Source organism: Clinocottus analis, unplaced genomic scaffold (genome assembly GCF_023055335.1).
Source record: "Clinocottus analis isolate CAN_PGR_092001 unplaced genomic scaffold, fCliAna1.0.p SCAF_15, whole genome shotgun sequence".
Taxonomy (NCBI): Eukaryota; Metazoa; Chordata; class Actinopteri; order Perciformes; family Cottidae; genus Clinocottus; species Clinocottus analis.
Genome location: NW_027175876.1, coordinates 17,085,134 through 17,150,803, shown reverse-complemented (window position 1 = coordinate 17,150,803; position 65,670 = coordinate 17,085,134). Strand labels below are relative to the sequence as shown.

The window sequence follows — 65,670 nt, the reverse complement described above, 5'->3', positions numbered from 1 at the left end:
TGAGCTGTTCGGTGGAGCAGCTGAGCTTCCTGAGCCTCAGCGTGGGCCGACGGCTCCCCCTGCAGGCCGCAGACCTCTGCTGCATGCTGCCCAGAGCCCTCTGCCTCTACCTCTTCTCCTTCCTGGACCCACGCAGCCTCTGTCGATGCGCCCGGGTACACAGACACCATAATATATATGTATATATATACAGTATAAACATGAAGGTCACTCACTCTGGGAGTGGTTTTCCTTCTTCTCCTTCTGCAGGTGAGCTGGCACTGGAGGAGCATCGTGGAACTGGACCAGCTGTGGATGCCCAAGTGTGTGAGGCTGGGCTGGTGCGTGGGCTTCAGCCCCGCCCCTCTGGAGCAGGGCGTCTGGAAGCGACACTACATCCACACCGTGCAGGAGCTGCAGGTCAGCAGATCAGATCCAGAAGCAGCTCGCTGCGGCTCACAAACATGGCAACTACTTTCAAATGCAGCGATGTGTAAAGAGCCCGGCGTCCGCCTGCAGGCCGCCGCGGCCCGGCAGCGGCAGCAGCAGCAGCATCAACAGCAGCAGCATCAGCAGCAGCAGCAGCAGCAGCAGCAGCAGGGTTCAGCCGTCAGCCGGAGACGTGAGGCCTCCACCAGAGAGGAGCCTTCAGCGTCCTCCACCCGACCCCCAGGAGGCTTCTCCGGGACGGAGCTCAGGAAGGAGAAGCTGCCGTGGAGAGACGCTGACAGGCGACCCAAAGACACGCGACGCTTCAACTACCTGGACAACCCGGAGCTCAGTGAGCCGGCGCTCAGCGCGTGAGGCTGCACACACTCACCTCACACGTGACGCCATCGTGTTATTATTAAGATTTTTTCTATATATATATATGTATATATATATATATATATATGAATCCTCCAGGTCCATAACAGTGTGTCCCTGCAGGCCGGTGGCTGTCGGGGCCTCATCGTGGAGCCGGAGGACTGAGGCGCACTACAAGCTGCGCAAAGCCAGAGCGCTGGTGAGCCACGCGCCATCCATCACCACCACGAGCCCACTGAGGCTGTGACCCCCGTGTCTGACTCAAAGGGGGGGATGAGCGGGGTAAACGATGGGGGACTCTCTGGAGACGGCGCAGCCAGCAGGCATCATGCATTATGGAGCAGCGTTTACACACAGAGAGAGCATGCTAATGACGAGAGGGAGACGCAGCCAAATGATGCTGACGGTGGGGTTTGAGGGAGGGGGAGGGGCGGGGAGGGGTGAGATAGAGGACACCGATGCAATTCATATTCAGACTTTGGAGAAATCCTCATACATTATTTTTGTGCCTGAAAGCAGCAGCTCATGTGGAATATAACTCAATACATCTGGAATCACGCGGCATTTTGGTTATTAATGTAACTCCAGTTCTCTGATTACTTTTGTGTCTCGGCTCCTTTAGATGTTCCTCAGCTCCAACAGCAGACCCCAACACCCTCCTCCTCCTCCTCCTCCTCCCCAACACCTTCCTCCTCCTCCTCCTCTTCCTCCTCCTCCTCCTCTTCGTCCACTTTGGGCCTCGTGCAGTCACGACCCCCCCTTCACCAAGGAGACCGCCCAGAGCCTGCTGCGGCTGACCCGGTGGAACGCCGGCGTCCGTCCGGGCCCGGTGAGGTCGGCGGTGCCCCGGCTGAGCGTGGAGGCGCTCAGGGCGTCCCAGCGCTCCCAGCGCAGCGCTCCCAGTAAGCGTTCCCAGCTCCTCCGCTCCCTCTGGGCTGAGCGTGATGCAACCAGCAGCAAGACGCGCGTCAGGAGCAATTATGGTTTATAAAGAACCGAATCTGCAAGAAAGTGCTGCGTGTGACCTGGTTGCATATGTTTCATGTCTTTGGTACTTCTGAGTGGAGCTAAATTATTGATTCTGAGTATTTTGTATTTTTTAATTTAAAGCAAAAAATTAGAAGTTTTTTATAGGATCCTTTTTTATGTCTTCTTTTACGTTGAAGGTACAAAGCAGCTGACATCTGACAAAAAGTCAAAGGAAACATCAGAAAACATAAAGTCTCAAATGCGTTAACAGACAAAGAGGAACAGAAATGTTTCAACTTCAGTCACAAAGAAAACAAAATGAAGTTATATCAGTTATATCTCACAGTGAAGAATCAGTAGTATAAATACCAGTAATACTAGTAGTACTAGTTAGTACAATAATGCTTCTGTTTCGGACGTGGAACATCAGTAACGAGGTGAACGTTTCTATCAATCAATCCCAGGTACACCACTGTTCCAGTCCTGGACCGGCGCCACACACACACACCAGCAGGACGTCAGAACCACGGCTCCAGGACCAGAACCACAGCGCTACAGTCAGAAGGTGTAGATTGATATATATATATATATATATATATATATATATATATATATATATATATATATATATATATATATATATATATGTCTGTATATATAGATATATATATATAGTGTCGGGCCGTCAGGACCAGCTCGGCCTTCTCTGAAGACCTAAACAGAATCCCAAAGTTGTATCTATTTTATAATCTAATTAAAAAAATAACAATAATAATAATTAAAAGTTATATCTATTTTATAATGTAACTGTTTTTCATAAATCCCCTCCATGTATTGTAATGATGTTGTCATGTCTCCTGCTGCCTTGCTTCAGTTTCTGCAGCAGCTCGATGCTCCTTCACCTCTTTGACCAATCACATCTCACCTCTGTCTGTCTCTATGTCTCTCTCTCTTCTCTCTCTCTCTGCTGGTTAAACAGCCGGTTCTGGTTCCGTCTTCCTCACTCTGACAGAAATACTCTGCACCACACACTCCGGTACTTCAGGTGGCGCTGTAGGCACCTCGTCAAGTGGTTGGTCTTATTTAACTTATAGAGAAAAAGAAGAACTCTTTCATTTGTAGAGTAGAAGAAGAGAGAATCTGTATCTGTATCTATTCCCTGTGGACTCTGTAGCGCCTCCTGGAGGCCTCTCACTCTGCGCGATGGAAACTGGGAAGCTCATAGCTCGCTGTTAGCTCGCGGGCTAACTAGCGCATTCTGCAAATGTGCTAGTTAGATGCAGGATGGAGGAGAGGTCGGAGGTGAACATTATGGAGAGCGGCTGCACGCTGGACTCCTGATTCTTCACACGAGGAACCAGAAAATCATGGAGAAGAAATGTTTTTGTTCGGGAGACATGAGCTGTAAATATAGTTTTAATATAAGACGGCATCTTGAGAACGTGCAGCGTCTAGTTAGTATGAAAAACATATTAAAAAGTGACAAATATGTTTTGTCAGCTTTGCAAATTTCCATCTGAAACAATTTCTTTAAAATAAATCATTTGGAGGTTTCTTTGCTTTTGTTAGTTCTTTTATTGAAGTAGTTTCTGATTATACTTTGAACTCAAGGTGACATTTTCAATGCGTCTACTTGCAGTGAAGTACTTCCACTGAATACTTCCTCCACTTCACGCTGCAGAGAAGAAAACCAAAGGAAACATATTCCGTATAAGAAATGTACCACCTTTATTATCCACATCCATTCACAACGCAACACAAAGCCAAACAGTTTAAGACAAACAGCTGATTGTGTCTCAGTGTTCAACACGCAGCTCGTGCACTTCAGTCATGAGGAAACATCAGCATCACACACACACATGCCGCTGCTCCGTGTACATTACCTCATCACACACACACACACACACACACACACACACACACACGTATATATTACTAAACACAAACTAAACAGAGCTAACTGAGCGGTAGCATCGTGCTGCGACTCAACGTCACTCAAAGGGCTTATGGATCAAATCTAAGCGATTGTGTCGTGGATGAATCATAAAAAAGCACCATCTTTACAAGGTTTGTGCTGATATTAGTCTCAAACTGTTTAAGGCCACATTGTGCTGCAGGAGCTCAGGGCTGTTGATGGTCTGGTGAGGTCATATTTATTCATCTGATCGGAACGACGGTCAAACTGAAAGCCGCTCGGTTGCTTTCTGGAAGATTTGCGTCGGTTTCTACCCAAATTTAAATGCACCTTTATGACTGATTTATGGGCTGCATCCCTGTAAAACACAGATTACAGGCTGGATGAAGCCCGGCGGTGAGGGATGAGGAGCTGCTGGTCAGATCTCCAACTGAAGCAGGAAAACTATTTCAAGCTGTGAAGAGGTTTGATGAACTTTACTGATGGTTTTAAACTGCTTTGTTTTGTGTTAAATGGAGACATTTTGTTTCCTCTGAAAACAGAGCCGGAGTTAAACGGAGAGGAAAGAAAGAGATCTTTAAAAAAAAAGAAAAGAGTTTCTTTAAAAAACAAAAACTGGTTCACTTAAGAAGCACATATCATTTATTCATTTTTTTTAGGCTTTTCTTTGAGAGGAATGCCTTTTCTGTTTCATACAAAAGTCAGTTAAAAGAGGCGCGGCCACATACAGGAGCGTTAAATAAAACATCAGGCGGGCGGTTTGACGTCCTCGTCATCGTCTCGGCCTCTTTTCAGACCTGGAAGGTAAAGCGAGCCTGGACATACTGGATCTTACTGGATGTGCAAAGTCACTTTTTACGTTCACAGTGGATTTATTACAACAGTTGCACGAGATGGAGTGTGAAAAAAAAAGAACAAAAGAAACACAACAGCTGGCTATAAAAACAGAAAAAACAGCCGAATGCTTTGAGCAAAGCGCACATGAAACCAGCCGATCCCTCAGAGCCTCCTCTGCTGCACAGCATCACCTCACGGACCGGTTTCACGTCCGAGCTCATTGAAGACGGACACGGACACAACTTCATTGTTTTAACGCGCGTCGACACAAAGTGTGTCGTTGTGATACGGACGAGAACCTTTGCCACGATTTCAAACGTTCACTCTTTATAATAAAAAAAAAAAGAAGATTTCATCTTCTGAAACCTAAAGTTGAATTTGTCTATAAGCTGCAAACCAAACGAATTCCATTGTCAAATCAATGATAGAGGAGATCCATGAAGACCCGCCCCCTCCAGGTGCAGCTTGTGAAGCTCAGGTACGTAAGGCTGACAGGTGTCCATCGGTTGTGCTTCTGTGAACAGTCGAGGCAATTCATGTGATGATGTCATCCTGTTTTGTTTGCAAAGTAGAAGGTATATGTTCTGCAGCGTTCAATAGCTTGGAGGGAATGACTATGCAAATACACAGCAGTATTAACACCGAGTCTTTTTTAAATAATGTAAACATATACATCTTCTTTGAGGTCAGAGCATTGATCCTCTTCATATCGGTTTATTTATATAAAAGAAGGAGCGCGGGGGACTACTGGAGCATCGACCGGATGTTCTTGGGAGTGGTCTCGTCGTTCAGGTGCTTGGTGGTGAATCTGAGGAGAGACGAACGGGATGTTAGGGATCAAATTAAACATACAGATCAGGGCTACAATAATATATAATCCCCATGAACGCAAACAATAAATGGGATTAGGGCTGATGGTTTAAAGGCTACAGCCGAGCACGTTGGGTTCTGAATGTGACACAAAACACACAGCATGAAGAACCAGGCTTTTGGGGACTTTGGCAACGACTTTGTGGCACTATTTAGCTGACAAATTTAAAAAAAGATGAGTTTTCTGAATGATCTTGTCAGAGGAAAACAAAGAGGACGAAACATGGACTGAAAAAAGTGGAATACAATCAATGAAATACACGATTTTCCATAAGCTTCTGGGCAGAATGAGTAAATGTGATGTCTGATATCTAATAAGTCTGCCGCTGGCTGCACAGGAACCTACTTGAGGGCGTTCAGGAGGCCTTCTACGTTGTCTGCCGGCTGGTCCTTCAGGACCTTTATGCAGCCTTTCATCTGAGGAGACAACAGAGCTGCATCACACACACACACACGCCTCCACGGTGACGCTGCGGTGGCATCAGTCCTGTACAGCTCTGTGTGTGTGTGTGTGTGTGTGTGTGTCTCTCACGTCTATCTTGGAGGACCTGTTGAAGGCGCCGTTGGGGTGCACGTGGTCGTAAAGAATGATGACTCCCACCATGACCCTCATGCAGAACAAGACTGTGTCCTCACTGCTGAACCGACTGGTGTATTCCCTGAGAACACGGGGAGAGAGGAGGAGGAGGGTCGTGCAGGGAAAGAGTTATACAATGACAAAGATTGACCAAGAAACACCTACACAGAGCCCAGTAGTCCATAGTGTTGGTGTGCAGCTGGACTGACACATGTGCCTTGAGGCTGTGGATGACTGAGAACATTCAAGAGCTTTCAAAGTGTCGTCTTGACGTTCAAGGACTCAACCTCGAGGTCACAGTACGTCTCACTTAATGCTGACGATCTGTTCTTTCTCCTCTAAAAGTGAACGTTTGTGTAGAAGCGTCATGACTCACGGCGTCTCCAGCATGACTTTACAGACGCTGGCCATGGTGCTGAGGCAGTCCGTCGTGTTCTCCAGAGGAAGAGTCTTGTTCTGCGCAACAAAACAGTTTATTGATTATTTAAGACGTTAAAAAAAACACCTAAATGAACCGTTTCAACACGGCGGTGTGGTTTCTGACACAACGTCCTCTTGCAGCCGCTCACCTCTGTCACAAAGTTTGTGGTTGCGTTGCTGAGTGTCTTCAGCATGGGCGTGGCCTCTGCGTAGAACAGAGACATCCTGTTGGCCATCTCATTGTTGACTTCACTCTCAATGTCCAGCTGAAGGTGCACAAAAACACACACGCAAACACACAGCTGTCAGAGACGGGGGTTCATTTCCCTCCACAGTTTTTCCATTTTCCAATCCACATCTCCCTCTTTTTTACTGTATATAGTTACAACTTTTTCACACTTAATCTATTTTTAATGTGATCAGTTTGGCCTCTGATGTGACATGAACCAACATCAGAACATATTTTCTTCTTCTCCTCCTTGAAGGCACTGCAGATACCTAAAGTTAGAGGAACTTTCATGTTGTGTTGATTCTGGCGCCCCCTGTGGACTAAAGTGGTCGTGTCTCAGAGCGCCAGGGTCCCTTCAGAAAACCTCTTGTTTTACTGCAGCATGTATGGAAGCCCATTCCCGCCACACACACACACAAAAATTAGGACCCCCCCCCCCAAAAAATAAATAAAATTAAGACAAGAAAAAAAAAAAAAAAAATTAGGGACAAAAAAAACGAAATTAGGACCCGCCCCCTCAAAAAAAAAAAAAAAAAATTAAGACAAAAAATAAAATAAAATAAAGACAAAAAAAATAAAAAAAATAAAAATTAGGGACAAAAATAAAAAATTAGGACAAAAAAAAAATGAAAGACTTTTTTTCTTTTTTGTTGACTTGAAAAAAGGCAACGAAAAAAAAAAAGTTTTATTCCAGGAGAGAAATGAGAACTTGACTACTGACTACAAATGTCAAAATTACAGTTACAGCCTAAATATAATTGTAGCTAATATATGTACACACAAAGTACTTTGTTGTCCTTCCATTGGCCATTTTTAGGAACTGAGTAAAATGCAAAGTCCACACATATATTGAATGAATTATTTACTTTAAAGTAACCCATCAACAGGCTTACAGGTGGTTGACAATGCTAAGCTATCTTTTGGTAAACAACAAGAGCACTTGAATATAAAACAGTGCTTCCAATGTTAAATTAAAAGAATACGTGAATTGAAACAGGATTGGACTATTCTGTGATTTGTACTTGTTTTGTTGTATGAACAATACGTATTTACATTTAAATGAAGGAATTGTAGAACCAAAGTGATGAAATAACGTATTTCTCAGATGTTTTTTTTTATTTTCGATCAACGAAAAGAAAGAAAGAAAAAAAAAAATTTGTTTGTTTTTTTGGCCCTATTTTTTTTATTTATTTATTTTGGTCCTAATATTTTTTTTGTGTGTGTCGGGAATGGGCTTCCATAAGCAGGTGTCTGAAGCTTGGCCTGAGTATCTAACCCGATGATGATGATGATGATGATGGTCTGGTTTAGTGATGAAGGTCACACAGAGGCGTCTGTATTAAACACTGTTGTTCATCTCCTCTCGTGGTGGACTCACATTCATGTTGTTTATCCGGTTTCGACTGATGGTTCTTCTGTAGTAGCTGAAGTCATTCTGGATGGCGGGAATCCTCATCTGAGGAGAACCAGAACACAGTCAACGCTTGGACAAGAAGACACCGACCTCCACCAAGAACCCACAGAAGAGACCAGAAGGAGGCTCGGACCTTGAGCTCATCGAAGCGCAGCGTGAAGTGGAGGATCTCAGCGAACTGTTTGGCCAGAGCCTGCTCCCTCTCCAGGTGCTGCGTGGGCGTGAAGGGCGGACACGTCAGGCTCTCCAGCAAACTCTGCAGAGCCTCCTCTGCACACACACACACACACACACACACACACACACACACACACAATGTATTTACATCAACAGATTTGAAAGAAGAGAAGCAGAAGATCTGAACACTTGATTGTATATTTGTGCTTTCCTTTCACAGCCATCATATCACTTGTATTACAACACAACTTCTTATTTTAAATATAATCTACAGGTGAAATTGGGCAAATTGACAGTTGTGTGTCTCAGAAACTCAAATATTCACAAACAATTCAAATAAATCCAGCTGACGGATGGAAGTCAAACCCATTTATTCGACCTGGAAGATGACGCAATAGGATGAAAAAGGCGTCGACTATGAGCCGTTTGAAAAAAGAGGAAACGCAAAGAAGCTTCGTTGCTGCGACCGTACCGAGTCTGAGAGAGAAACTGTAGAACTTCTTGAGTCTGATGACCAGCGGGCAGACCGAGTTCCAGGCTCGCTCCTGCAGCACGAAGTCGTTGGGGTTTTGAATCGCCTGCAAACAAACAAACAAAGAAACACGATAAACACCGTGCGGTCGTTTCCCTCTGCCAAAGAGTCACGCTGCAGTTGAGGCTCACATGTATTGTGTGGTGAGGGGAAAGAACAGAAGGTGTGTGTGTGTGTGTGTGTGTGTGTGTGTTCCTCACATCTCTGATCTCCTGGCCGGCTCCTTTGTACGCCTGCAGGCCAGACAGGATGTTCTCAGAGTCCTGCAGGACGGAGTTCACCTGGTTCCACACTTCACGCTCTCCTTCTGTTGGCTGTGCATCTGACACACACAAGAGGTGCAAACGTGTGTGTGTGTGTTTATACACACACACACACACACACACACACACACACACACACACACGTATAGCTACTGTAGCAGTCAATGTGACTACACACAGTTTAAGACTGATCATTCTTGCCTTTTCACGTCAAGTCAACTTCCTTTTTTTTAATGTGTAATTTTAAAACTCATCTTTAATTTTCAGGTCGAACTTTAGCACAGTAGCTTGATTTGAAAAGGTTTCAGTCCAATAAGTACGCACAGTGTTGTTAACACTACTCAAGGGGGAGCGAGGCCTCGTGTGCATGAGTGTTTCTGTCTCTGAAAGGGAACTCATCAAAGTTCCTTCATCGTGATGATGGTTGATGAGCACAGAGACACTCAGCGGAGGAACTGTGTGGAAGCTAAACGCATTGTTTCCCTTCAGCAGGTAGCGAGCCTGCGTGAGTCCGTCCGTCTGTCACCGACCTGGGAAGCCAGAGGGACGTCTTTCCTTTCAGACAGTCTGCTGCAGGAGAAGACCTGCTGCCGCCTTACGCTTATAGAAGTCATGTTCCTTGAACACAGACCATGAATCAATAAACGGGAGTCGACTGTCTGCAGCCGACAGACTGCTCTCTGGCTTCGCTCCTGGAATACGTCGCGGCTGACGTGAGGTCAACAGGGAATAATCGGGAGGTTTCCTGAGGGAACGAGCTCTGCCCATCACGACCGCGGAGAGAAGAGCGGCGGCTCTGAAGACAGAGCATCTGTGACACTAGTTGCCCCCCCGCTCCCATCATTTACTCTTAGCTGAATACACTGAGCCCGAGGGCGGCTGCACTGTGAGGGCGGTGCTGTGGGGGCTCATTGTGTTTTAAAGAAAGAGACCAAAGCTGATGGATTTGGTCGGTGTGAGCAGTAATGGAGCCAATTTACCGTCCCACTGCAGTGATGGATGCTTGTCATCTTTTACATATTTAACTAACGCTGATCGCATGAATAAATGATGACTCGCGAACAGATTATTCATGAAGAGAAACAAGGCTCAACGGAGACAAAGCACTGCATCGTGCTGGTGCTGATGCGGGAGTGATTACAACAGGCCACATGTATCCAAGGTGTCCTGCTAGCAGAGCACATACAGGGGGATGCATGCGGCCGGCGAAGGTCAGGGGGTCAGATTCATTCTTCTTCATCGTGGCACAGCGTGAAAGGATTTTATTTTAAAAGCATGCTGGGATTAATCATGACTCACAATACATGCAAAGAGGTTGACAGTTCACGAGCTGAATGGATGACCCCTGACCGGGCAGAGCAGCTCCACAGAGGTGAAGGAGTAAAAAGGGACTAGAACAGGTAAGAAGCTGTGCTCACTTTCAAAGTCAAGGAAAAAGTTTGGCCCCTGCTCGAGCTCTGTGCAAGTGAGCACTTTTAACAGATTCCCCATTTGGCTTCTGCAAGAGAGGGAAAGAAGACGGAGGAAGAGAGAAAGAGAAAGGAAAGTAAGCAGGATGTTAAAAAGTCATCAATAAGTTATTCGGACAAAGACGGCAGATCAGCGCTGAGAGAGCAGGAGGTCGTGACCGAGTGAGAGGAGGAGGAGGAGGAAGAGGAAGAGCAGACGCCTCGGAGGCTCGGCCAATGGGAGCAGAGACCTGCAGACAGAAAGGACCCCCCCCCCCACACACACACATTCTCCATCCATCTCTTTCTCCCTTTGTTCCACTCCTTCCTCGGCCAGACTTACTTTCAAAGTCCAGGAAAAAGTGTGGATAGTTCTCTATATCCCTTGTTAGGACTTTTAGCAGGTTACCCATTCCAGCAAACCTGATGGTAAAATACAGCAGTGAGAAACAAGACAGGGAAACACGTCACATCACATTCATCATCCATGTGTGACTCAGACCCAACAGAGGCCGTATTGAAGGCACCGCGGAGGACTCGCTTATCTTTTCAGCCACGAAGCGGCTTTAAATAGCCGTCATTGTTGCGACATAGTTCATGGAAAAGTATTCAAGCGTGACCGGTGAGAGGATTCACTGTGAGCGTTTACTTTGCACAAAAAGGTCCACCAGTAGTCGCATGTCCTCAGATGCCGGTCACAGTAGTGATGAAAGTAGGGCTTTTATTCAGTTTTGACATTGAAAAACTCATTTAACCCTTTGGAATCTGTGCGTGAAAATCATCCCGCTCCAATTTTTAAGTCCCAGCATTCAGACAATCTTTTGGCATTCAAAAAAACAACAGTTTTTTGGACTAAAACTCCTTCTTAACAGGACAAGGCTTTGTTTGTTGTTCCAGATTCTGATTCTTTAGGTCCTAATCTTTCCAAAAAGGTGTCTTATTGATGCTCCACGAGGCTTTTTTGGGGAATCTGGCTCATATCATGCTGGATGTTCATAGTTATGATCAAAATAGCTTTTAAAAGTGATTTTCTTTTTGCAGATATACAATTTTTTCCTCAAGACCTCGCTGAACAAATACATACAATAAACACAAGTATTGGAATTGTTTGAGGGCTACAAGCCTCCAATCAATGACCTCATCTTTAAACTAATGCCTTGTCGCAGAACCTTAAACCAAAGGGGAAACCGCGTGTTCCTGAGAGTGAACTGTGTGGGCCTCCTGGTCAGGGAAGAGGCTGACGAAGCCGTGAGGTTCTGAACTGCTCCAACACCAACACATGCACGTGGTCCTAAATGGCAGCTACGCTCCATAAAGGTTTTATTGGACACAAAAGGCAGAAGGTAGGTAGCAATTTCACTGGGAAAGGGCTCCCTCCCTCAGCCACGGAGGGTATAATCACAGCTGGGAGGGATGAAACATCACAGCACACCACGAAGGGGCTGATTGGGTGAGCGGCTACCTTGCTGGGTTGAAAAGATTCTACCAGCGTTCGTGCTGAGTGGGAAACAAACATGAAAATGAAATAAGTGTCTGAAGAAGCTACACGAGCTGAGTGGTGTCCTCTCCCTCACACAGAACCAACCTCTATTGGACTTCACAAGTCATGGTGTGAAGAGACAACAAAAGAGACAGTGTGCTGTGGCGTGCACATGATAATCACGCTGCTTTTTTTCCCGCACAGCCTCCGGCGAGCCGCCGACTATTTCTAATCACGGTATTCACTCCTCATCTCGCACTGCTCCTGCATGCATGCATACGAGTCACAGCTCTGGTCCCGGACAAATGATCCCTCCTGAAAATGACTTCCACGCAGTCACGGTTGAATCCGGGGCCGAAGTGCGAGGTTGCACCAGAAGGGGGCAGTGCTGGTTCACGTCAGACCTCGCCGACAAGTGAAGTGGCGCTCCAGTGATGTCATGTTGGTACATGTGCGGCAGCAGAACAACCCTGACCTGCGGCTACAACAAGTTCCTCTGCTTAATCTCCAGCAGAAGTTTTTATCTTTGCCTCAGGTAGCAGCTAACCACCACAACAGACACTTCTAGGCCCAGAAACTAAAACTATCCTTGGATTTCTACGCTTTTCATTTGATTCATTATAGAAAGTGAGTCAGTGGGGAACACAAGGAAAATACACTGTGAGACGTCACTCAAACACCAGGGGACAAACGCATGGCTTGAGTCACAGGAGAGCGTTGGTGCACAATTAACATACTACACATTACTTTGAGAACGCTGGGGAGTGCCTGTGATTGCGGAGCTGTCGCTCAAAATGTAGCAGCGTTGCATTCTGGTACGCAAAGTTCAGCCGTGATTCAGAACACTTTGATTTCTAGAACAAAACAGATCTTCGGATCTATCACAGAGTACGAGATGGAAGAAAGAATAAAGTGACGTACACATATTTGTGACCAGAGTTGTAAAGCAAGTAAAACTTCCAATGTGTGTGTGTGTGTGTGTGTACACGCTGGAGCTACTATTACGTCCCGTGACAGCTAGCTTCACTACATTTCCTCCCTGAGGTAAACAAACCAGCTCCACCAGCAGCGTCCTCCAGTTCTTGTTTCTCAAGAAGCCAAAGTGGAAATAAAACAAACCTGAGCGGCCGACAAGCTGAACACATGACGTGTAGTCAGAGAAATGTACAGTAAAAGAAGAAACCTCGCCGGGGGGGAAAGTGACATCATGAGTTCTTGTTTGGTCTCAGTGGACCTCATCCCCGTCAGCCTCTTCATGGTAAAACATCTGTGCATATAAAAAGCTTCCTGCTCCACTCATCTTCTGTTTATTTGCTTGAGGCAATGTGACATGTATGATTTATTGCCATTGCAACAATTATGTACATCTGCATTGATCTCAAAAGGAAAGAACAGGTGGAACTAGTGGAAATAACAATGGCCAATAAGTTTCCAAGTCGGCCGAGACAGTGAGTCATCGTCTGCAGTATCAGGAACCTGGAGCTGGATCATTGCAAGGAAATTACGGCAGCGATTAAAACTATTTATTAATGACGGAAGACGGTGCTTTTCCTGTTATGAAATGACAAAATGTGTGCAGTGAAAAGGGACAAGCCTCGATAATGCTTCCAAGACTGGATAATTTTTTTATACAGTTTGATGGACGAGGTCCAAGCAGGTCCTACCCTTTCAGAAAGTTTGATAAATGCATAATGTACTTCACAAAAACGTGAAAAACAGCCTGCATGTTTGGGTTCTCTTCTTTTTCTTCTGTATGTTGTAATATAAAAGGTGGACTCAGGAGAGTGCACATCTTCGCCAGGTGTGTCTGCAACGACCACTGGGATAATGCTTGATTGACTGAGAAACAAAACACAATTAGTTGTCTAGACCACAAGAGGATTGGCCGTAATATTAATTTGGGAGACTCACGCAGCAGATAAACTCTCGTATTAAATCAATGCGCATGTCTGCGGTCAAAGGTCCATCTCACAAGCATTATCTGAAGCTTCTACTTTGGCTTCAGGTCTGTTTGTTTTTTAATCGCAGGCTTCTAAGCATCAGGTTGATACCCAATAAAAAGACGTGGAGCTGGAGCGGAGTTCCGCTAGCGGTTAGCGGTTAGCTGTTAGCGGCGACGATGCAGCCGGCAGTGTTAACACCTCCAGCCGGGAGTCACTTCACAGCGGTGAGTTGAGGAGTCGGCAGCCAATCAATGGCAGCATCAAAGAATAAAAGTGTTTTGAGAACGTCACCACATCCTTGAGCTCGCAGCCATACACGAGCACCAAACACCTCATACGGTTTGTGCAGCAGGATGAAGGGTTAGCCGTGGACAGACACGGAGACCAACACACATGTCACTCACACGGCCAATCTTATTATCTCCTGGCAGAGATAATGAGCCAAGTTAAAGCCACGATGATGGTCTCTCTGAACGGCTCAACGTACGTCACCTGACCCGGCTTCAAACCCCCCCCTCTGGACCCGGTTTGGACACAGGTCAGGGGACGGCTATTTTATTTAATCCCATTAAGGACTTTTAAACACTGACTTGACAGAAAAAGAGAATGAGAGCGCGGGAGTGGCGACGCATGAGAGAGTGCAGAGACGCGCGTGGACGTTCATTTCATTTCATTTGGGACTTCAGCCATGTAATCAGCTGAATTCAACGGGTTTATCGGGGATGTGTGGGACTACAGGTGCAGACTGCAGTCTTTAAACAGCATCTGCAGTTCAGCAAGCCTGCATCATTGTCCATGCAACACGTATGTAGACCCTCTCACCCGCGGTGGTGATGAGCTCCACAGAAGCATAAACCGCTCCGTTCCATGACACCGGCCCGTCTTTACACTTCAGTCCTCAAACCAGACAGGGAAGGAAAACAACTACGCTGAGAACGTTCTCGTCTGCCCGGTTCCTCTTTCACAAACACTGATCTACAAAGGCCTCACTGCAAGCAAGGAAACTTTGACTTTCCTCTTTTCTACTGTACTTACCATCAGCTGACCTGGGAAAGATTATCAGGTTTTAGCACCTATAGTGTACATGTACATCTCTCTTATAGTGTACATGTACACCTCTCCTATAGTGTACATGTACATCTCTCCTACAGTGTACATGTACATCTCTCCTATAGTGTACATGTACACCTCTCCTATAGTGTACATGTACATCTCTCCTACAGTGTACATGTACACCTCTCCTATAGTGTACATGTACATCTCTCCTATAGTGTACATGTACATCTCTCCTATAGTGTACATGTACATCTCTCCTATAGTGTACATGTACACCTCTCCTATAGTGTACATGTACATCTCTCCTACAGTGTACATGTACATCTCTCCTATAGTGTACATGTACATCTCTCCTATAGTGTACATGTACATCTCTTCTATAGTGTACATGTACATCTCTCCTATAGTGTACATGTACATCTCTCCTATAGTGTACATGTACATCTCTCCTATAGTGAACCGTAAAGGGATGCAAATTTGCTGAGGGTGCAAATTACAAACTATTGACAAACTACACATCTTTTTCTTTATAATCCTATTAACAAGACTGCTCTGACCTTAAGGTTCTCTGACATCACCTCTTTACTCTATGTTCTGACCTCAGCCGGTAAAGAAGAAGACCACAAATTAGCGCAGACGGACGCGCTTGTTTGTTGACGAGGAAGCTCCACAGGGCAGCGCTAATGAACTCCTGCCAAAGACAAACCCAGAGCCCAAACTGTCCCAGATTGGCACAAAGCCTTAAAAGCACCTTTTCATTTTAAACTTCAGCAGACAGGTCGAGGCTATTATGACCCGCCTCAACAACTCTGCTCAAGCAGGCTTCATTTATTATGTTCATGTTAGGATCATCTGTGTTTGCTAGTACGACGATGTCTGTGAAATTTGAAAAGATCATGTTACTAGACTTTGAGACATTTAAAGAATGCAGAGACCATTTAAAATTTTGCTCTTTCAGCAATCCAACAGTTCTTTCATTGCCACTTGTATCAGACTGTAGCAGCGTGAGGTGGCTCTTCCTCCCGTTCAGTGTGCCAGTGAACAGCTCTGGAGACAAACAGCTCCACAGCCTTCCAGGGAGAAAGTTTGCATCGTATTCAACAAGTTCAGGCTGATCCGCTCTGTCATCATCCAAACCACAGCGCCGTCACTCAAACATGACCACACTGGCCTGGAAAACTGCTTTTTAAGATGGTCCCTCTGTGTGTGTGTGTGTGTGTGTGTGTGTGTGTGTGTGTGTGTGTCACATCACCTTCTCTGGTGGAGGAGCTCGGGTTGCCGTCTATATCATCCACTTTCTCTTTGTCTCTGAAAAGGGAAAAGAATGAATTTGTGTTAAAATCAACTCAGACTGAGCTGATTCTGGGATAAAACGTGTGTGTGTGTGTGTGTGTATATAAAACACTGTGCACATCAGATAGGTAGTCTTGACTTCTCTTTCCTCCTGACACATGCAGCAAACAGACACACTAAAACACTCTGAATTATTCAACAGTGACATCTACACTCGTGTCCGTCGTAAGCAAAATGAAGCTGACGGGCTCGTCTGCTGGCTGCTCATTGGAGGATTAAATGTCCGGCGACGAGCTGCAGCTGCCGACGGCCACTCGGCCACGCTGTGCGAGGTGAGCGCAGAAAATAAAGCAAAAGGTGACATGAAGGAGCGAGCCGAGACCAGGAAGCATCACCTCAAGCTTTTTAATTCATAGTGGAGGAAGAGGTACTCAACTCTTCATCAACACGAAATTGAGCAGTGATTTAAACATATTGGTACAAACGATTAGCATTTTAGTAAAGTAAAAAGGTACCTTTTTGTGATTTATGGCATTTTAACTGTGCTATTTTCTCTCTACCTCTTTCTTACTTCTTCACTTTTATACAGCAATAAGATTTGAGGCCACAGAGTAAAATATGACAGGAGCAAAAAGACGTCCAGAAACTTCCTGGAGTTCAGAGGGCCGAACATTGCAGAAGACGTTTCCCCGCAAATGTCTGACTTTCTGTGGAGTTCCTGTCGTTTTGTTTGGGGCTGAGTCTGAGAACGTCTGCATGTCGTGCCCTCTCACAACCACACAGCCGTTAGCTCCGGCTCTGCTTCATCTCACACATATAAACGTCGTCCAAATATTGTAAATAGTGCAGTAAGAGTTCCCCGCTGCTTTTTCCACGATTGAAATCAGAATCATTTATTGCCGAGTGAGTTCACACAAACAAGGAGTTTTTCTTTGCGGTAGGTGCACGACATTTAACAATAAACATAAATCAGAGTGCAATAAAAAGGGAGCACGGATATTTACAATTGTGTGTATTGAATATTTACAGTTGGATGAAGAGAAAATAATAAAAGAAACTCGTCCGCCTGCCTCCGTGTTGTAACTTTCATGTTGCGGAGAAACACAAATATGATCAGTTCCTATCTTCAGATGCAAAAATACTGAAGTATGAACTCATGAGAGAGGCTGTAGACGGAGACAGTCCTATCAGTCGCAGTAAATAGTCCTCATCCGTCCCTCCTCTGGACAACCTGCATGGCACAGAGTGAGGGGAAATGAAGACGCTTTGGATGGATGGAGGCCCTGCAGGGACACTAGACACTCCTTATAAGGGCATGGTGGTGTGTGGTGACTCCCCGTGGTCTGACACATGAGCGGACTTCACCTCGGCATTATTCTCGGTCAACAGACACACTTCATGTGTCCCTTTAGGACCTCTCTCACTCTCACACACACACTTGCCAAAACACCATGTGGACGGCACAGACTGAGCGCTGATGATAGCAGACACTTCCCCATCACGCCCACGTCGAACATCACACATCCAACTTCTCTCTTTCTCAGCACGACAACTTCTTTACTCGCTTTCCCTTCTTCCCTTTTTCTTGCCTCGCTGCTTTCTTTTTCCCTTTCACCTCTCTGCTTCCTCTTTCCATTACATAAAGCTGGATTGTCCCTCTGCCAGCGAGACGAACTCATCTACACAGTGACATTGGGTTCGATAAATTCAATTATTATCCTGGCAAATCCATTTACAAAATCAGCCAGCAGACTTGGTTCCAGGTTTAAGAAGTAGCCATTGGCTATTGGCCGGCCGGCCGGACAGATGGACAGACGGTCGTCCATTCGGCCCTTCAATGAGCCAGCATTTCAGTAGACCAGCCACACATTTATCCAGGCAGTAAGCAGATGAGTCAGTCAGTAAATCTGTCAATCATCCCAGCAGGTGGTGCAGCCAGAGAGAGATGCGTGCAGACTCCTACAAAATAAACATGTTTTTCAGGAAACATCAAATTGAGAATGGAATTTTCCAGTGCATTTGTATGCATGGGAATTTTCCAGTGAACGCGTGTTTTCTCTCCAGAAATAATACGCAAAAATAATGAAAAAGAATACACGTCTATTCCGTACAATACGACTGTAGTGAGGTTGTTGAGAGAATATTGCTGTGAGACATTTTACATCTTCCTCTGAGTGGACTCTAACTCACAGCGACGCGTTCTCCTCATGTCAAGGTCTCGCTGCTTCACACAATCCTAAAGTATCAACAATTTAATCTGGATTTTTTTAATATAAAATTACATTCATTCTCTAGTCTTCAGCTACTGATGTGTGCCTCACACACTCTCCTGGTCTGGTTTCAGTCACTCTTTACTCTGAGTATTATGTGCACAATAAACAAGTAACGAAGGCAAAGGAGGAAGTAACTCTGTTTGATCCTGTGACTCTAAAGTCAGCGACTCACCCTGAAGCAGAGTCACACACACGCACACGCACACACACACACACACACCAACAAGATGCATGAGGACATTAACGCTCCATTTAATGCACAACCACACGCGCCGTCTGCAAGGCTGTGTTTAAAGCCATCCATTTCCATGGTGACAGCAGAGACGTCCATTAAAAACAGGGGAAGCGCGTGAATATGTGTGGAACCCTGGAGGACACACACACACACACACACACACACACACACACACACACACACACACACACACCCACACACCCACACCCACACCCTTCTTTAACGGTATACTGTTTAAAAAAGAAAAGGGAAGGTGTGTGATGAAAGCTGCTGTCACTTCTGGTTGAACGAGGACGCCAACCTGCTGAGAGCAGAGTGACAGACTGCAGGCGTGTGATGAAGACGAGAAGAAGAAGACCCAAAAGAAAAATCACAGGGGGAGAAAAGAAATCTTTATACCCTGAACATCCAAACAAAACCTAAAGCAACAGAGCCTCATTACTGTGACAGGGCCTCCGTGTTGCTCAAGGGAATGAGCTGCGACGAGAAAAAGTTAAATGACTAAAGTAGAGCAAAAAGTTGATGGAAGGTGGATCTATTTGAAGAGCAGGATTCACATTGATGGTGCCAGTGCCCAGCGAATGTGCTCCTCCAATGGTCTGCAGCCAGAGTTCACACAAGAGACCAAAGACTCCATATCCCAGAGTGCACTGGGCTCTATGGACCATAGTCGTGTCCACGTCTTATCTGGGTCTCATATCAGCTGTGCTTTCACACTGTTTACATGCCCAACATTAGCCTCAAACCACTGAGTACTCAGCTAATCAGACACAACATCTAATGCAAATTTGTCCGACACAGTTTGAAGTGTCGTTATCTTAAAGCAAAAGGTATGTAAACGGGACATATTGGATGCGTTCTTAAAGCGTTGAGTGCTCTAATGTGTATCCTGTGAGCTGCTGGGAAATATGCTGACTGCGAGGCACATTTAATGTTAATTGCCATTCAAACTGAAATGACTCACCTCCAGTATGTAAATGCCTTTGTGGCTGTGATTTTCGGGCAGCAACCGGAATTACTGGAGAATGACTCTCGCCCTCTCTCTCTGCTGAGCGGCAGTAATTGAGCCCATGTACACCCGGCACAGGAAGCTGCATGGCAAACAGTGATTACTGCTGGGCCACACTAACAGAGGCTTCCCGCTGTTTTCATGAGATCATTTTCCAGGACTTTTGCAATCCCTGTGACAGACTGGGATTGCACCATACATTCAGATGTTTCTCTGACTTTAAGGACGTGCGGTCCATGGCTTTCACTTATCTTTTAAATCATCTCCTACGTGTTTAGAGATGATCATAGGAACCACTAAATACCCGAGCCCATGAACTACCATGTGGATTAACCTGTTAAAAACTAATTTGTGTCTCCAGACCTCCTTTTCCCTGCGTTTGAGTGTTTTTCCCTGTGTTTTAGTCGTCGTAGGAACCCCAAATTAATTCCAATACTTGTGTTTATTGTATGTATTTGTTCAGCAAAGTCTTAGGAAAAAAATTCATATTTGCAACAAATTACGTATTTTATGCCAAAAGATTGTCTGAATGGGGCATGCTGGGACTTAAAATGCGCACAGTTTCCAAAAGGTTAATATGATCCTGACTATAGATGCCCCCACAATATCCGGTTCTAAACAGGAACCGTTTAGACAGTAAATGTCCGGAGCTAGCGGTTCTGCTGTCGGTAGTTATGGAGTGAAATCTCCAAACCTCCTCTCAGACTCTGTAACTGTCTTTGCATGAGGAGTCCTGCTTTAACACTGAACAAAACATGTGCTGTACACAACTCCAAAGTGGCCTTTTAAATGACCAACACCTCTGATAACAAAAAAATACTTTCTACTGCAGTGCTTTTGGATGGTTTGGTCCCAGTTCACATATTTCCCTGCAGTCATCATCGGTCATGATGATGAGCACAGAGATACAAAGAGACAAAGTCAGTCAGGGAGCATTTGTCAAGGTCGACAGCAGAAGTGACTTCGTCCATGTGAACGTACTCAGAAAAACTGGCTCCAAGAAAAGAGCCACGGCCACACTGCAAATACAAAATACAAAGCTTGCATTCAAGAATCAAGCCAACAGAACCAGGTCCTGCCTTTCACAGCGAGATGCAGACTGCTGAACCTCGGCTGCAGTCAAAACATGTTTCTTGTCCTGAGGGGAGGAACGGGCCGTGACCCACTTTGGATGAAGACTCATTGTTTTCTTAATGCTACATTTAATTTAGCCCCGGCTACAAATATGAGAAGCATCCTTTAGTGCAGGGGTTAGACAGAACCACAGCTGTGTTTGAGCTCAGTCCTGAGTCTTCACCAGATCTCACTAATCCTGATCAACCATCAGGTGATTCACACAATACAACCATGTAGGACTCAAAAATAGAAGATGTAGACGTTTGAGGGATTTCCTCTCATTGGATACTTTTCAGAAGAAAAAACTTGTGGAAAAATCTTGCATATGTAATGCCCTAAAAACAAGAAATCCTAAGTCAGCCACATGCCAAACTATGCAATGGATGTTTTTCACTTTTTTGTGAAAATGTTGCTGCTGCTGCTCCATTACATCCTCCGTAAAGCTGGCAGTGAGAGACCTTGGCACCAACCCTGGATGGCGTGACAGCTGTTAGTGTTCACAGACATCCTGAACTGAACCTGTAAATCAATTATTTACATGGATGAGCATCTCCACCACTGGAAAATACACATCGCCAACAGTGCTCCAGGTCACGCAACGGCATTTGATGTGCAAACTTGTGAGCGAGTGAAGAGTAATAGTCATGAATCCCATATCATGTCACTAGATTTTGGTTATCATACTATGGCATAAAAACTGTCTTTTCCTTGTATTAACTGCTGCATTACAGTAAACTCATGTCATTTTCTGATCTTATCAAACGGCTTTTGTTCTATTGTTTGACTTTACCAACTTAGCCATTAAATCTACATTACTGATGATTATTTACTAAAACTCTCATGCAAACATTTTGTTAAAGTACCAGTGGTCACTCCCACAATGTTAATGAGGCATTTGGTCCCTTTGTGATAATTGATTTTCTCCATATCGCCCAGCGATGATAATCACAGCGATCACATTTGATTTTCCTTTTAAAAGAGACGATAAATGTGGAGACAACACGTGTCTTTGATGGTAAAAGTCCTCTAATACAATGAGGAAAGCAGAGGATGGGAGTGACAGAGGAATGGGAGGGGGGGGGGGGGCATCTGGCTCAGGACGATCTGCCTCATGCAGACACCCCTAAGGGTTCAAGCAAGGGTTAACACTCGATGGAGGTTCAATGGGCTGGAAGACGGCAACCCTCCCGTGAGTAACTGAATGTGTGCGTTTGTGACAACTCCGGAGCATCTTTCTTCCATTCAGCATGGCAACAGCTGATGAATGGATGATGGGTTCAGAACCCACCAGTGAGCTCTGGGTCTGGGGGTTTAAGGTGGGGGAGGAGGAGGGACATCACCAAGCATTAAGATTTATTCTTCTGACAGCACTGTATGATGGCAAGTGCCTCCATTCACTTTGCATTAATTTTACAACAAGAAATAGCTTCCATGCTACCGCGACACTAATGCACATAACCCTCAGAAGAACTACAAATGAAAAACAGGAAAAAGCTAGAGTTCACACACTACACCGCACTAAAACCGTTCATTCAGAACTGATACTCAGCTGAACAGGAAATGAGTGTCGACTCGCGGTTTACACACCAAAAAGAAAGAAAAGAAAAACTCGGTGTGGGAACTGTGTTCATGTGAGCGACTGCGATCGCAAGAGGACTTCATTATTACAAAGTAAAATAGCCCGGTTCCTCTTTACTCAATATTTCTACAACGTCAGCTGTTGTCAAGTCAAGATACTCGTCTCAGGCGATGAAAGTTTAGTCAAATAATCTTGATTATTAACTCTAAACGTATAATCTCCCAATGTAATAACCAGTAAGAGCCTAATTTACTACGCTGTAATAACTGAGGGCAGTAGTTCTCACTATAAGTGTTTTAGAGCAACAATAAAAAAAATATCAGAAATCAGAAATTAGGGCGTGTTTAACTACATAACACAAACTCTAAACAGCTTAGAATACATCATAAAAGTCCTCATGAAGAAAGTTTTTTCTGATTGAATGCATGCAGCTGAAGCAAAATCTTCATCCTGTTTGCTCAACGTTGGTGTGTGCGTGTGTGTGTGTGTGTGTGTGTGTGTGTGTGTGTGTGTGTGTGTGTCACCCCCACTCTGGGTCCTTCATCCGTGACCCAGACAGAAAGCGACAGCGATGTGACCGGGTCGCTGCGTTTTGATAAAAGTCCCGCCCAAACTGGAGCTCTGTCATTGGCTGAGGGCTTCAAGCCCCGCCCCCATCGACTGACGCCCAGAGACCAGCGCTGCAGAGTAAGGGAGGAGGACATCCTCCAGAGACACTGACACACACTTGTGGAGGGTCATAAAGGGAGATTGAGAGGAATTAAACATTGTCGTAAAAATACTTTTTAGGAAAATGCTGCATAATATAAAATACAGGCATAATTGTGTAAAAATAACAAAATATGGTTGTATACTAATGATCCTTTATTGGGGACTATATGATTCATAATGACCATATTTAAGATTGTTTGCTTGCTTTTCACTAAAAAAATATATGTACAAAAACAAATATGCATTTCTTAACTAAATGTAAGTAAAGTGCTTGCTGTACATTTTAAGTGTTTAAAGCATATTCTGATGGTTACCAAGATGCAATGGTTATATATAGCATCTACTCAGGTGACTATTGAGGTCAAATTTAGTCAACTTCCTGTCCTGTGTCTCGGTGCACACATTTCAAACAGCCAGGCTTTGAAACACTGAACGATGACACAGAAGAGACTTTCCTCTCCGCTCTACTCTGAACGGCACATTGCCATCGAGGAACAGAGAATTGACGATAAAAGATCAATTAAATTTTTAAAAGGCTTGTGCTGCAGTGAAGCCCAGATGGAGGAAGAGGAACATCGGCCAAATGCTTCCACATTTTGGCGGCGTCTGGGAGTTTGTCTACCAGCTACTTTGGCGAGGAACCAGATATGGAGATCTTGAAATACCAATGTAGCTCAGGATCCAGTGGGGGAAAAAAATCCCAGTAATGAGGGAATGAAGCAGATACAGTATCCAGTTCACTAAATAAGTTATGTTAAGACTGGATTTCAGTCAAATGCTTTTGGAACAACAGAAACCAAATCTTTGGAAAAAAGGAAAAGCTTCAGTGAAGCTATGCAGATTAAAAGCAAGTAGCAATCACCGCTACTGACTGATAGGCTCAGACATCTGTCAATCAAGCAAACATTCCTCAGTTCAGTCTGTGTGTCAAACCAGCATTTGCTCCCTCTCCTTATTCGGGGTGTAAAGGCACACAGGCGCTGCCTTATTAAACCACGTAATTATAAATGAACGCTCTTTAATTCAAGGCTATAGAGCAGCATGCTCTGGACTGTTATTTAAAACAGAGGTGTCAAACATACGGCCCGTGGGCCGGATCCGGCCACCAGGGTGTTCAATCCACCAGAAGGAAAAACAAACCAAAAAAACAAATCAAATCAAAATTAGCAGAGCTGGGATTTGAACCTCTAATCCTCTTCTTGAAAGACGGACATGTAACGCATTGTTCCAGTTACAATTGATGTGAGCTCTGATATTATTGTGTTGGAAGTCGTTAAACATGGATCACGTCATGAAAGTGGCGCCACAAACGCGTCACAAAGCGAGGGAATCTGCAGAGGGCTGATGTCTGAATGTTTGGTCTTTATGTTTCTATGTAATTGTTGAAAGACCTTAAAATAGAGTTTATCATCTAAAAACCTTCACCAATGATTTAAACACAGAGAAACATTGTCGTTAATTATGCGTTATTATGCTGTGATTTTACTGGTCCGGCCCACTTGACATCAAAATGGGCAGCATGTGTTCCCTTCACTGAAATGAGTTTGACACCCCTGATCTGAAACGTGCCACTCTCATTACTCCTGCCAGTCAGGCTCGCTGTATATTCACAAATGCAAATTCAGCACACGGCAAGACAATAATTATTGTTTTCTAGAAATGCACCAATTTTCTTGGCTGATCACGGTTTCCATTTAAAACCATTTTATTTTTGTCAATTCTAAAGAACCTGAACACATCATGATAATGTTATAATCTAGCTTCGCTCAGTACTCATTTTTATGGATTAAAGCTTCAACGCATCATAATAATTTCTGTTGTTAGCTGCTAGCTGCTCAGCTGCTTTCTGTTGTTAGCTGCTAGCTGCTCAGCTGCTTTCTGTTGTTAACTGCTAGCTGCTTTCTGTTGTTAGCTGCTAGCTGCTTAGCTGCTTTCTGTTGTTAGCTGCTAGCTCCTTTCTGTTGTTAGCTGCTAGCTCCAGCAGGACCAGTCCGTCACTGGGATTACTCTGAGCAGAACGGGAATGATTAACAATATAATAAGTCTCTGATTTTTTTTTATTTATTTACTTGCAGTCTTCTTCCCTTTTGTTCGGCAGGTGATCGATCGGTGCGTCCGTTTTCTATCACTGCAGGTGCACAAGCATGCTTTAGAGCACACAGTGCGCTTACAACGTCTTTCTCTGTTTGTTTATTGACCATAATGCAATGCTTGAGTGCCTCCTGCCCCAACCATTACAGGGTGAATTGAACTGTGACCCCAAGGAGTGATGTAGGTATTGAACCCTGCCAGTAATCCCGTTATTTGTGTCCTCACATTGTTGCTTGACTAAAATGTGTGTGTACCAAGCCAGCACTTCTTATGTCTGCGAAGTCAACCCGTTTCCTCCGAGACGGACTTTGTTTAAACCAAAAGGAAACCAAAATCAACACCGATGAACCAAAATAACTTCTGTTTGGGAGTCTCTAGGAAAATGAGTGGCAACCACAAACCAATTGTTTAACTAGTGGGCCTCTCACTGGCCGTGTTTCTGGACAGACTGCTTGTCATTTTTTACGAGTCATTGCGTCTTGTTAGTGAGAATAATAAAGTTGGCACTGAATCTCCACAAATAAGCCAAGGGAGTGAAGATCGACTTATGTGGTGCTGACCTTTGGTCTGAGCCTGCTGAGTGCTGTTACTGTTCGGGTTTTTAATCTTAAAACAATCATGAAAGAAGTATCAAGTGATGATTAGGAATAACGGGAATAACCGATTTGACCGTGACCATGGTTATAAAATGTCGCAGTTTCTAACCAGAAGAATTGTAGCTAAGATATCTGAGTAAAGGAGATGATTTCACAGCAATATAAAATAGATATTACAGAGTTGAATGGACCTCTTTAACTTCCTAACACTAGCTCTTAATACATCATTTAAACTACTAATGAGAAGAGTCTTTTTTTTCTCCATAAAATACAATATTTTATTTCCTAAACATTTGAATTGTTTGTTTTTATGCAAATCACCACTATGGATGGCTTTAACAAAGTTACAGGAAATAGGTGATGGTGATAATAAGTATTTTGGTTCATAATATTAGAAATATTCTGATGAAAATCACATAACCAATCCTGAAATCAAGATTTCCAATTTCCTCGAACAATAATTGTTGACCAATTACCTTAATCTGATTTGGAAGAGTTGACTATTAGTGCCTTGACAGATATATAATCATGGGTAATGTGGATAGAATGACTAAGTGGTAAAGGTAAATAATAGAGCAGCTAGAACAGTCTGATGAGTTCATAAAATGACATCCGTTACTGTAATGCAGCCTTTAATACCAGGAAACAACAACACTTATGCCATATTATGATATCCAAAATCGATATCTAGACTCATATTACTACATCTATATAATGTTGCAGAATTAAGTTAATAGACCGTGGATTCTATGATCTTAGGGAAATACAATGGAGGATGTGTGCACATGGAGTGAAGTGATCATAAGGTCACGTTCTGCTCAAGTTAGCCCAAACACTACAGGCCGTTTAAAAGAATAAACAGTCAAGCACACCAGGCAGCCACTTAAAAAAACAACAACAACAAAGATCGGCCTCGGCCTTGTGCATCCGTTCTTAAAACCCATGTGTTGTTTGGACAGGCCAGGAAAGCAGGCCTTCAAATGGGGTTAGGGGAGCTGCGTCTCCCTCAGGCGCCCTTCGCCGGAGCAAATGTGACAGCAGGGCGTGTTGGGGGGTTGAGCTCAGCTCCAGGGGAGGTTGGCTGAGTTTTGCCCTAATATGGACACGGGCTGGGGGGGTGGAGAGCGGAGGGAGGGTGGGGGGGCTGCACAGCACCACCACAATGGCAGCCTTGCTTCCCTCTGCTGCATCATTGACACTCTTTATCCCTCCCTCTTACTGTCGGCTGTTCTGGTCGACTGGTCCACACACACACTGAAGAGCTCTTTAGCTGCTCGGACTTGCACGTCGAGCACAAATCTTTTTTTAAAGTAGTCGCTTTGCTCTCTGAAACGCTGAAACCGGAGCATCTCACACAGTCACGCAGCACTGAGTCTCGCCTGTTTAGGCTGGTGCCGTCAGCTGGGCCGGCTGCCTGGCTTTACACTTGCTCATTTACAAACTCACCACTATCCCTCCACCACATCTGGCCTCTGGTGCAGAGGGAGAGGCAGAGAGAGAGAGAGCGAGACGCCGATAATGGCAACAGGGGGAGGGGCCCGGGGACGTAGTAAACAACCCAGAGAGCCTTCAATGCTGAGAAAGAGAGGGTGGGATGGAGAGACGGACTGCCGAGAACAATACAAGGGGAAAAGAAATGCAAGTCGAAATGCAAGTAGGAAAGTTTGGGAGGGCGTTTGGTATTCGGGGAGGAGGCGGAGGCGGAGGCAGAGCGGCCGTCTTGCTGCGTGGAGTGGGACTCCGGGCGGAGGAATTCCTCCCACGTCTGCTCAATGCCACTTCTGTTCTGCGCCGAGCCCTGCATGTCCACAGCGCAGCAGATACAAAGGGAACCATGTCTGCGTGGGGCCCGAGTCTTGTGTGAAACTAGTGTTGCCGAGCGTTTGTGCGAGAGCGTCAGGCAAGAGACAGTCTGGCACGCAACCCCCCCGTAAACGGCGTAAATTGTACTTTTACATTTCAAGTTTATCAAACTAAGAAAGCGAGACAGCGAAGAAGCAAGTTCAAACACAGTAAAGCGGTGAACTCATTTTCCAGCCCTTTCATTATCTGCGTGCTTCATAATGAGCACTTTCTTGTCTGCATATCACAAAAAAAAAAAAAGATTATCAACCCCAAAAAGAGACAAGCTTCATATCATCACTATCCAGCATTAAAGTGAACAGCCTGCCTCAACACTGAGGGAGCTTTCACACCTAACCGGCTTGGTTTCGTTAAAACAAACCGTTTGGTCTGGAGTAAAAAGCTGTGAATTGAATCCTCATGCGGACCAAACAACCGAACCGAGAGTGTTGAATAAGGAGCCTCACAGTGCGATTTGTGAGGTGTGAAAGCAAAGTAACTCAGCCCAGCATTTGAAGATAGTGGATTTGGGATTGAAGCATCTTTTCTAAAAGCTAAACTACTAATACATCCATCTACTGTTCATGATATCTGTTCAGGAAGTAATCTATTGATCTGTGGGATAGAAGGCCATTTATATAGAAATGCACATGTTGAATTGGGGGTGGGAATCGACAGAGATGACTAGAGTACGATTATAAAACATCACGGCTCAGAGAAAATGCTCTACAGGTCATTATAACAAAAACAGGCGATACTTATGCTGAGTGAGACGTGTGTGTGCGTCTGTGTGTGTTCCATGTGAAAGCAGACCTATTTATGGCGTTCTGGCTCTGCTGCGAGGGATCAGTGCTAATCACTTCACATTGGTCTAGCACACGATACTTGACCTTTAGAGGCCTTTGGTTTGGAGTCCGCCGGCTCGACCGGCGCCAAGATCAAGTGCACTCGCTCAGTGATGCGGCGCATCAGAGGCTCCTCACACTGCTTCCACTTTGTTCCGTCTGCTCTGATTCTGCACGCTGTGGATCTCATTTCCATCTCTTGTACGTGAAAGACGACACACACTCCTTCACAAACACTACAAAGCACAGGCAGCACGCAGGATGAGAGAACGGGAGCTGTGACAACTAAAAGTGCAAAACGGGTTTCCCAAACAACTCAAGATGTGTATCTTCACACACGCAGACTCGATCATAGCAAAAATAAAAAAAAATCTTGCAACACTTTCTTCACCCCCCAAATAATGACGCAGTCAAATTTCCAGGACTACTAATCATCATAGTTCATACACACAGGGCAAGGGTTCAGGACATTGATTCGCAGCACACACACACACACACACACACACACACACACACACACACACACACACACACACACACACACACACACACACACACACACACACACACACACACACACACACAGCTCAACTCCACTAGTTTTCTGTGCTGATACGCCCTCCTCACAAAAGAAAGACGGCTGTCTTCTTAAACGTCTTAATATTTCTGCTCCTACAGACTTGGCTTGTCATGAACAATAAACAGCTGTAAATCTGCACCTGCTGAGATCAGTATGAGTGCTGCTGAATTGCACAAAAAAAAAAACAGCCAGTCAGAGACCGAGATCCTTCTGCCAGCTGTGGCGATGCAAAACAACAGGTGGCGTGGCAGCACACCGTCCGCTCTCTAATCTCTGTCAAGGTTAAATATTGTGTTTTATACATTCACTCTGGAGCCCACACAGCCTGTCTGCGACCCGCCTGACCCGTCTTGAAACGAGGACCCCATCTCGCCATTCGGTGACGGCTAATTGTATCACCAAGGTTTTTACATTTCAACTAAAAGTGCTTTTTAGAAACGTACAGATGTGGCAGCAGCATTGTGCCAGACAAAGAGAAGCAGTTTGCAGTCTATTTCACTTCATAAACCATTAAGAGAGACAACGGAAGTGAGACAACAGTAACGTTTGTTAAAATAGGAGTTAACTCTGTAAACAGAAATATGCCCAATTTGTCCAACTGGTATTGCCTGTGCAGCATAAACATGCTCACTAAGTAATACATGACAAAGAGTCAAAGGATGGGAATAATTCAATCAGTGCAACTGTTGTAGTTTCATAACTTTCAAGCAGCTTCGTACAGGAACACGTTTTTCTGAAGCTTTCCAATTTCCCAGTGGCCTAGAAAGCCTGGCGCTCTGGGCCTTTGTGCATTAATAAACCAAAGCAAAAAAGCCGGTTGCTCAATGTAGTTTGCATGAGATCGATGGGACAGATGGTGTGCATTTTAAATGACCCGGTCGTACACTCAGGTTTCACCAACAACAGGTTACTTATCCGGCATGATGCAGCATGAGCCCATACGAGGCTGATGGGCCAAAATGAACGTTAGAATATGAGGAAGCGAATGGCGACTTAAATATGTGTTTTAACCTTTGGGAACCGAGCGGGAAAATCCTGCCGCCCCCATTTTAAGTCCCAGCATGCCCCATTCAGACAATCTTTTGGTATAAAATATGTATTTTTTTCCATTTTTAAACCAAACGACACAGTTTTTTGACTGAAACTCCTTCCTAACAGGCCAAGACTTTGTTTTATTGAGATTGTTGTTGCAGATTCTGATTATTTAGGTCCTAATCTTTCCAAAAAGGTGTCTTATTGACGCTCCAGGAGGCATTTTTGGGGAATCTGGCTCATATCATGCTGGAAGTTAATAGTTACGATCAAAAGATCTTTTTAAAGTGTTTTTTTTCTCTTCCAGATATAATTTTTTCCCCCCAAAACTTTGCTGAACAAATACATACAATAATATTGTATTGTAATTAATTTGGGGTTCCTACGACGACTCAAACAGGGGAAAGGAGGTCTGGAGACAAAATTGGTTGCAGAGTTTTCAACAGGTTAAAAAGGATTTGAATCCCTCTTATTCAGTTCACAAAACAACTAAAATCTGTTTCCTATGATGAAAGAAGCTTACATGATTTCTGTGGCAAGTCTATGTTGTTACCCCGAGCAAACATTACGAGAAACCAAAGAACAACACAGTAAGAGTAATACTGGAGCACTCGAGGGCTAATAAACCCAACAGAACCGTCAGCCACCAGCCCAGCAGCAGCCAGCGAGCGCACACAGCACACAGACACACACAGACACACACAGACACACAGAGAGTTGTTGTCCCGCTGACAGGATGCGAGTGTAAAAAGTGAAACGTGAGCAGGAAGTGTACGGGGTCATGAAGCAGCGCCGCTCAACACACACTTATTCAGACAGACGGGTAGAGAGACAGGCAGACGGGTAGTTTTGGGGCAAAACGGGAACTCGGAGCAGACAGAGATCTGGCGTGGTGTTTTACGGCCGTGGGTCGACTACACACACATATAAAATGTTCTGGCTGTTAAAAACAGGAGGGGGCCGAGGCCGGCCGACAATGAATACAAATATTAGAGACTTTTTTACTGAAGGACATTTTTCTGGTGAACATTGAATGCCGGTGGCTTAAGTGTTAGTACACTTTAAGCTTTTAAGAGATAAGCTGTTCCAACAGCTGAGATTTATTAATCCTGCTTTGGTAAATTGTGGGACTGAAAAGGCTCCTTGTGTAGGTGGGTACAGCTGAGATGATTGAGTCATCTGCCTTTTCTTCTCCAAAACATGAAGTTTTGGTGAAGAACGTCCCATGAGGCCGTGACACTGAGCCAGCAGGCGAGGTTGAGAACCTGAAACTGATAATTGGACTTCAGCCAACTTTTGTTTTCTCACTGTGAAATGTCAAAACGTCCTTTAATTGATAGTGATTACTAATCATTAAGCCCTTATGCACACTTAATTATAATAATCAGGATAACACCACTGAGCATAAATACTGCTTTCCACAGAGTCCTGGAGCCATATTTGCAATAAACAATACAAAAAAACTCAGAGTGTGTGTCAAAACAAGCGCGTCCATTGTCATTAGCACACACCAGACACACTCCAGCTAACTTTAACCTGAACAGACGTCCTGTCAGAGTCACTGAAGCCCTGTTTGGAAGTGCAGGGCTCTCAGTGACTTGACAGGTCTTGTATCTACCCTGGCGGGCCCTCTTGAGTGAAATTAAATGCCCTCATATGGTTGCAGCGCTAATATTTCTCATGATAACTGAAAAGGAAAGTCAAACAGTGTATTACCTTTATCTGTTAAACCCCTTTCAATCGCTCTGTCTTCTTGTTACTGTGTACATGTTAACTCTCTCTTTCACTTTCTTTTTTTTTACTGACACGCACTGACACGCACACACACGCACATGCAGACGCACACACAGTTAGCTGGGCATCTGAGGCTGCAGAGCCAGTGAGAAGTCTGTTGTGCATTCTGTTCCAGCCCAGATGGCGGCGTTGGCTGAGTCAGCGGTGGCTGGTGGTCCACACTAAACTGGATGATTAGTCGTTGACAACCGGAGAGCAGCCGAGCACTAAGAGCTAGGAGTTGTTCCGTCTGAATGGAGTAATGATTTAAAGTGTAATGAGAGTGGTCAGCTTCTCCTGAGAGGGTGAGCACCAGTGAACAAAGTCAAGATGATTAAGGCCTCACATATTTAAGTCACTGTGGTAGGTAGGCCTTACCTGCAAAAAGTTGCCCTTAAGACTGGAAACAGTAACAGCCATTAGTTACAATTTGTTTTCTTGATACGATAGAGTTATCATTCTTCTGTTGAATGAAACTGGAGGAGGACCTAAAATCAGACACATAAAAGTGTGACCGACTGCGCCAGCGATGGCCTTGCCGGGCTGCAGGCTAACCTCAGCTGGCAACAAAAGTTAAATCATGATATAAGACGGACTCACACTGCCTGCTCAGCTAAAAGCTCAAATCAGATATGAGACTTGGCACAATGTGCAGTGCTGGAAGGAAATCCTTTGGAAATTCTCATATCGTGTCACAAAGCCACTTGTGATTCACAGTTGGACTCTCACAAACAAAAAGTGCTGCGGCAAGCATTTGGTGTTAGAGAGCAGCCTAACTGCAAATATCACATTACCTTTATCTGGGCAGACATTGAAGCAGCACTTCTCAGTAGCTGGATGCCTCTATGTAATAAAACTGTAATGCAGTCATCATGTTTCAATCATCAGAAGGTAAAGAAGGTGAAAGCCAGCTTGCTTGCTACTGTGTTTCTTTGATTGTAACGATGCATATTCAACCTAAACGTAATGTATTGCATGTTTTGCTGCGTTTGAGGTATGACATCGACACATATTTTGGTTTCTGGTTTGATAAGTGCGGTGTTGCGGTGTTGAAACATTACACCTTTTTACTCGTGCCTAATCGCAATAAGCTAAACTTCTTCTCGTCTACAGTTTACACACGTTCCTTTCTGAGTTTATTTTCGGCAGAAGTTGTGTCAATGCTGGTTCTGTGGCATCCGAGCAGGGCTAGATAAATACAAGTGCAATACTGTGATGCAACGCAAAGACCTTCCCAGTGCTTGCCTCAGTCAACTCGTAATGCAACGAACAAACCACAATGTGAAAAAATACCAGTGTTTGAGAAGGTGCAAGATGCCATATCCTGTTTTTCTGTCAGAAGCAAACACTGAGCGGCGAGAGAACAAAACGATAAACTGCAATCCAACAGCTACTGCTCTGCCAGTGCAATGGTGGAGCAAAGTTTCAGACACTTACACACCCACACACACAGTGAAGTCTGACATGTCCTTTGCTCTTTTCAGTGTTATCTCATTTGCTGCACCGCATCACTTCATCTGACACCTTAACATGGTTCACACGCGCCATGCAGAACTAGTCCGTTTACATTAGCCGTACACTTGTAACAAAATATTATCAGGAGAGTATCGTAATCATTGCCAAACCCAGTCTACTGGGACACAGGCCCCATCACCAAGATGCTCCAAAGCAATGCATTGCCTCGTCACTAACGCAATATTCTCAAGTTTCTAATCATCCATTTAAATATCCCGTGCCTGATAGTGCAAACGGGGCTCACCACTTCAACATACAGCCGGATGTAGTCCGTTATTGCTGCTAACAGTATGATGCGTCTCATGCTGACCCGATATATGAAAGCTAAAGTCTGACACTTCTATAGTCAACAGAACTAGCCTTGGCTTATGCGTGGTTGTTCATATGTGATCGCTGCTTGGAGTTGACTTTTTTTGGACTTCTTTTCTTTTGGGCTATACAAAGCTCCACGTGCCCTTACTTGTCTGCACAATGGATACTGAGGCGCACGGCTAAAATAGGCTATGCACAGAACATGCAAAGCATTTCAAACTCTACCATGAGAGATCAGGTTCATCCACAGCGGCCATTGTCCAGAATGTTTAAGTCACAGAATTCAAGCAGCATTCCAGAACTGCTGCAATCCCGGGCTAGCATACCGACTGACACAAAACACACATGTGCAGAGACACACACACACACACACACACACACACACACACACACACACACACACACAGAGGAGTGCAGCTGTTGCTGTATGTCCTCCCTAACAAAAGAGCGCCATTTCAGTGCATTGAGAGCGACAATAAAGCACATTCCTCAGAAACACCAACATTTGGTATCTCAAGCCTACTTAAAATGTAAAGCCTGCAAAAAATATGTAATTAAATATGCATATCCTGACACTTTTCTAAGACGCTGTATATTAGCTAGTTAACTGCTTCAAACACATTGGTTTGCTGTGTCGGACACCAATGTGGACTCAGATTTGAGAAAGCCCCGAGTCATGACTGATTTCTTCAGGAATCGACACCAACCATGCAGCTGAACCCCTCCATCACACAGTGCATGCTGCTGGGTAACGTTACCACCACCTACACATCAGCACTGCAGTGACTCATAATACTGAACCAATGAACCATTGCCAATGATGTATTGCTGTTATTGGAGATAATGACGTGTGTACTACAATGATATCCCACTGGGCAAAGACAAGTCACTCATGGACTCATGTAAAGGAAAGAGAAAGAAACAGCTGCTGCTGTGGGGCATTTACAACCGAGACCATAAAAACAGTCAACCATACTAGGACAAAAGATCTGTTAGATTGGGAAAACAGGGGGAATAAATGTAAAGAACACACACATTAGAAGAGTAGAAAGGACCCAGGCGTTGTTCCTTCCACCTGCCTGTATTGGACGATACCTCGATGGTCGTAGAGGACTCTACTGTTAGTCTACCAAGTTGTGAACACGGTGATTGTGGTTAGAGAGAGTTGTAAAACTGTTATAACTTGAAGCAAACCGGTGACTCAAAGTATTTCACTTCACCCACACACTCATCCACTCATTCTTTCAAGCGATTGGGGCTCGAAATAGAGCAATAGTAACTGCTCGGCTAACTGAAAACGGGGGAACTCAAATGAAATGTGGCTTCAATACGGCAGCTACTTACAAGCTAAGTTGGCTGGCTAGCCGGAGCGCCTGTTAGCCGGGGCGCTGCCGCCAAGCAACGCGGCAACGGTTACATCCTCAATTAAATAATCACAGTGGCTAAATAGGGCACAAGTAGTGCTAAATAAAAGTCTTGCCCAACGTGTAACACCGCCACAAAACTCATTTCAGCGCCCCAAAAAGCGGCTCATTTGAGCTAGCACGGCTAGCGCGTCCTCCCCCGGCATCTCTTCCCCATGTGAACTCGTTTTGACAGTCACTGATTTGCCGGGGATACACAAGTTGGCATGACACCAGGTGAAAGTATATCCAACTCAGCGCCCGCGAAACACGAATAAAAGTTGGTTTAACACAAACACGTACCTGTGTGCCTCTCGGGGTGGTACTCTTGAGGATGTAACGTCGGTCTCGGGCTGTACTTTCACCGACCTTGGCAGCTCTCTGTCCCCCAGCAGCGACAGACAACAACACGCTCAGAAGCAGAGCCCTCCCTCTGCCGCCAGACCAGCGCGTGGGGGGCGGTGGTGTGGGGGGTGGGGGGAGGGTCCACACGAAAGGCCCCGCCCCTTCGCTTTTGTGATTGGTCAATATTAGGGACAGTGCGATAAGAGCCAATGAAATCCGCAATTGTTTTTCATTTTTTTGCGCAATACAATGCAGCAAATGATTTCTCATCTGCAGTGCGTTGAAACGATTTTGTGTCTCCAACTTCAAGCCCACATTGAAGACTATGAGGAAAACACTATCTGTTGTAATGTGCTTTTAATTTCCATAATATCCTTATTCTTTAAGAATTATAACAGTCAGTATAATACTTTACCACCTTTAATGTTATTTACACACTTGCTTTACGGACTCCTGCTAGTTAAATTTCAATGTTATCCCTGGCTGTATGGAGGACAGAAAATGACTTAAGTATAAATAAATAAATGCATGAATAAATACACAAATACTTAAATAAATGTATAAATAAACACAGGAATATATAAATATAAGTGATACCTAAACAGGACATCATTAAATAAATATATTTATTTATTTTTCTGTCCTCCACAGTGTCAGTGATTCATGTGTCAAGCATGCATAATATAATATAAATCTAGGGAAGTGTGTGACAAAGTGTTTGACAAATAAAGTTGAGGAAAAGCGATTTGTTTATGAGATAATGTGTCAGTCAACAAAAAAGGTATTAACAAAAACATTGACGAGTTGGGTTTAATAATTAGTACATTTTGATGATACCAACTTCTCAAATGTGAGGATATGTTTTTGCTTTCTTTGTCATGCATGAAAGTAAGTATTTATTTTATCAAACCAAAATGCTTTTCTTTTGACCCTTTAACATTTATAACCATGCAAAGCATTTCGGCCACTGATAGATAAGAAAGGAGGGGGGGCTTTCATACTGGACCCAGAGGAGCTGCAATGCAAAGCAACATAAACACACACACACACACACACACACACACACACACACACACACACACACACACACACACGGAGCCTTCAAGAATGTCAAGGCTCTACAAAGAAAACATACGGTCTTTTCAGAGCAAGGCCTCGTGTAGCCCCTGATGCTATTTCCGTGCGCGTTGCCATACCAGGTTGCCACGACGCGCGCTGGAGCCTTGAGTCTGCGGCTGTGTGAAAGGGTTTGGAGCTCAGTGTTGTTGTCAGCAGTGTGGTCGAAGGTATGCGCAGGGTAAACACACCTCCACGGGCCGTTAAGGGCCAGTTAGGTGAGATGATGGGGGTCAGAGTACACCCACGTCTTGCCCAGAACTGGGTTTCCTGTACGCACACACACACACACACACACACACACACACACACACACACACACACACACACACACACACACACACACAGTAAGGCACAGTTCATGTGTTTAATACTCTGTTATGCCACACATTATATTCATGTTGTGAAGGTATGAAAACAACACATTTAATTGAAAGTAGGTCAGTGAAACTGTGTGTTTTACTGCTGTAGTTCCTCAGGGAGAAGACAGCACAGAGCTACAACCATAGCAAACACTCTAAGACTGTGATTTAAAAGTAGAAGGAAGACATCTTTACTGTCCTGTCTGTCCAACAGGTCAATTTAGGACATGGGAACCCAAAGTGCATATAGCTGACTGAAGGTTTGGGTCCAGCTGTTTATGACACGATTAGTGCTTTAAACTCAGCTGAAGAGCCGACCACTGATCTGCCCACTGCCAGGCTCAACAGCACAGTGATTAACGCTCCATTAGTTTGTCACACATCATGCCGAAATACTGGGAGCCATGCAGATTGTCCGACTGAGTAAAATTGTTCAAAAGTGACACCTGGTGGCAACGGCTGGTCGCGTTGCCTTACCGATAATGAAGGAGTGCACACTGACGCCATCTGAAACTCTCTGTGTTCACACTGTGAAGAAAATGAGCCTTTTGCTGACCAGAAACGATCAAATAACACATGAAACTAATGAGCTGAAGTCTCCCTGAGGCTGAAGTTCCCACAGTTCTGTTAAAACACCAGAGAAAATTTAGATTTATCGGTTTCTGAGCTTATAATGCAATGATAACACTAAATTAACCCTCACTATACTATACTATACATATACACATATATAGTACTTCCTTCTCCAGTTGTTTACTCATATTTCAAAGCTTTTAAGTACAAGTGAAATGATTTGGCAACATCATAAATGTATAGTTTATTCTGTTTGCTATATTAATGGGCTCGTGTGTAGGATTTGTCCACATTGAATGATGCCAAACGTGTAGGAGTCAACTACTGTGATGTGAGAACGCTGCTGGCCTCATACATCCAGTGTTTGTCTTTAAATATGAACGTCTCATTCTAAGGTAACGGAAACGCAAGTATTCATATTTTCAGGTGATTGTACACAAAGGAATACATATTTTGATTCCATTTCTGTCTATAGAGCCCAAGAAATGACGCTCACTGTTCCTTAAAATAAAACATGAACAAATCCCACGCTGTTAATGGCTTTAAAGGAAGGACCGTGGCTGTCTGGAGCTGAATTGAATTAAACAAGTCCACAAAAATACGCTTTTTACAAAGATTGTATTCAAGGTAAACTGCTCGAAGAGCTCCAACGAAGCCAATGACGATGCAGCCGAAGAAGTCATGTTGGAGGTGTCACAGTGAAGAAAAGATGGGACACATCGCCCGTTCTCTCCTCGCAGCAGAGAACCACAGCTGACTCACCTCTAGGTGGCAGTAGCTCGTCACACTGCTGACTCAGCTGCCTGGAGCGGCCTCTGCACCGACCTGCATTCACTAAACTAAACTTAAACTTTACGAAACTCGTCATATTACATATTTCTTACATGCATACATGCAATTTGATCTCTGCATTTAACCCATCTTTAGCTATTTAGTAGCAGATAGCGTAGATAGTGTCTTGCTCATGGACACTTCGACATGCAAACTAAGACCAGGGATCGAACCGGCGACCTTGTGGTTGCAGGACGACCCCTCGAGTTCATGAGCGGTCGCCTTCTATGTTATAGGATTACGAGTTGATGTCGTGTCATGCTGGCTGTGTAGTAGTGTAAAAAATGTCAATAATCTATATCTTCATATCAGCCACAGGCTCAGTGGTTTTACTGCCTGTGGCCGCCATGCAGCGGGACAGCGGCGGGTCGATTAGGAAGGGGGGAGTCCAGGAGTCTACGGCTTGTTGGAAGCCACGTGGCCCCGAGCAAGGACACCCGAACCTTGTTGATAGTCCGCTCTAATCTACTCCCAGAATGAGAAGCCGAGTATGAGCTTACCATGGGGACGCGATGCGATTGGCTGCCGCTGGCTTCAGATGCAATTGAAGAGCCAAATAACGCACACAGCGATATTAACATTCAGGCCCCGGAGGTGGAAACAAGCACAAAAACAAATGCCATGTTCGCGCTTCCCTTCCCAGTTTGCCCTTGGTGTCGGGCAGCGCAGAACAACTGCTTCCTCTCTCTCATCTCCTGGTGTCCATACTTGGCAGGATGCCGGCGTGCTGTTGCCAGCGGCTGCATGGACTGTTGAACAACACACTTAATAAAACACACACACACACACACACACGGAAGGACATGGAAGTATATGTGATATTTAAACCTAAAATGTGTTCAAGCTTGTTAATGGGTTGGATTTCCCCGTTTTTACCGCTTTGGTTTAAAACAGAGGCCAGGAACATGTGAAGTGATACGTCAACATCTATATTTCTTTGCGGGTCAGAACAGCTGTGAGCGCACACAGACTCTGAAAGCTGTTTGATGTCGAGGCTTGCGTGCTAACCCAGCCCACCAGGAGCATTGAAGTCCACTTCCTCACAATGTCCACGTCCACATGTCAGGGATGTGGAAAACAGCAGGTTCTGCACGGCGAGCTGCAAGTTGAGCGGAGAGGACAGGACGGCGACAGGGACGCCCCCTTTCTTACTCTTGTGAATGGTCTGGTGACACTCGACTAAACTGCTCCCCTCACCTCCCTCGTTTGCACTTTAAGTTTGTGAAAACGTGCGCAGGGAGGGAAGTGTGTGCTTAAAAATCAAGGGAAACTTCACTGGAGCGCCCGGGGGGAGCTGCTGGCCGTGTCGGAGGCTCCTTTTCACACGTCCAGCGCTCACAGCTGGCCGACTTTTGACTTTCTACACCATCCGGTCTGCCGAAATGTTCAGGAAAAACACCACAAACATGCTCACAGGGTACCGCCGAGCTCACGTTTATTCAAAGGGGCCTCAAAAAAACAAACAACGCAATTTGAATTTCGCTGTGACTCCCTCCACTGCTCTACAACAACCATGAGCCTTGTGGTGCTGTCATGCTAACTAGCTTCTTTTCTGAGAGTGCGCTGTGCCACACACACACACACACACACACACACACACACACACACATCTTGACAGCAAACAGTAAACAGCCTTTCTCAGATCTGCCAGACGTTGGGGCACTTGTTGGATATTTCTGAGCATTTGGATCTAATTAGCTTGGTCACGACCTCTGGCCGCTCTCCTCTGTCTCTCTGCCTCGTCCTTTCTGCCTGTTTCCCTGCAGCATCACTCAATCACTATCCGAGCTGCGGCCTCCAGACCTCGGCTGCACCGACAGGTCGGATGCTGCTCGGTGTTCATGGTGTGTGTCCGTCCATCTTTCTCTTTTCCCTCCTCTCCACACCGATCTGTCAGTAAAAAAAAAGCCCTCCGAGTCGCTCTGGGTGGCTCCCGGCGAAGGATTGCAGGTTTGTCGACGGCCACGACGCCTCCCTTTGTGTCCCGATCGATGGACGGAGGTCCGAGTGGAATTGTTGACGCAGAGACATGTCACAGAGCAGCAGCAGCCACGAGGACGCCGAGCGATTAGTCTGTGTGAGGCATACGTGAGGCAGAAAGAATGGTAGAAATCTTTCATAAGGGAATAGCAGAGCAAACATCCATCCACTGCATCCTCAAGCTATTGTGCACCGACCCCGCCGGCTCTGTCACCACATTACTGTCAGACATTAGCGGGGGCGGTGTGTGTACAGGTAGACGGGCTTTTGTTGCTGGCTCTTGAAAGTGAAAGTGTGTTCACGCTGGAGCGCAGCGCTCTGCTTCAGTATTCAAGTCTCGTCTGAGTGTAAGTTCTGGCTCCAACAAAATAATGAATCATTATCTGATGATAACTTTTTAAAACTTTGATATTCAGCTGGAAATGTGGCTTTAGTGCTTACATTTCTCTGTGCTCGGTCAGGTTGCACAAGGTTTGGGTTTAAACTTCAGTTCTAAAGCGTTGATACTGATGTTTTCAAGCCTCAAGTTCGGCGATTTCATCAGCGCCATCTTGGATTACATCCGTCGCTGTGTTGTTTTTTCCCAACCAGTGAAGAGAGTCTCTGGTAACATCAGCGATCTGTCAATCACCTTGTAGCCCCGCCCTAAGGCATCCTCTGCTTTATGGTCTGTTTGACTTTGGAGAGACCGTGAATGGACGGATGGATGGATGAAGAAGACTAGAAACTAGAGATTGAGACATAAACTCATGTTTACAATGTTTACTGAGGGAATACATCAAGAGAGAAGTAGAGTCACTTATATAGACTTCTATACAACCAGAGGAGTCGCCCCCTGGTGGTCAGGAGAGAGAATGCAGCTTTAACACATGAAGCATAGACTTCTATACAACCAGAGGAGTCGCCCCCTGGTGGTCAGGAGAGAGAATGCAGCTTTAGGACACATGAAGCGTAGACTTCTATACAACCAGAGGAGTCGCCCCCTGGTGGTCAGGAGAGAGAATGCAGCTGTAACACATGAAGCATAGACTTCTATACAACCAGAGGAGTCGTCCCCTGGTGGTCAGGAGAGAGAATGCAGCTTTAACACATGAAGCATAGACTTCTATACAACCAGAGGAGTCGCCCCCTGCTGGTCAGGAGAGAGAATGCAGCTTTAACACATGAAGCATAGACTTCTATACAACCACAGGAGTCATCCCCTGGTGGTCAGGAGAGAGAATGCAGCTTTAGGACACATGAAGCGTAGACTTCTATACAACCAGAGGAGTCACCCCCTGGTGGTCAGGAGAGAGAATGAAGCTTTAACACATGAAGCATAGACTTCTATACAACCAGAGGAGTCGCCCCCTGGTGGTCAGGAGAGAGAATGCAGCTGTAACACATGAAGCATAGACTTCTATACAACCAGAGGAGTCGCCCCCTGGTGGTCAGGAGAGAGAATGAAGCTTTAACACATGAAGCATAGACTTCTATACAACCAGAGGAGTCGCCCCCTGGTGGTCAGGAGAGAGAATGCAGCTTTAACACATGAAGCATAGACTTCTATACAACCAGAGGAGTCGCCCCCTGGTGGTCAGGAGAGAGAATGAAGCCTGAAGCATAGACTAAAGAGAGAGAGAGAGAGAGAGAGAGAGAGAGAGAGAGAGAGAGAGAGAGAGAGAGAGAGAGAGAAACATCAGTAGATATGGAAGCCTTGTGGTGATGCCCTGTGAGAGGAAGAAGAATGAACAGACGGAAAAAGAAAAACAAGAAGGAAGAGAAGAAGACATGACATATTATAGGCGGCAGAGGGGGAGACAGAGGGAATGAGGCGGGGAATGAGGATATTATACATAATAATCGGATAAACGTGATAAATGACGAAGAAGGAAATAGACACAGGAGATCTGAAACAGAGGGACAAGTGGAAAGAGGGAGACAGAGAGGGATGCTCAGAGCAGAAGAGTGGCAAGGCCAGAGAGTCCCAGAGAGTCTCAGAGAGTCCCAGAGAGTCTCAGAGAGTCTCAGAGAGTCCCAGAGAGTCTCAGAGAGTCCCAGAGAGTCCCAGAGAGTCCCAGAGAGTCCCAGAGAGTCTCAGAGAGTCGGGACGAACACACTGCGTCACTCACTCCTGTCCTCCTCGTTGTGGCTCTGCCCAGCAACAGAGAGCGTTTTGATTCCTGCCGTTGTCAGAGGCCTGTGATGATGGTGGATCCTCGCCCTGGAGAGGGACTTCATCGACGTGCCACACACACTATCAACAGAATGTTATTGAGATGCAAATAGGGCGACACTCTGGTGATTCAGAAGTTCTCTCTGTGCCAATGAACATTACACCAAATAATTGAGCCTCTGTTTCTTCTGCTCCCGTCAATTATGTGGAGGAACGACAGCTTGTAGATAAGAAGTGTCTGAATCTAATTTATCTACTTGCAGATGAAGCCTGGCCGTGGACTGTAGATAAGAATGGATGGGGCCACGTCAGCCCATGGGGTTGTGGACTGCGGTTTTGAAGACTTAAGTTCGGCATTGTGCCGGTCGCCACCTCCTTATTTTGGAACTAGAAATGACACGACACACAGTTTAAAGCTAAAAAACACAGACAACTCCCAGACCCAACCGCTGTAGTAGTGACCTGTCAATCAAAAAGTAGCCCCGCCCTAACCCTGCTCTAGGGTCTGTTTGACTCTAACAGACCATAATGTACTAAATGAACATCATGCTGTATAGAAGAAGACTAGAAACTAGAGATTGAGACATAAACTTATGTTCACAATGTTTACTGAGGGAATACATCAAGAGAGAAGTAGAGTCACTTATATAGACTTCTATACAACCAGAGGAGTCGCCCCCTGGTGGTCAGGAGAGAGAATGCAGCTTTAACACATGAAGCATAGACTTCTATACAACCAGATGAGTCGCCCCCTGGTGGTCAGGAGAGAGAATGTAGCTTTAACACATGAAGCGTCAACTTCTATACAACCAGAGGAGTCGCCCTCTGGTGGTCAGGAGAGAGAATGCAGCTTTAACACATGAAGCATAGACTTCTATACAACCAGAGGAGTCGCCCCCTGGTGGTCAAGAGAGAGAATGCAGCTTTAACACATGAAGCATCGACTTCTATACAACCAGAGGAGTCGCCCCCTGGTGGTCAGGAGAGAGAATGCAGCTTTAACACATGAAGCATCAACTTCTATACAACCAGAGGAGTCGCCCCTGGTGGTCAGGAGAGAGAATGCAGCTTTAACACATGAAGCATAGACTTCTATACAACCAGATGAGTCGCCCCCTGGTGGTCAGGAGAGAGAATGTAGCTTTAACACATGAAGCGTCAACTTCTATACAACCAGAGGAGTCGCCCTCTGGTGGTCAGGAGAGAGAATGCAGCTTTAACACATGAAGCATAGACTTCTATACAACCAGAGGAGTCGCCCCCTGGTGGTCAAGAGAGAGAATGCAGCTTTAACACATGAAGCATCGACTTCTATACAACCAGAGGAGTCGCCCCCTGGTGGTCAGGAGAGAGAATGCAGCTTTAACACATGAAGCATCAACTTCTATACAACCAGAGGAGTCGCCCCTGGTGGTCAGGAGAGAGAATGCAGCTTTAACACATGAAGCATAGACTTCTATACAACCAGATGAGTCGCCCCCTGGTGGTCAGGAGAGAGAATGCAGCCTTAAGGCATTTGTGCATCATGCTTCACTTTTCAGACCCGGAGGTTGCTGCATGAGCCTTACCTTACATTTTTATTTTATATTTAAATAACTCAAGAAGTTGCAAAAGAATAAATCCATCCTTATATATACACTTTATAATTATTTGACATAGTTACTTTTGCAAGTTTGTGCTTTTTATTCTGCTGGCAGAAATGCTCCTTTGTCCATATCATGTTTTTTTAATTGTTTCTGCATATCAACACTGTTGGATGTGCAGTCACAGTCTGAAAGGAGCTGAAAGAGAGAAATGTTAGTTGGAGGTGCGTTTCCCTCTTTCACGTTCAGTCTTCATAGTCAAAGTCATTCGACTCATAATCCCTTTCACAGTTTGCATTAATTATTTAGCCAGAGGAAACCTCAGTATTTTAATAGCTATATATAGCTAGAGCTAAAAAATTATTTTAAAAAGGGTCAAAATCAATGCACTGGAGGCCAATATGTCCTCTTTCTTAGTGACATTTCAAACCCTTTCAGGTCACAGGTCTGCAGTTTTCTTTAAAAAAATAAAACCCTGTCTCTTTTACGACAGCTTTACAGCTTACACTTCACACACTGCCATCGTTTTTTCAGCCTATACACTTGAGCTGGCACTAATTTCTTTCTGGACCTCCTCTACAACCGACACCTGCGGCTTAATTTATTACTTACACTTCAACTGACGTTCCAATTTCATTCAACACTGAAACTTATATTGACACTTCAACCTCCTCCAGCGCCTCCACTTCCAGCAAACTAAAACTTCCTCTTACTTAAGTCCTTCCACCTCGACTGCCTCTGTTTTTCCTTCCTGTTCTCCTTTCTAGTTATATTCTGTCGCCTGGAGAAACCTCAGCATTCAAGAGTAGTGATGAATGAAGGAATTTACCGGCCGGCCTTTATGGTGCAGTGCACGACATTCAGAGCATTAATATAGTCGTGTAATATCTCCCCGAGCAGTGTGTGTGTTGTTATCCCAGCTTCTCACCTCTTTCTTGACATGGCCGGGCGCCGTGCATCCGTTTAGTGCATGTTAGCGCACGGTAGAGTGCTCATGGCAGCTCTGCGCGTCTCTCACACAGCGGTTACAGCTGGTGAACGTCGCGCCCTCCTTCCAGTTCCTCCCACGGTAAACACTGTCAGCGCCGATGCCGTTGTTCGTACCGTTAGCGGCGAGCCGGCTGCACGTTGAGAGGCGACAGAAATGTTCCCGATTCATACAAAGAACCTTTAAAGCTCATTCTTCTAACTGCTCGCACTGGAGACTGAACCCTGGCAGTTTCCTGACTCACTTAATAGCTGCCCCCGCTTTGAAGATTACAATGAGGTTGTCAGATTACAGAAGCCCCCCTGATGTGTGTGTGGGGGTTTATTGCTAATTTTAGCAGGCCTTGTCAAGTACTTACATTCAAAAAACCTGCAAAGAGGACAGACATGGCAGCACTTTAAGACAAAGCAAGACCTGACCTGGGTTTAGTTTTGTGGGCGGCCATACGTGCTCTGCTGCAGCTCTGCAGCAGCCCGGCTGTCACTGACTTCCCTTATGAGGCTAATGACGCTCTTCCTCATGCCCTGCATCACAGACTTCAGGCCTCTCCCCTCCCGTTTCATCATCTTGGTGGTGCCGCTCGGTTTACTGGCGGCTGCAACTGGTAATGATGCTTCGAATCTATGTATAGCCTCCTATGTATGTTTCCTAGGTATAGATGGGGACAGACAGATGGGAGGAAGAAAAAGAGACAGACGGAGACAGGGGGGGTGTTCAATCGCATACGACCATACTCTTACAAAGTATGAGGTCAAAATGAACATGTAAAGGGTTGCCACTGCATAGGACTTTAGATTGTATGTATGCTAGGAATACATAGGTTAGCAAGAAAAACTAAAAAACACCGTCTGATGGCGGACAGCGAGGTCGACGCTAAAATACCATTGGAAAAAGTCATTTGGAAGGTGACGTTCAGGTCCCTTCAGAGCTCACGTACTGTATGTTATGTATGTAACAACGATGCAGTCATGCGATGGAGACAGGACGTATTGATAGATACACTTCAGCGTGAACAGTCGGCCAGTACTTAAGTGTTCATTTAGTGTGCAGTATGCAGTACCAGCACATACAGAGAGAGTATGCAGTATGAGATTTGGACCCCAGCCAGTGATGAGGTACATGAAGGAAGAAAACTTCAATAGGGAGGCAGATGGAGAGAGAGAGAGAGAGAGAGAGAGAGAGAGAGAGAGAGAGAGAGAGAGAGAGAGAGAGAGAGAGAGAGAGAGAGGAGGAGGCTCAGGATGTGTGAAAGAAGAGGAACCTTGAGGGCTTAACTCTTCCTCTCCCAGCATCCCTAAGCTTTTATCACCCACATGCCACTTTAGCACAAATTGTTTTTTTGTGCAATGACCACACATCCTGCAATAACATTGACTGCATCTGCTTGTTGTTTGTTTTATTCAGTTGAAACAGTCTTTTTCTCGGGCTGTGCGGTACCACAATGTGGTGAGGGAAAGGCCGTGTTTGTGTTCACAGCAACAGCAATCCAGTTGATGTGGCTATCGTGTTAGCAAACAGTTGCTAGTTTGCATGCTCTCTCTCCTTTAAGGCAGTTCTGTAACTCGTGAAAACAGAAAGGACCAAATTCTTCCTTTTCCAAATAAAAAAAAGTTGAATTCAACCCAATAAAACGAGTTGTGGTGATTCTCTTTGGTCAGGGCGACTGTGGCTCAGCGGTAGAGCAGGGTTCGATGACCCGGCCCCGCTAGTCCATGTCGATGTGTCCTTGGGCAAGACACTTAACCCCAAATTACTCCCGTAGCTGTGCCGCCGGTGTGTGAATGATTGGGTCGAGTCCCGATGTGCAGCTGGCACCTTGCATCCTGCCATCAGTGTGTGAATCAGCGACTGATGATGTAGTGTTAAAAAGATAGGAAAAAACCTGACACCAGTACAGTCCATTGTGTTTTAACTGAGATTATTTTTCATCGCATCTATAAAATCTCTTGATTGCTACTTTACATGGGTCTGGAGTCTATTGGTGGTCTTGGTTTTAAGTCCCTGCAGTGCTTCTTCTACTTGTTTGGCCTCCTTTGTACAATCCCTTTCTCTGACTTCTACAGCTGGGTCCATTTTCATTTGCAGGACGATACAAACGGCTTCAAATATTTGCACCCTGGAACAGACTTCTTGGACATCACCTGAGCAGTGCGCGGCGTCGTCTCTGACCTCCTAAGTGGGCAGCATCTTCCTCCCTCGCAGGCGTTTTGCTCTCTCTTGTCCCCTTCACTCTTTCATGGCTCTGAATTTAATTCGGCGGCGGCCCCTCAGGAGCCCGGCTGCTCACTCCGTGTGTGTCTGAACTCAAGCGTGAAACTACAAAAAAAAAGCAAAGAAAAAAGGAAGTCTCAAAAATGGGCTTCTCTTGTATTTGCCTGCCGACGCTGCTGCTTTGTGCAGCGTGACCTCGCTGTGTTTCCATCACAGCGCGCTGATGACTGTTGGCAGAGGGAGAAAGCACCATCTTCTGCTGCTATTTGTCCACGCACACAATATATACTTTGAAGAGAAATAAGGTCGGCGGCCATGTAAAACCATGAGGGAACTCGGCTCACTTTCTCTGAGGAGACGCTCCTCATTAACTCCAAAAAAGAAAGCAGCGTGAGAGACGGAGCAAGCCAACTTTCCTTTGGTAAATAATGGATATTTTCTGAAATATACATGAAAGCTTCCACTCTGCATTTGAATTATGTAATCCAGAGCTCTGAGAATGTCGCCTAGTCTCAGTCAGAGTTGGGGTTGCGTAACACTCAAGATGGAAGTCAAAGACCTCGGGGCATCGTCATTATTTTTACTTAAAACAATCGGCATTCCCCTTGCTCTCAACAGTGGCAGCTGTTACCGCGTTATGTAAAAACAGATAATTGCAATTCTCGGTCTCTGTTCTCTCTGTTGTTCTTTTCCTTGTTTTCTCCGCGCCCCCGCATGCGCCCATGCACCGAGCCTGCTGAGCAGAAAAAGAAGACAGACGCCGCAGATCGTCTTGAGTTTACGACGGGGACTGACGTGCAATCAGCGGTCGGAAGCTCTGACGGGACGAGGATGTGACCAAGACGTGACCAAGACAGGACCAAGACGTGACCAAGACAGGACCAAGACATGACCAGACGGGACCAAGACAGGACCAAGACATGACCAAGACGGGACCAAGACATGACCAAGACGGGACCAAGACAGGATCAAGACGGGACCAAGACGGGATCAAGACGGGACCAAGACGGGACCAAGACAGGACCAAGACGTGACCAAGACAGGACCAAGACGGGATCAAGACGGGACCAAGACGGGATCAAGACGGGACCAAGACGGGACCAAGACGGGATCAAGACGGGACCAAGACGGGATCAAGACGGGACCAAGACGGGACCAAGACGGGACCAAGACATGACCAAGACGTGACCAAGACGGGACCAAGACATGACCAAGACATGACTAGACGGGACCAAGACATGACCAAGACATGACTAGACAGGACCAAGACATGACCAAGACATGACTAGACGGGACCAAGACATGACCAAGACGAAGACGGGACCAAGACGGAACCAAGACATGACCAAGATGTGACCAAGACAGGACTAGACGGGACCAAGACATGACCAAGACGGGACGAAGACGGGACCAAGATGTGACCAAGACATGACCAAGACGGGACGAAGACGGGACCAAGATGTGACCAAGACAGGACCAAGACATGACCAGACGGGACCAAGACAGGACCAAGACATGACCAAGACAGGACCAAGACATGACCAAGACATGACCAAGACATGACCAAGACAGGACCAAGACGGGACCAAGACATGACCAAGACATGACGAGACGGGACCAAGACAGGACCAACACCAAGACGGGACCAAAACGTGACCAAGACGGGACCAAGACAGGACCAAGACATGACCAGACGGGACCAAGACAGGACCAAGACAGGACCAAGACAGGACCAAGACATGACGAGACGGGACCAAGACAGGACCAACACCAAGACGGGACCAAAACGTGACCAAGACGGGACCAAGACAGGACCAAGACATGACCAGACGGGACCAAGACAGGACCAAGACCAAGACGGGACCAAGACGGGACCAAGACATGACCAAGACAGGACCAAGACAGGACCAAGACATGACCAAGACAGGACCAAGACCAAGACGGGACCAAGACAGGACCAAGACATGACCAGACGGGACCAAGACAGGACCAAGACCAAGACATGACCAAGACAGGACCAAGACATGACCAAGACAGGACCAAGACAGGACCAAGACATGACCAAGACAGGACCAAGACATGACCAAGACAGGACCAAGACATGATGAGACGGGACCAAGACAGGACCAAGATCAAGACGGGACCAAGACGGGACCAAGACGGGACCAAGACGTGACCAAGATGTGACCAAGACGGGACGAAGACGGGATGAAGACAGGACGAAGACGTGACCAAGACATGACCAAGACATGACCAAGACATGACCAAGACAGGACCAAGACCAAGACGGGACCAAGACGGAACCAAGACATGACCAGACGGGACCAAGACAGGACCAAGACATGACGAGACGGGACCAAGACAGGACCAAGACCAAGACGGGACCAAGACCAAGACAGGACCAAGACGGGACCAAGACATGACCAGATGGGACCAAGACATGACCAAGACATGACGAAGACGTGACCAAGACGGAACTAAGTTGGACCAAGACAGGCCTCGGCACATTTGCATTAAGACATGTAGAAGTGTAGAAGTGTTTGTTTGCGGGTAACTTTGCTGCTGGTGCTGAAGGTCTTCCAGCATCCTGAACGTACAGAATATGAGATTACTCAGCCTTCCCATCCAGCTACAATATATATGCAGAGTGTGTTTTGTCTGTTTACCTTTTAGGTCTGATTTCAAGTTCTCCAGAAATACTGCGGATAATTGAACTCACTCACACGTAATGATTAGAATTACGACTCTTTGCCATTCAGTCAAACGTACAAATGAACCTTTTTTTCCTCCTGAGTGAATCGAAGGCGGGCTCCCCGAGACGTTGCTGTGACAAAGACTGGCCCCTGTGAGGCTAAGTGAGGATGACCGTCCATACAGATAAAACGCTGGAACGATCTCAGCACCGGGGGACTTTAAATCACACACCCCCCCCCCCCCCAATCACCTATTTGAGCGGCTCTTCGTCGAATTATCCTCCGCTCGGGTTCAGCCGACGGAACAAATGAATTGGAAAGTGTCTTTTAAAAAAAAATACATCACCTCATTTTCCATTTTCTCCCTCGCCATCTTAACATGACAGCGTTATCTTCCATCAGTGAGGATCCCCGCCGATTTATCGCCTCGCTCTGGGGGGCAAACACACGCGATTGGTCAGGATGGAGAAAAGGCTTCAGTTCCATTTCCTGCACATCCATCGGAAACCACAGAAGAAGAGTCCACCATTTCACAGATGAGTCTGCCTGAGAGCGGCAGAGAGACGGCAGAGACTGTCTGTAGCGACGTGTCTGACATGTCTTGTTATTATTATCGCAGACAAACTCCTGGATTTAAGTAAGAACTGGTGAGCGGCCCCTCCTCGTATGTCAGCGTGTATTCCCTCAAACCAACATGAGTCCAACACCACAGCGTGGTCAGTGGCACTAAGCTACAAACTATGACGCTCCACACCCCAAACTGACATTGTGTTCATTATTTTTAATGAATTCGACCTTCTTTTGATATAAAAACTTTATTTGACGATGCCCTCAAGCAACAGAGCCGCTTTCTCATTACTTGACCGTCCCAAACCGAAGAGCACCTTCAGCTAATGCCCCAGACTCCAAGCCGAGGCCCTCCGTCCTCTCTTCTTTGAAACGTGTCGGAGCATTAGCACACGATGCTAGTGCACGGAGCCACGCCCTCCTTCTCATGCCTCTTCATGCGGGACTCCAGCGCCTGATATAAAGGCTTTAATGGGAAAGTCCCTGTGCTTGTTCTCAAGGTTAAATCTAAAAGAGCAGCCCCACAGCATGAATAGTGATGAGGCTGGAATTAAGTGCGGATCAGGAGAGAAAGCGATTTATTGCAGTGAGAATCAAAACCCCAGACTGGTATTTGCACCCAGATGTCCTCCATCAGTGGTGTCCAGCTGCTTCCTAAAGTATGTCTCCAATCCCGTCCTCCCAATGTCCTCCATTCATCACTGGCCTTCTGATGAATGTGACCTGCAGCTCGGTGTCCACCTGTACGACGTGTGATCGTCTCGTCTGGTCCCAGTTTGATTCCCTTCATTCTGTACACAGAACCATCAGAACTTCCATCATGTCCCGTGCTAAGGACAAACATATAGTTGGTCATTGGTGCTCCTGATGAACTGTTTTTAAGTAGAAAATGATGTAGGTGTACGAGCCTGGATTGCTTACTTTCTCTTGTTCTTGTGATTGTAACCTATATTTGTACGGAGTTCACTTCCCTTCATGTGCCGGGCCACTTGGAAAAATAAATAGGTGGATAAGTCGTGAAACTTCATGAACCAAATATCTTCTTCACTTTATGCCCGACCTAAATAAATGACATTAATTAAACATGTTCATGTAGAATAATTCTGCAGTTTACGTCCATGTCCAAAATGTCACCATCCTCTTTTTATTCTATCAGACTTTTGTGTGTCATGATCATATGTTAATTCTGGAGTTATGGACAAAAATGTGTTGTGTTTTCATCAATTCTTCCATGGGTCTATTTGTACTGTTAGCACTGTTAGCACTGTTAGCTATAAGCTGTCGGCCATGTTGAGAGCCGTTAAGAGAAAATGAAAATGCCTTTAAAAGTGAAAAGCTCGCACCACATCTCTGTTTTCTAACATTTTGTAAGTGTCCAGGGTGTAAATGCTAAACACATGCTAACAGTAGGAAATGGACACAGTGGAGGACACTGAGGCATTCATTTAGACGTCTGAGGCTTGTCACCTGAACATCTCACCTTGCAAACGAATAAATTAAAACAATGTCTGGCCTCACAGAACCTGCAGTCGTCAGGTGAAAGCTTCGGACGTCAGTGGTCAAAACAGTCCTTCATCCAAGCATGACGGACGTGTATTCACTTTCTCTGGCTTCTAAACCAGAGGCAGAGGAAGAAATATCTGCTGCAGTCCAGACTGCCGTTTACCCATGACTGATTATTGTTCAAGGCTTTCCAAGCATGAATAACTGCCGGCTACCAAATGTCAACATCCATCCCCTTCTGCCCATAAAACCCCGTGTTGGTTCCAGTTAAGTTTTTCCACTGAAAAAGAATGTTAAAGCTGCGATGTCTCAGGATGTTTGAACCCACCGACGTCGTTCTCACACTGCCAAACGGGACGAATTAGGCGAGTTATTGCTATTCCAGTCCTGAGCTGCAGTCCCCCAGCGCTGCACACCAGACACACAGCCGAGCGTCAATCAATGTCCCATCTGAGGTCAACACTGTTATCGAGACAAAGCCCAGCCATGCTGCACCACCTGACTGTCAGGCGTCTACCCCCCCCCCCCCCCACACACACACACACACCCCCCAGCAGGGAAAGCCTGGGAAGGAGAATCCCTTTGTATGAACTTCAGAGCTGCAGTCAGGCGGGAAGCGGACTGCACAGGTGGAGACGGGGAGTGGATGAGAGGTTGCTTCTTCTCCTTTCATCTCGGGCTGTTTGTCTCTCATGTGTTACAGCATCTCTCTCTCTCTCTCTCTCTCTCTCTCTCTCTCTCTCTCTCTCTCTCTCTCTCTCTCTCTCTCTCTCTCCTCTCTCTCGGCCGCCTCTCGCCCTCTCTGATTGGTATGCAGAGCCCGGCCGCTCTGTTCTGCAGTGTGGGTTTGTGAACGCCGCCGCATGTCAGGGAGAGAAGAGGGAATCGCACTGCAGTGGCGGGTGGGGTGAGCACACACACACACACACACACACACACACACACACACACACACACACACACGCACACAACAACCCCTCCTGTGCGGCACCAGGAAACCCTCCCTATAGTCATTCAAATGTGCGTCTCTCTTTCTGCTGAAACTGGACCTTTGCATGTATTGATTAGTGTGTTTTAATCGTAAATGTTTCGGTGTGCGGTCTATTTTCCGATGCCATGGTGTTGAATGTTCTGCACGCTGTGTGGAGGATGCTGTCGCTGGAGGGACGGGTGTGGACAGATCCTGCTAGCGTAGCATGTGGCTGCTGGCGTATTGCAGAGCAGCTGGATAGACGATGTGGCCTTCAAGGCAGGGGACCCCACGTCTGCGAGCCAGAGGGGAGAGAGGAGGGTCTGCAGGTCTGAGGAGCGTCACTTCCTTCAGGGTCCCCCAAAGTGAGATGCATCACTTCCGCGAGCTGTCAAAATGTTCCGCCTCCTTTTTCTCAAACCCACTTTGAAAATCACAATATATTACCGTTTATTAAACTGACGCTTTTATCCATGAACGGGGCATCAGCTGCCTGCCGTCTTATGTTAGTATTCAAATAGATTCTTTTACATTTTTAATAGAAAGTCGTATTAATACATGAATATATTTCAACATATAACCAGCTGGTAGCTGATAAAGGAACTATAGCACGGTGAGTTTACTGGATCCTGGTCCATGCGTATGCGACTCAGTGTATGAATAAAGTGCTGTAACTCTGTGACGTTGCTCAGTCTGGTCTCATGACATCTGTTGCTTCTGTCCATCCTGGAGAGGATCCTCTTCTGTTGCTCTTCTGGAAGTTTCTTCCCTTTTTTTGGGGGAGTTTTCCTGACAGAGTACGTGTACAGATTGTGAATCCCTCTGAGGATAAACAGAATTGAATTGAGTACACACACCATGCTGCGAGGGGTCGACTAATCAGTGTGAAGACTCCTTAAGAAGAAAATAAATCCTGAGAGGCGTATTTAGAGGTTCATTAAATCCTCTTAAGCGTGTGTTACCACAAGCACATAACTAAAAAACACAGTCACAAAGGCCATTGATTTACAGACAAGCAAACAGGAAGTGCAAAAATGCTGACTCATGTCTGGCTTCTGGGACTTCTTCCTGCACCAATCGATTACAGCCCATAATATCAGAATGCAGCGGCACGCTGAGCCGCTAAGGATGTCACATGACGGGGCTTCTCCCTGTGAGCCCGCCTCCTGCTCAGGTGTGTTCAGGTGCATCGGGCTGCTGTCTCTGCAGCAGCAGCAGCAGCACCCGTGGGAGTCACAGTGGATCAACAACCTGCTTCAATGGATTTTCTCTCCTGGCGCTGGTTGAACCCAATTACACTTGAAGCAATAAATCCTCAGCAATGCAATTTCCCTTCCAGACAAGATCTGCCGGGCTTTCCCCCTCGCGCTGCTCTTATCCTCGCTCTCTTTCCACTGCACACAGTCTCTCTCTCTCTCTCTCTCTCTCTCTCTCTCTCTCTCTCTCTCTCTCTCTCTCTCTCTCTCTGCACTTACGTCTCCCTTTCTCCTCAATCACTCCCTCTAGGTTTCACTGTTTTTCACCTTTCTCTCTCCTGCCTCTCTTTCCTTCATCTGGTGTTTTCCCCTCGCTCCTTATCCATCCCTCTCTCCCCATACGACCTTCATCCCTCCCTCCTTCTCCTCCTCTTCCTCCTCCTTCCCGTCTGCCCTTCCTCTCCTCTTATCGCCGTGTCACCCTTTGTCCCTTCATCACCTCATCATCGCTCCCTTGTCTTCTCTTCCATGAGTCTCACTACGCTCATCATCTTCCATCACAAGCCAGTGTGTCTTTGTCCACTACCCATAAAGTACAATGTCATGCGCCTCCCTCCCTCCCTCCCTCCTTCCTTCCCTCCTTTCCTTGCTCCCTCCTCCTCTGCATGCTCGTGTTATTTCCAGAATATTGCAGAGAACATAAAGATCGTTAATGAAATAACTCATTTCTTTAAAAACAGTGTGTCCACCTACAGATGAGTTTGCAGCTGTATTCATTAAAAACAAATAATATTTTCTTTCTGTAACATTATATGGCATTGGTTGTTGTACTGAGAACAATACTATTATTAGTCTTAGTGGGAGTGGAGGCGGTAGAAGGAGGAGCAGTAAAAAAGGAAAAAGCATGAATTATGAACTAACTCTGAGCTGTATTCAAATGATATGTGTAAGAGAATACTGCCTTCATGCTCCGTCTGCAGAATGAGCTGAAGTAGCGACCGCATGATAATTCTCCTAAACGCAGTCGTCTTGTCTCTTTCCTGCGTTTGAGACAAATGTGCACAAGAGCAATATTTAGGTTTTTCATCACGTGCAATGACCGTTTATGCAGCTGCTGCTTGATTTGAGGCCAATGTGAGGAAGTGTAGTCAGTGAGAAAGGAAACACAGGAACAGTAACGACAGCAAAATGAACTGAGGATTAAGGAGGAAAGGTATCAAGGAAGTGAGATAATCCCACCCTGTCTCCTCCTCGTGAGGCTTCCACACACACTCGATTCATCCTCTGAAATATCAAATGAGAAGGACGATGTATTGTCCTCTAAAGATATTTGCCGAAGTCTATCTAACTAAACTCTTGTCCGCATGGCTTTAGACAACACGGCAGGTTGGAGGCTGGTACTTCTACTCTGTACTCTGTAACAGGACGGAGGACACCGCGGCAGCTACTGACAGTCAGTTCTGCAGGTTTTAAAGGATTTTAATTAAACAAACACAAAAGAACAGAGAACGTAGCTCAGTCCAGAGCTCTGTCAGTTCACTACTCAAACTACAGTAGCTCAGACTCACCGGCTCAGCCAAAGTCTGTCTTCTTACGTTATATTTAGCTCACGCTTTTATCCAAAGCAACTTATATTTTTGAGGAAAAACAGCGAGCAAGTCAGGGTTGAGTGTGTTGCTCAAAGACACAACGGCAAGGACTAGCAGAGCCAGATCTTGAACCACCGATCCTCTGATTGAAGGACGGGCATGCTAACCACGTAGCCGCGGTCGCCTCGTCACGTCTTCCTGAAGAAGTTATAATTTCAGGAGGCAAATGGTCAATGAGCGGCTTGACGTTCCGTATGTCGACAATGTTCCTACTGAATGCTACATCGATGCTACATCGATGCTACATCGATGCTACATCAATGCATACAAACCAGCTACTGGTGCCAAAGTTAGCTAGAACGGTTTATTTGTTTGTCTTTGTCAACCAATCACGTTGCAGCTTACATCCAAGTCCGTTTAAAACAACACAATCCTTCTAGATTTGTGTAAAATTGGCATAATTAACACAAGCGCTCTTGAGGTAAGTCCGAAAAACGTGTTTTGTGCGGACAGAAGCACGACGCCACAGAAACGTCGCCCTCGTTTTGTGACGGCGAGGTGAAGCGGGAACGCTGCAGGAGTTCAGCAATTCTGTGCAGCAGATGATCGTGAACTCACAGATGTACAGGAATCCACTTCTCTGATCAAACAGGATGAAGTGCACACACGGGACCTGCAACAAAGTTGCTTTAAGTAAAGCACAGCGGCTTCCTTTGTGCTGGTGCTCTGATGCAGGAGCCTCTGGATCTTCTTCTTCTGATGCACACAGATCGCTGGTGAGAGCGAGGCCTTGGAGCAACAACACGGTCTGTTAAACCAGCTCCTCGTATGTTCAGCATCCGTCCTATCAGAGCGGGAGAGTATTCCTTCATCAAAAGAGGAGCAGAGGAGGACCGTGGAGGCTTTATCTCAGGGTGCTTTTGCTCTCCTCTTGGCTTTGATTGACAGATGGTTCGTTCTCTTCTGTACGTCTTCTCAGATCCTCCTGATACCAGGAAATAACTGTGTTAGTGGTCGCCGGTTCGATCCCCAGTCCCCCCACACGTCCAAGTGTCTCTGAGCAAGGCACTAAGCTGCGCCTCACAGGGCAGCCCACTGCTCCTTCATCAAGTATGAGTTAAACAGAGAAGAATTTCCTCAAGGAGATTAATAAAGTGCATGTTTCTGTCTTTTCTTTTTTCTTGTGGCTTCATTAATTCCTCAAGTCAATTAAAACAAGATCTGTCAGATCACAACAATCTACAAACTCCACGGAGAGCTGAGGATCAGCAGCATGCTGCGCGTGATGCTGAGGTGCATTGATCGTCTGTGTGTGTGTGTGTGTGTGTGTGTGTGTGTGTGTGTGTGTGTGTGTGTGTTTACTGAACAGAACATCGTCAGTTGATACAGAGAATCTAAATTCTGATCTAACAGAAGCAAATCGTCAGAGAAGGGCTTTTTACAATGATGTAATGTTTGCTAAAGTTAGAACACCTTCGGCTATTTCATATTTTATTAATAACTTATTCCCCTCATATTTCTTCAGAGGACATTGCTGTGGTTCACACTAGTTTAAAGTGGGCCGGCGGAGCTGAAAAATGAAACATTTTTTAAATGAATGTTTAATGAATTCACTAAGGTACAACTCCAGTTATATTGTTGTGTGTCTGGTATAATCCATGAAAAACATTCACATCATACTGATAGCTGTGAAATAAAAAGGTACTTTTACTTGGTTTCAGCAGCTTTACTGCACGTACGCTCACATGGTGATGGAACCTCTGGATCCTATTGTAGAGCACACTTTAGTGTCGGAGTGGATATATTTTTCCAAGGGTTGTAGAGAAAAGTTTTTCGGGGCTTCACTAAACTTCGGACTCCTCGTCATGTAGACCAGAGACCAGAGAGCTCCACATGCGAGCAGAACATGAAGCCACCGCCGGTCGCTGTGTCTTCCTCCAAACGACAACACAAAACGCTTCGTCGGTCAGCGGAGCGGAGTTCAGAGCACCCAGAGTGACCAGTGTCCAGAGCATCCAGAGTGTCTAGAGCATCCAGAGAGTTCAGAGTGTCTAGAGTGTCCAGAGCATCCAGAGAGTTCAGAGCGTCCAGTGAGGTCAGAGAGTTCAGAGCGCCCAGAGTGACCAGAATGTCCAGAGAGTTCAGAGTGTCCAGAGCATCCAGAGTGTCCAGAGCATCCAGAGAGTTCAGAGTGTCTAGAGTGTCCAGAGCATCCAGAGAGTTCAGAGCGTCCAGAGAGGTCAGAGAGTTCAGAGCGTCCAGAGCGTTCAGAGCGTCCAGAGAGGTCAGAGAGTTCAGAGCGCCCAGAGTGACCAAAATGTCCAGAGTGTCCAGAGCGTCCAGAGAGTTCAGAGTGTCCAGAGAGTTCAGAGCGTCCAGAGCGTCCAGAGCACCCAGAGTGTCCAGAGCGTCCAGAGAGTTCAGAGTGTCTAGAGTGTCCAGAGCATCCAGAGAGTTCAGAGCGTCCAGAGAGGTCAGAGAGTTCAGAGCGCCCAGAGTGACCAAAATGTCCAGAGTGTTCAGAGCGTCCAGAGCGTCCAGAGCACCCAAAGTGTCCAGAGCGTCCAGAGAGTTCAGAGTGTCCAGAGAGTTCAAAGCACCCACAGCGTCCAGAGCACCCAGAGTGTCTAGAGCACCCAGAGCGTCCAGAGCATCCAGAGCGTCCGCGCTATCCTTTCAGATTTTAAAACATTAGGAGACAGTTTGCGGTGTAAGGCCTGTTCCTCCTGGAGGAGATGCTCCTCAGCCCTCACAGCGGTGGAGAGAAACCTGCAACACAGCGCTGGACCTCATAAGATACTGAATATTGAACAGAATTCATATCAGCTGCTCAATAATGCAACACACGCGTCCTTCTCATCTGCAGCACCGTGTGTGTGTGTGTCATCGTGCTGCACATGTATGTTGGTCTTGGTGTGTGTGTGTGACAGAGGAACACGGAGAGAGGAAGGGGAGTCGGTCGTCTGTGATCTTCAGGACATTCGCAGCAGCTGGAGATGAGAGCAGATGAAGCTCGAAGTGAACCGCTAACTTCCGCCGCGGCTCAGCAGCCTCCGGTGTGGCTTCATGAAAAGGTGTATTTATGGATAACAAAGGCCCAATCAGGCCCAGACGCAGATACACAGCCAGCACTTGACCTACAATCACACGGCCGAGCCGAGCGCTCAAACAGCGAGCTCGCAGCGGAACGAGGAGCGCTGAGGGGATTTAAATGGGTTTAATCAGCTGCAGTCATGACGACCTCGAGGCCACCGACGAGAACCTGAAGCCTGCAGTACAGACGTCCTCTCAGGGCGTCTGTGCTGCAGGGTGATGACGTCACTGGAGAGACCAGGACCACCTGCTGCTCCTCTTCCTCTGATCATCAGCATCAGCAGAGGCTTTGGAAACGGAGGAAAATCAGAAATATCAACCGTGTCTTCTGGCAACATATTCATGAGCTACTAGCTTTCTATAAGAAATGCATTATGAAAGAAATGAAGTTTACTTCCTCTGTCAACAGCTTGAGGAAATGATAATTAACATATTGGCTCTCCAGTGCTGCAATGTGATGTAAAGAGGACAGAAAATGACTTAATTATAAATAAATACATAAATGCATGAATAAATAAATACAACTTTAATAAATGTATAAATAAATAAATATAGGAATATATAAATAAATGCTTAAATAACTGTATAAATAAATAAATACAGGAATATATAAATAAATGCTTAAATAACTGTTTAAAGAAATAAATAGAGTAATAAATAAATAAATGCTTAAATAACTGTATAAATAAATAAATAAATAAATAAATACAAGAATATATAAATAAATGCTTAAATAACTGTTTAAAGAAATAAATAGAGTAATAAATAAATAAATGCTTAAATAACTGTATAAATAAATAAATACAAGAATATATAAATAAATGCTTAAATAACTGTTTAAAGAAATAAATAGAGTAATAAATAAATAAATGCTTAAATAACTGTATAAATAAATACAAACAGGAATATATAAATAAATGCCTTAATAAATAAATACAAGAATATATAAATAAATGCCTAAATAAATAAATAAATACAGGAATATATAAATATAAGTTATACATAAACAGGACATCATTAAAAAAATCTATTTCTACATTTCTGTATTTCTTCATTTATTTCTTCCTGTATTTATTAATGCATGTATTTATTTATATTTAAGTCATTTTCTGTCCTCCATAGAGATTTCTGCTTGGAGTCTGCTTCATCTTTTCATGCTTCTGCCTTTGTGGATGCAAACAATCCAAAAAGGTTGTAAAGAAGTTTTACATTCATTTGACAAAAACTAAGGTCTAAGAATGAGTTGAGAAACTTATGAGAAAAACTAGAATACTTGGACACAGAATCAAACGTTTGAGAGGGAAAAAATAAGTCTGTGAGAATAAAGTCACACATTTAACACTTTGCGTTAAGCCTCCACCAACCTGCCGCGTCACATGACCAACATCACGTGAACTGTCTCATAGTCCTACACGGACCCGTCTGGCTCCACCTCACCACTCGTGAGCTTCAGCTTCACCTGCTGGTGCAGACGGAGGCCTCGCAGCTCTGAGGTCAGCCGCTCGGCTTCGGTTGGATCAAAGTCATCGTCTCAAACGGGATGTGAACCCTGTCGGCCGGAGCCTGGACGACTTTAGTGTCCGTTAAGGCCGAGCTTTATGCGCTGGAGAAGAATGTTGACGGGAAAAATCAAGATAAACACTCTGTTCATGAAGAAACGATGAAAATAGCAAAATATTGACCTGATACTGAGATGCAACCTCATGCAGTATAACTGTAGACTTCCCTGAGACTGGATGTCCCTCTGCTTGCTCAGCCTCTCTGAGAGCAGATCTAACTGAACCGTCTGCTATAAATAGTCAATCCCTTGTCTGGGTCTGAAGTTTATGCTTCGACGTGTGTGTTTGCTCCTGAAAATGTGCACGCTCGTGTTCATGGTCGTGATTGTGCATTTCTCTACTGGTCATGCATGTTTGCTCGCGTTAAGACTCAGGATGCCGGCTCATGTGCAATGATGTGCTTCACGCGCGCATCTGCATATACATGGACTCCTGTAATTGCATTGAACTGCATTAAGCGTGTGTGTGTGTGTGTGTGTGTGTGTGTGTGTGTGTGTAAAAGCGTGTCTGACAGTGTGGAGACAGATGGCCCAGGTACTGTCCACGCCCGTGTTTGAGCACATGCCAATGTACTGTGTGGCTCGCCGCGTGTGTGTTCTGTGTGTGTTCTGTGTGTGTGTGTGTGTGTGTGTGTTAACGCTCCGCAGAGGCCGGGATTGGTGCCGCGGCCCCCTGATGGCATCAGAGAGCAGCGCCAGCGGACCGGAGAGTCCGAACCCAAGTGGGAAAAGCTCGCGAGAGAAGAGGAGGGTCTTAGAGAAGGGTCGGCAGTGTGACTCGGTGGTGCGTTCACTGCCTCACCAAAGACTCTGTAATCCTCCTCGCGGTGCGTTCTGGGGGCGTATATGAAAGGTGCATTCACACGTCGACTGCTCTGTGTTCTCACGCCTGTCTGTGGATGGTTTCTTTTTAATTTATCCTGTGGAATTAGTAATCTGGCTGCGTGGTCCTGCATCGCGCCTCAGGCAGGCCGGCTGCCAGTGAGGCCTAATGGAGCCCTGTTTAAATAATGATCACCTGTGTCTTCCCTCTGTGTGGGTTAGAGCCCCTCTGTGTGTGTGTGTGTGTGTGTGTGTGTGTGTGTGTGTGTGTGTGTGTGTGTGTGTGTGGAGAGAGAGAATCAGCATGCACACACACACTGTGGCACATAGGATGATTATATAAGAACAGACCGGGGGGTGAGGCGAGTGCAGCGGCTCATCAATGGGATTGGAGGATTGGAGGATTGGAGGATTGGAGGATTGGAGCCCAGTCCGTCAGCGTCCAGCATCATCTGGAGGAAAGACACACTGACTGTGGGATCCGCAGAGCGAGTCCTTCATCTCGGTGCTTTTGAGTCACAGCGGGGGGGATGGCACGTCTTCAGCATTTAAAGTGCACTCACTCGGGAGTTGTCGGGGTTTTCTGTTTGTGGTACTTCGCTGGACTCATGAAAACTGGTGTCTGGTGTCATCAGACCTGAAAAGAAAATGGAGATTGTTGTTAGTTGCAGAGCAGTGGAGAGCGATGCATCCGGCAACTATCCATCCATCCATCCATCATCCATCCATCCATGAATCATCTATCCATCCATCCATCCATCCATCAATCATCCATCCATCCATCATCCATCCATCCATGAATCATCCATCCATCCATCCATGATCCAACCATCCATCCATCCATCATCTATCCATCATCCATCAATCATCCATCCATCCATCCATCCATCCATCCATCCATCCATCCATCCATCCATCCATCCATCCATCCATCCATCCATCCATTCAACTATCCATCCATCCATCCATCCATCCATTCAACTATCCATCCATCCATCCATCCATCCATCATCCATCCATCCATCCATCCATCAATCATCCATCCATCATCCATCATCCATCAATCATCCATCCATCCATCCATCATCCATCCATCCATCAATCATTCATCCATCCATCATCCATCTATCCATCATCCATCCATCCCGAGTAACAATGACATTAGGTTATGATTTATGTTCAATGAAAGATAATAACTTCTATTGATCCTCAGTTCCAGAGCAGCTGGAGAGTCGAGAGAAGAAAGTGGATTGAGTGATAATCTAGAAATGAAAGATGAAAACAAAGCAGGAATAACGTCACATGACGAGATTCATACACACCTTCAATCCTCACATGTCCATGATGGACACATGGTGTGTAGCATATTGCAGGGCAGACTGCAGACAGCCTGCTCTCCTCAACATTACACACACACACACACACACACACACACACACACACACACACACACACACACACACACACACACACACACACACACACACACACACACACACACATCAATATGTTTCAAGGGACATTGTGATCCCACAAGACTCTTGAGTGATTACAACTTGTTGTAACAAAAGTTTGGGGATCTAAATGTGTCATCATGGTACTACTACTACTACTACTACTACTACTACTACTACTACTACTACTACTACTAACTGAAGGCAGTGAACATGAGCAGTGATTGGCGTGCGGCTGTGAGGCTGAAGCCGGAGTGATGGAGTGATGATGCGTTTCATTGAGTGCATTCCCTGCAGTGTTTCCCAAAGGGTTTATCTTATTATTAAAATATGCTTTGACCTTATCAGCAGCTCTATGAGAGCATGGCGCTTTGGCACCACTCGTCTTCATATCCCAGGAGCCGCTGATTAATAGACGACGAGATAGGGGGCGTCAACCTCGTGATCATCTTTTTGCTCGATAGGCCCGATAAGCCAAATCACCGCAGAGCCACAGTGAGTTCAAACACGGGATGATTTAATCTCAACTCATGTGGTGCAAAGGTTACAACATGTCTGCAGGACAAAGACACGGCTGTCGTATGCTCATAAAGTACGTTGCTCCTGTGTGTCTGTGTGTTTATAATAAGTGAATGAAGCAATGATCGTGTCAGTTTATAGTTACAGAACAAAGGCACGTTGTGTGATCCATAAATTCAGGACTAAAGCTTTTGCTTCCCATATTCAAAACTTAGAATAAAGGTAATCTTTCCCTCCTGAAGCTCGTATTGCCTCTGAATGTTGTCTGGTTGTTCCATTACGCAATCACAAGCTGTTTCTTACTTCCACGAGCGAGGATGTGAAGCGTCTAATTGAAACGCAACAAAGTCAGAACCAGAATGCAGCCGAGAGATCTCATGTTTACCGAGCTGACAGAGCGCAGACACACACAAGAGAATAAAACCAATAAAAGCAAACCGCGTTAAACCCTCAGACAACGCAACACATCAGCGCTCACAGCGGGACGCCGCTCCGGGGGGCAGCTTCCTGTTTCCCCCTCGTGGTTTCCTCCCTTTAGAAGAGCAGCAGTGGGCGGAGTCTCTGCCCCCTGCTGGACGATGTTTAACCATCTCAACCTGAAGAGTCCTGAAACACCACCAACACGGCAACGTTCCCACAAAGAGCAATGTTGCAGCAATGCATCGTGTATTAAGACACAATGAGCAACACTGTTATCATATTCTATTATATTTATCATAGCAATACTGCTATCGTTTATGTTTTGTGCTTTATTTTTTTAAAGCTTAAGTTGATAGTAATTCTGTGTAAGGAGGACGGAGCAAAATAATCTCTTCATTGTGTAAAATAACTGTTATTGTGCATTAAAAACATCTTGAATCTGTGAGCGTCACCAACTGAACACGGGACTCGATGAAAACGTTCCAACACTGAACGGCTTTTTGCAGGCAAACAAATCAGGATAAAGATGAACTTTCAACATCAACAGACGACACTAATTATTGTCATAAAACATAATATATGAGACTACGCCCGGTGAGAGTTTACCGTCTCATCTTTGTTACAGAGATCTTTGGTAGCACCCCCTAGTGGTTGATTTTACCTTTTGGAAAGCAAGCGCCTCTTCTCGGACAAAATAATAATCATATTCTGATTCTTTAGGTCCTAATTTTTCCTTATTAGTATGTGAGATGTTGTTCTGGCAGCGAACAAAACAGTTGTAAAAACTATGGATCGTCCTTTTTGATCCACTCACGCTGGATGTTTATAGTTAGGATCAAAATATCTTCTTTTTTTGCAGATATATAATTGTTTTCGAGGTCGACCCGTTGCACCACTGAGCCCCACGTTGTGTGTCTCCAGCTCGTTCCAACACACATGACAACAGACTCAATAGAGATGTGGTTATTATGAAAAAACATGATTATGACTGTTTGATGGGACTAAAAACATGGATGTACTCAGTGAAAGCATCGTGCCGGCCGCAGGACGAGACGTGTCGGCTCATGTTTGACTTTGTGGTCGTCATAATGTTCCTGATGCTTCTCGCCTTTCATTGCAGCTCCTCGACTGCGGCAGAAGCTTTTCTTCCTCTATGTATTGCTTCATATCCAAAGACTTATAATCACATCTGAGGTTTTTATTTATTTCATCTGGTGTGGGTTCTTCTTGCTGCAGAGCTGAGCGTCTGCTCCGGGACGGAGAGACTCATTTTTATTCTTTTTAGACAAACGGGAGACTAGAGGCTAATGTGCAATCATCTCCTGTGTTTTATACTCCCTTTACTCATAAATCAAAAATTCATTATGCAAATTAAATGAAGTGCAGTTTGTTATTGTCCTCGTCTTTCACAGCAGACATGCTAACGAACTAAACGACAATAAATACTGGAAACAGAAGTATGGAGGTTGCACAATCTGAGAGACACAACTCTGTCCTTTTGTAAGACTTTGCTGTGTAATTCCTTTAATCACATAACTGAGCATGTCCGGCCTCACGCAGGCTGTACGCATCAGGGAGTGATATATACGGCCTCTATGATTGATCAAACCTTTTAAGTTAATTTGCCTTTGCAGGAGCGAGGAGCTGCAGTCAATTTCCACTGTGTAGGTCTGCAGTCATGCAATAACTCAGCGACTGGAGATGCTTCCACTCCCAGGTGTGACAGAGAGAGTCCTGTGTAGCAGCGCTGCCACGACGTGTGGAGGGAGGATCATCCTCCATGCAGGAAAGCCTATGGCAGTTAGTGTACGTTCTGAATGCACACTCAAACGACACACACACACACACTCAAACGACACACACACACACACAGTCGTACACGCGGCGTGGTCCTGCAGGACAACCTGCTCTGGTGAATTTGCAGCTCTGTTTCTTTGGGTGCAGCTGGTTTAGGGCCAGGCCTCTGGGGCCACCGGGGGGGAAAACAGTTTTATTTTGAAAAAAGACCGGATACATCCGTC

General features: G+C 45.5%; 2 protein-coding genes across 4 annotated transcripts in view; one reads left to right on the top strand and one right to left on the bottom strand.

Moving 5' to 3' along the window:
* The window catches only part of fbxo16 (F-box protein 16), a 4,362-nt gene extending 2,036 nt beyond the window's left edge, over window positions 1–2,326 (top strand). The window contains exons 4-8 of the mRNA XM_068577557.1: window positions 1–155; window positions 250–779; window positions 910–985; window positions 1,409–1,688; window positions 2,220–2,326. The exon at window positions 1–155 is cut by the window's left edge and continues 52 nt beyond it. Of these exons, the coding sequence (XP_068433658.1) occupies window positions 1–155; window positions 250–779; window positions 910–985; window positions 1,409–1,688; window positions 2,220–2,326 (1,148 nt within the window). The remainder of the gene's footprint in view (window positions 156–249; window positions 780–909; window positions 986–1,408; window positions 1,689–2,219) is intronic.
* A 2,855-nt stretch (window positions 2,327–5,181) lies between these two features.
* fam49a (family with sequence similarity 49 member A) lies at window positions 5,182–35,586 on the bottom strand. 3 transcript variants are annotated; one of them, XM_068576692.1, is made up of 12 exons: window positions 35,425–35,586; window positions 16,169–16,224; window positions 10,781–10,860; window positions 8,927–9,048; window positions 8,667–8,772; window positions 8,151–8,287; window positions 7,982–8,059; window positions 6,524–6,640; window positions 6,331–6,410; window positions 5,910–6,036; window positions 5,724–5,794; window positions 5,182–5,315 (listed from the first exon to the last, which is right to left on the bottom strand). In XM_068576692.1, the coding sequence occupies exons 3-12, from the start codon at window positions 10,848–10,850 to the stop codon at window positions 5,252–5,254; spliced, it is 972 nt and encodes a 323-aa protein (XP_068432793.1). In that variant the 5' UTR covers window positions 10,851–10,860; window positions 16,169–16,224; window positions 35,425–35,586; the 3' UTR covers window positions 5,182–5,251. The 3 variants fall into 3 exon arrangements, with proteins under 3 accessions (XP_068432793.1, XP_068432792.1, XP_068432794.1); XM_068576691.1 differs by lacking the exon at window positions 10,781–10,860 and adding an exon at window positions 10,408–10,487; XM_068576693.1 differs by lacking the exon at window positions 10,781–10,860 and adding an exon at window positions 10,408–10,487 and having other exon boundaries at window positions 5,910–6,024.
* Window positions 35,587–65,670: the final 30,084 nt, after the last annotated feature.

What these genes read in the sequence shown, in the direction of transcription:
- fam49a (XM_068576691.1), bottom strand. Translation starts at nt 10,480, where the DNA reads ATGGGGAATCTGTTAAAAGTGCTCACTTGCACAGAGCTCGAGCAGGGG. An exon ending in CAGTTTCTCTCTCAGACTCG is followed by an intron (nt 8,288 to 8,666) that starts GTACGGTCGCAG and finishes GTGTGTGTGCAG; the next exon opens with AGGAGGCTCTGCAGAGTTTG. An exon ending in CCACAAACTTTGTGACAGAG is followed by an intron (nt 6,411 to 6,523) that starts GTGAGCGGCTGC and finishes TTTGTTGCGCAG; the next exon opens with AACAAGACTCTTCCTCTGGA.